This window comes from Rattus norvegicus, chromosome 15 (assembly GCF_036323735.1).
Source record: "Rattus norvegicus strain BN/NHsdMcwi chromosome 15, GRCr8, whole genome shotgun sequence".
NCBI classification, from domain to species: Eukaryota; Metazoa; Chordata; class Mammalia; order Rodentia; family Muridae; genus Rattus; species Rattus norvegicus.
In genome coordinates, this window is record NC_086033.1 from 73,253,015 (window position 1) to 73,325,103 (window position 72,089).

A 72,089-nucleotide genomic window follows, 5' to 3' on the forward strand; every position below is an offset into this window, starting at 1 on the left:
CTGGATCCTCAGGCAGTTCAATGTCCAATTTTCTGAGGAACCTCCAGACTGATTTCCAGAATGGTTTTACCAGTCTGCAATCCCACCAACAATGGAGGAGTGTTCCTCTTTCTCCACATCCTCGCCAGCATCTGCTGTCACCTGAGGTTTTGATCTTAGCCATTCTCACTGGTGTGAGGTGAAATCTCAGGGTTGTATTGATTTGCATTTCCCTTATGACTAAAGATGTTGAACATTTCTTTAGGTGTTTCTCAGCCATTCGGCATTCCGCAGCTGTGAATTCTTTGTTTAGCTCTGAACCCCATTTTTTAATAGGGTTATTTGTTTCCCTGCGGTCTAACTTCTTGAGTTCTTTGTATATTTTGGATATAAGGCCTCTATCTGTTGTAGGATTGGTAAAGATCTTTTCCCAATCTGTTGGTTGCCGTTTTGTCCTAACCACAGTGTCCTTTGCCTTACAGAAGCTTTGCAGTTTTATGAGATCCCATTTGTCGATTCTTGATCTTAGAGCATAAGCCATTGGTGTTTTGTTCAAGAATTTTTTTCCAGTGCCCATGTGTTCCAGATGCTTCCCTAGTTTTTCTTCTATTAGTTTGAGTGTGTCTGGTTTGATGTGGAGGTCCTTGATCCACTTGGACTTAAGCTTTGTACAGGGTGATAAGCATGGATCGATCTGCATTCTTCTACATGTTGCCCTCCAGTTGAACCAGCAACATTTGCTGAAAATGCTATCTTTTTTCCATTGGATGGTTTTGGCTCCTTTGTCAAAAATCAAGTGACCATAGGTGTGTGGGTTCATTTCTGGGTCTTCAATTCTATTCCATTGGTCTATCTGTCTGTCTCTGTACCAATACCATGCAGTTTTTATCACTATTGCTCTGTAATACTGCTTGAGTTCAGGGATAGTGATTCCCCCTGAAGTCCTTTTATTGTTGAGGATAGCTTTAGCTATCCTGGGTTTTTTGTTATTCCAGATGAATTTGCAAATTGTTCTGTCTAACTCTTTGAAGAATTGGATTGGTATTTTGATGGGGATTGCTTTGAATCTGTAGATTGCTTCTGGTAAAATGGCCATTTTTACTATATTAATCCTGCCAATCCATGAGCATGGGAGATCTTTCCATCTTCTGAGGTCTTCTTAAATTTCTTTCCTCAGTGTCTTGAAGTTCTTATTATACAGATCTTTTACTTGCTTGGTTAAAGTCACACCGAGGTACTTTATATTATTTGGGTCTATTATGAAGGGTGTTCTTTCCCTAATTTCTTTCTCGGCTTGTTTCTCTTTTGTATAGAGGAAGGCAACTGATTTATTTGAGTTAATTTTATACCCAGCCACTTTGCTGAAATTGTTTATCAGCTTTAGTAGTTCTCTGGTGGAACTTTTGGGATCACTTAAATATACTATCATGTCATCTGCAAATAGTGATATTTTGACCTCTTCTTTTCCGATCTGTATCCCTTTGATCTCCTTTTGTTGTCTGATTGCTCTGGCTAGAACTTCAAGAACTATATTGAATAAGTACGGAGGGAGTGGGCAGCCTTGTCTAGTCCCTGATTTTAGTGGGATTGCTTCAAGTTTCTCTCCATTTAGTTTAATGTTAGCAACTGGTTTGCTGTATAAGGCTTTTACTATGTTTAGGTATGGGCCTTGAATTCCTATTCTTTCCAGGACTTTTATCATGAAGGGGTGTTGAATTTTGTCAAATGCTTTCTCAGCATCTAATGAAATGATCTTGCGGTTCTGTTCTTTCAGTTTGTTTATATAATGGATCACGTTGATGGTTTTCCGTATATTAAACCATCCCTGCATGCCTGGGATGAAGCCTACTTGATCATGGTGGATTATTGTTTTGATGTGCTCTTGAATTCGGTTTGCCAGAATTTTATTGAGTATTTTTGCGTCGATATTCATAAGGGAAATTGGTCTGAAGTTCTCTTTCTTTGTTGTGTCTTTGTGTGGTTTAGGTATAAGAGTAATTGTGGCTTTGTAGAAGGAATTCGGTAGGGCTCCATCTGTTTCAATTTTGTGGAATAGTTTGGATAATATTGGTATGAGGTCTTCTATGAAGGTTTGATAGAATTCTGCACTAAACCCGTCTGGACCTGGGCTCTTTTTGGTTGGGAGACCTTTAATGACTGCTTCTATTTCCTTAGGAGTTATGGGGTTGTTTAACTCGTTTATCTGTTCCTGATTTAACTTCGATACCTGGTGTCTGTCTGGGAAATTGTCCATTTCCTGAAGATTTTCAAATTTTGTTGAATATAGGTTTTTATAGTAAGATCTGATGATTTTTTGAATTTCCTCCGAATCTGTAGTTATGTCTCCCTTTTCATTTCTGATTTTGTTAATTTGGACGCACTCTCTGTGTCCTCTCGTTAGAATGGCTAAGGGTTTATCTATCTTGTTGATTTTCTCAAAGAACCAACTTTTGGTTCTGTTGATTCTTTCTATGGTCCTTTTTGTTTCTACTTGGTTGATTTCAGCTCTGAGTTTGATTATTTCCTGCCTTCTACTCCTCCTGGGTGTATTTGCTTCTTTTTGTTCTAGAGCTTTTAGGTGTGCTGTCAAGCTGCTGACATATGCTCTTTTCTGTTTCTTTCTGCAGGCACTCAGCGCTATGAGTTTTCCTCTTAGCACAGCTTTCATTGTGTCCCATAAGTTTGAGTATGTTGTATCTTCATTTTCATTAAATTCTAAAAAGTTTTTAATTTCTTTCTTTATTTCTTCCTTGACCAGGTTATCATTGAGTAGAGCATTGTTCAATTTCCACGTATATGTGGGCATTCTTCCCTTATTGTTATTGAAGACCAGTTTTAGGCCGTGGTGGTCCGATAGCACGCATGGGATTATTTCTATCTTTCTGTACCTGTTGAGGCCCGTTTTTTGACCAATTATATGGTCAATTTTGGAGAAAGTACCATGAGGAGCTGAGAAGAAGGTATATCCTTTTGCTTTAGGATAGAAGGTTCTATAAATATCCGTTAAGTCCATTTGGCTCATGACTTCTCTTAGTCTGTCGACATCACTGTTTAATTTCTGTTTCCATGATCTGTCCATTGATGAGAGTGGGGTGTTGAAATCTCCCACTATTATTGTGTGAGGTGCAATGTGTGTTTTGAGCTTTAGTAAGGTTTCTTTTACGTATGTAGGTGCCCTTGTATTTGGGGCATAGATATTTAGGATTGAGAGTTCATCTTGGTTGATTTTTCCTTTGATGAATATGAAGTGTCCTTCCTTATCTTTTTTGATGACTTTTAATTGAAAATTGATTTTATTTGATATTAGAATGGCTACTCCAGCTTGCTTCTTCTGACCATTTGCTTGGAAAGTTGTTTTCCAGCCTTTCACTCTAGGTAGTGTCTGTCTTTGTCTCTGAGGTGTGTTTCCTGTAGGCAGCAGAATGCAGGGTCTTCGTTGCGTATCCAGTTTTTTAATCTATGCCTTTTTATTGGGGAGTTGAGGCCATTGATATTGAGAGATTTTAAGGAATAGTGATTATTGCTTCCCGTTATATTCATATTTGGATGTGAGGTTATGTTTGTGTGCTTTCATTCTCTTTGTTTTGTTGCCAAGACGATTAGTTTCTTGCTTCTTCTAGGTTATAGCTTGCCTCCTTATGTTGGGCTTTACCATTTATTATCCTTTGTAGTGCTGGATTTGTAGAAAGATATTGTGTAAATTTGGTTTTGTCATGGAATATCTTGGTTTCTCCGTCAATGTTAATTGAGAGTTTTGCTGGATACAGTAACCTGGGCTGGCATTTGTGTTCTCTTAGGGTCTGTATAACATCAGTCCAGGATCTTCTGGCCTTCATAGTTTCTGGCGAGAAGTCTGGTGTGATTCTGATAGGTCTCCCTTTATATGTTACTTGACCTTTTTCCCTTACTGCTTTTAATATTCTTTCTTTATTTTGTGCGTTTGGTGTTTTGACAATTATGTGACGAGAGGTGTTTCTTTTCTGGTCCAATCTATTTGGAGTTCTGTAGGCTTCTTGTATGTCTATGGGTATCTCTTTTTTTAGGTTAGGGAAGTTTTCTTCTATGATTTTGTTGAAGATATTTACTGGTCCTTTGAGCTGGGAGTCTTCACTCTCTTCTATACCTATTATCCTTAGGTTTGATCTTCTCATTGAGTCCTGGATTTCTTGTATGTTTTGGACCAGTAGCTTTTTCTGCTTTACATTATCTTTGACAGTTGAGTCAATGATTTCTATGGAATCTTCTGCTCCTGAGATTCTCTCTTCCATCTCTTGTATTCTGTTGGTGAAGCTTGTATCTACAGCTCCTTGTCTCTTCTTTTGGTTTTCTATATCCAGGGTTGTTTCCATGTGTAATTTCTTGATTGCTTCTATTTCCATTTTTAATTCCTTCAACTGTTTGATTGTGTTTTCCTGGAATTCTTTCAGGGATTTTTGCGATTCCTCTCTGTAGGCTTCTACTTGTTTATTAATGTTTTCCTGTGTTTCCCTAAGTGTGTTCATGTCTTTCTTGAAGTCCTCCAGCATCATGATCAAATATGATTTTGAAACTATATCTTGCTTTTCTGGTGTGTTTGGATATTCCATGTTTGTTTTGGTGGGAGAATTGGGCTCCGATGATGGCATGTAGTCTTGGTTTCTGTTGCTTGGGTTCCTGCGCTTGCCTCTCGCCATCAGATTATCTCTAGTGTTACTTTGTTCTGCTATTTCTGACAGTGGCTAGACTGTCCTATAAGCCTGTGTGTCAGGAGTGCTGTAGACCTGTTTTCCTCTCTTTCAGTCAGTTATGGGGACAGAGTGTTCTGCTTTCGGGCGTGTAGTTTTTCCTCTCCACAGGTCTTCAGCTGTTCCTGTGGGCCTGTGTCTTGAGTTCACCAGGCAGCTTTCTTGCGGAAGAAAATTTGGTCTTACCTGTGGTCCCGAGGCTCAGGTTCGCTCGTGGGGTGCTGCCCAGGGGCTCTCTGCAGCGGCAGCAACCAGGAAGACCTGTGCCGCCCCTTCTGGGAGCTTCAGTGCACCAGGGTTCCAGATGGTCTTTGGCTTTTTCCTCTGGCATCCGAGATGTGTGTGCAGGGAGCAGTCACTTCTGGTTTCCCAGGCTTGTCTGCCTCTCTGAAGGTTTAGCTCTCCCTCCCACGGGATTTGGGTGCAGAGAACTGTTTATCCGGTCTGTTTCTTTCAGGTTCCAGCGGTCTTCCCTAGCTTTCTATCTGTTCTCCTTTTTATTTTCACATGGTTAACTTTTTTAAAAATTGGATTTCTTTATTTACATTTTAAATGATTTAAACCCAGTTCTGAGTTTCCCATCCAGAAACCTGCTATCTCCCCAACCCCTGCTACTGTGAGGTTGAGCCCTCACCTTCCCAGCCACTCACTCCTACCTCCCCACCCTGACATTCGAGTAATTGAAAAGATAGTTAGTCAGTTTTCTCACATTTTAAATAACACATTTCAATATTCTCTGTTTCAGAAGTTGCTAAAGACAATTAATTAATCATTGTTATTATTTACAATTATTATTATAATATAAGGCCTAGGCCACTACTCAATTTAGTTAGATGTCACTTTGTCTAATATAAACACTAACAATATGATCATATGTTTATTTAAACCAAAATTTTATTTACCTGTAATATACTATTAATTTTGATTAAAAAAGATACAGATGAATTTGAAATGATCTATGCTAATCCTAAATGAGGATAACAGAGCTTAAAATTTTAATTAATGTTTGATTAAAGTTTAATTAAATAACTTAATTATGATTAAGATTTATTTAAATTTAGGTGATGGTCACAATACAGATCCAGGGTATTTGGGGATTATGTGAATCCCATTTTATTCTTTAACTAATATGGTAGACACTATAGAAAACTTAAAATGGTAAATATATTAGGAACTGCTTAGAAAGTGAATGGAATTACTTTAAATTTCTAATATGAGTAATGTGCAATTAGCATATTTACAAATATATGTCGCTGAAAGCATTCATAAAAATAACTTTATATTTCTCATGCAATAACAATAAAAAGAGGTCATGTATTTGAAAGAGAACAAGGACCTAATACTGGAGGGAGGAAAGGAAGAGAAGAATTGTTGCAGTAATGTTATAAAAGTAAAAGAAATTCAAAATATAATGACACAGTTCATAGTTTATTATTATATGTCTCTTACATATCCCTGCAGGTTTAAACTTTATCAGATATGACTGTTTACAAGTAGCAGTAATAAGATGACGTCTGATAATATTTTTTAGTACCCATAAGTCAGCACCTCAGTCAGCTGTCTCAGGAAGTCCTCCTCTCTTGTATGCAGTGGGAACTGCTAAAGAGAATCACAACTGGACAGCGCACAGGTTGATAGATTTGGGGACCCTGAGTCTTAGAATTCTTTCATCACATCCCTACCTCAAGACTCAAGACGCTATGTGGAGTAGGAGACGTAAAGATTGAAGCTGAAGAAGGTATGGAGTCCAACTGGAGAACAGGGCCTGTTAGCTATAACGTGCCTGGTGCACATGTGAGCCCACAGAGCCTGAAGCAGAGTGCAAAGCACCTGTATAGGCCTAAGCCAGAACTGTTCCTAGTGCACAGAAACCAAAAGGCTTTGTTTGCATTTTTATTTTATAGTATGTATGTATGTATGTATGTATGTATGTATACATATATGTGTGTGTATGTGTCTATGCATATATGATTGAGTACTCGTTAACAGGTAGTTACCAATAAAAACATTCTTTTCTAAAAATTATATTTACATCCCAAATGTTGACTCCCATTCACCCTCACAGAATTACTACCCCAATTCTCCCCACCATCCCTTCATGATAAAAGCCTTGGAGAGAGCAGGACTACAAGGGTCATACCTAAACACAATAAAGGAAATGTACAGCAAGCAAATAGCCAGCATCCAATTAAAAGAAGACACTTAAAGCATTTCTACTAAAATCAGAGACAGGCTAAGAAGAGATTTTATGAAGGAATTCTTGCTAAGAACTGGAGCCTGTATTTGTGTAACTTTAAAGCTGAACCATTCAGATGTAATACCTTACTTCATAATACAACTGGTGAATTTTAATTAGCTTATCTTCACAAAAATCATATGACAAAAAGAGTGAAAGTTCCATAATTCTAGATGTTAGACAAATAAAATTTATTATATTACAACAAAATAGCTTGTTTGCATTACAGGCTTTTAAAAAATTCTGGAAGTCTGAGATTCATGTCTTTAGTTGACTCTGAGTTCTTAATTACTTATTTATAAAAAAGACTGCAAATATTTAGCGTTTACTACAGCAATAAAAATATAATTTATGTGGAAGCTTTAGAGTACAATAAAATTATTTCTCAATTATTCAAAGCAATAACAAAAAGGTTATCCATGCATGGCATTCTTATCTGATAGCATATGAATCTGTTTTTGTTAGCAGAATGGGAGACACATTCCATAGCATGTCCTTCTCTATGAAGGCTTGGTCTTGTAAGCACCTTGAATGAATACCTAGGTGATTTGCATTTAACCTCAAAATAAGTAAAAAAAGAAAGTAATAAGAGCTATTTTAATCTTCAGATTTAATAAATATAACTACTGGCACAAAATATTGTGTACTGCAAAATAATTTTATTATGATATACAAAGGAATTGAATGAATATATTCTTCAAATTTTAATAGTATCAAAAAGTTAAGTGAAATGTTTAAGAATTTTTTTCTTCCTACTTTCTAATTACTAAGGGTAATTAATTATGAAGAATTTATATTTTTGTTTGGGAGCCCAGCCTTTAAGGAGGAGCCATCTCTGCAACACAACACTGGGATTTTAATATTTTAATTGCATCTTAAAATTTTACATATTTTCCCCTTCCCATATAAATAGATTTGGAAAACTGATGTTAACACAAATGATAAAATGATAAAAGAGAAAATTAGCATGTCATATCCTGTTCTCAGAGGGAGGAAAGGTCAGCATTACATTTTGTTAACTTCATTGAAAATATACTTTCAGAGAAATAGCCTTAGATAAGCAGAAAAATGACTTGATAGAAAATAAGTAAGTAAAGATTATTGAGTTTCACAATATAGATAGGTCAGAGTAAAACATTCTGAAGCCAATAAATCCAGAGCCAGAAGCATAATGTACTTCAATTATGAAGTGTTGGGATCTCACATTCAGTCAAACATGGCAGTTCTCCCTAATTGTGCAGTGCTATAGGAAGGCTTGCTTTGCTTGCAAACAATTATTGTTGATGGCAAGGTTGGATATAAAATCTTATCTAGAGTAATTGTACAATTATCTCATGTTCTATATTCTATATTGCAGCCAACTCCTTGAAAAATGAATTAATTAAACTGTTAGTAAGATTTTAAAATAATTTATATAAATCTTTGAAATAAAGGAGCAATTTTGTAATGTTCATAGAGAATAATGGTGTTGTCTTTCAAATGAGATCTCCTGTAAAGACCTTATTCAATTTCCGTTGAGAAAATGTCTTCTTCAAAATTCTGTGATGCACAAACGAACGGGATGTATCTTCTCCACTTTTCTCTAGCAGACATCCTTCAGATGTGAACTGTCACATAGTGACAAGTCTTCAATACCTTTGTGACATGTTCAATTCTTAGGTTTGGCCACAAGTAAGGCTGTGCCTTCCCCAGTGACCTGTCTCAACGTATCTTCGGGATCTCCAGCCTTATCCCACAGTGGCAAGGCTGGGTTGCTCCCTCTGAGCCCTGTAAGCCATCAACATTAGAAGTACATGGATAACTCATTTAACTATGTTTGGCTACAGGCATGGGATACAGCCTTATTTTTCTCTAGAATGCAGTTTCTGTGTGGTGAAACTGAGGAAACAGTTCCCAGAAGATTTTTGCCTCAATCCTGCCTGTCTTTTTAAGATCTCAAGCGATTCTACATCCTAGCTAAGGTATATCCAGTTTACCATTGAAGAAAAAGTTTGACGTCGGACATGTTGAGCTCTTGTTATTTTCAGCTCATTCAAACTTGAGCTGACCAGACAATACAGAGTCTTAACTCAAGAGGCAGAAATTCAAGGCAAGAACTTGGGGGAACGAAGTGCTACAGAGGTCAAGGAGGACCATACTTTGCTGGCTTACTCTCCAAGGTTTTCTCGGTCTGCTTTCCTAAACATCTCCGACCTAGGAGCACCACGGGTGGTAGGGTGGTAGTTCCTACAGTGAGCCTGGCTCACTCAGTATAATAACTAATTTGGAAAGTGCACTACAGACTTGCCTATTGATAAATTTTATAAAGGTGTTTGATCAATTGAGTGTCCTTTTTCACAAATGACTCTAACTTAAGTCTATTTGACATAAACCTTGCCAGTGCAATGGCATTTCATGACTTATTTAGGGTTGAGATTTTATCTGTTAGAAAATTATTTCTGAATAAGTGTAACTTATGCTTTTTAATGGTTTTTAATAGTCAATTCTGATACGTTATTTGGTAAAAGATTTTTTATTATATTTTTTATTATATTTTTAAGATTTTTTTACAAATGGATTTTTATTTTATGTGAATGTGTGCTTTGCCTGCAGCTATGTCTATGTCCTGCATGTATTTAATGCCCCAAGTGACAACAAAGGAAGTCAGAGGCCCTGGTTTGACATGGTTGTTGGCCAGTTACAGAGAAACAGATCCATAGTGAAAAGATCCAAGTGAAATAAATACTGTTAACCACTTAGCCATCTCACCAGAACCATCATAATTTACAACTGCACCATCTTTCAGATTTACAAAATGATATATATGTATACCAATTGTTAAAAGAAAACATATAGACAAAGTACAAATATAAAACATAGATACTAGACACTTATGTAAGCATTCAATAAGTTAAATATTTAGTTAATGAATAAATAGATAAAAAGTCAGTAGAGGTGTTTTCAGAACCCAAATAAGTTATACACATTGAGACAAAGTATCAGTTAATGATATTTAAATGAAGTTAATCAGATAATTGATTATTTGAGATGAAAGAGTTAGAAATCTTTCTTCCTACTCACATAACAGTATCCAGGTGAATAATTTTTTATTGATTAGAGATTATTTTTTTCCTTGAAACAGTTTGCTAAATTGTTATTTTAATGATAATTGTTCTAAGCATGACAGCACAGTGAAAAGGTGATTGGAAGCTTGTCGTTGTCTTACATGTATCCAAACACACTGGAATTCACTAAGAGATTAAAAGGGACAATGGGACTCCATGTAATAAATGAATGATTTGTCAGGCCATTCCAGTATAGAAATATAAAGCACTTTATGGACTTGACATTTATTGTCTCCTTGTAATTATAATTTAAAAACTAAATCAGATGAGAAATTGCTAACAATTTATGGCAATGAAATGAACTCAACTATTTTTCAAGTATACTTCAGCAGACTGTTACTTGAAAACATATTTCCCTTTTGCCCTTAATTTCCATTTTGAGAACTACCTTCATGGCTCGGGGACATATGCAGAAAAGGAGGCAGAAATATTGAAAGAGCCAGTGGGAATAGATGACACCAAGGAAAAAGACCTCCTAAACACAGCAGGACCAATGCACACAGACAGTGGCATGCACATGCGAAGGACATGCATAGGTCCAAGCCAGATGGAGTCCCAGATTCCAAGAAGAGAAGACAGAAGCTCCCATCTCTCACAGGAACGTCTCTGCAATCGTCACCTTTTGGCAAAGAAAAATTAGTTTATTCTAATGGAGTTAGTTACACTGGATATAAACCCACACTTAAGTGCAGTACTCATATACCCCAGTCACAGACAGCCAACAGAAAACAAATTCAGGGTATTTATAGAAACTGTGTGCCACATATTTGTTGGGACTTTTATTTTACCTTATTAGTCTCTTGCTTCTATATTATCACTTCTCATTTTTTAGTGTGTGTGTGTTTGTGTGTGTGTGTGTGTGTGTGTGTGTGTGTATGTGGGTGTGGGTGTGTGTGAGTATGCATGGGTATGTTCTTATACTTTTTCTTTGGTTATTGTAATTTTTTTAATTCTGTTTTGTTTTTTTAAAGAGAGAGATAACTAAGGCACAGAGTGAACAAACAGGAGGGATGTCTGAGAAAATTTGGAAAGGGACCCATTTCCTAGAATATATTACATGGAAAAATACTTTCAAGAACAAAAGACTGTTGTACAATGAGGACTTATTAAATATGTACTATGAATATTAAAATGACTTTTTGATTGCAACAGTGTTAAATTGGTGATGCCTATTCATTGGACTATGATATTTTCGTAGACGTTTTACTAATATCACATATAGAAAATTCATCACCTGTTATAAGTCATGCAAAGGAGAAGACACATTGTCTTGGTTAATTTCCTATTGTGAAAAGACACAATTGCCAAATCAACTTATATAAAAAATCATTTAATTGTGAATTCACAACCATAATGTGTGGTGGCCTGGTAGCAGACAGGGAAACAGGCAGGAAAAGAGGCAGGAGCTGGATCAGTAGCTGAGAGTTTTTACCTTATCAGTAAACTGGGGAGAGATTGAGGTGGGGAAGGGAAGGGAGGAAGGGAGAGGAATGGAGGGAGGAAAGGAGAGAGAGGGAGAGAGGCAGAGGAGGGGGAAGGGAAGGGAGAGAGAGAGAGAGAGAGAGAGAGAGAGAGAGAGAGAGAGAGAGATCCATTTTTGAAACCTCAAATCCCATTCCCATGACTTATCTGTTTCTAGAAGATCATACCTCCCTAATCCTTAAAATCATTCCACAAACTAGGGACATCCAGGGAACACTAGCATTTTCATACACATTCAATTGGGTTATTTTTATCCACTCCAATCAACCACACAGTGTTAGGAAATTCTGACACAGCTTTCAGCATTGATATCCAATTATTGAAGGTTGGTGTTTTCTTGTTACTATGTTTTCTGGCCATTAACAAAATTTTCTTTCCTTTTTCCAATTTTATAATTGAATATTTTTAATTTACATTTCAAATGTTATCTCCTTTCCCGGTTTCCCATCTATAAGCCCCCTATCCCATCCCTCCTCCCCTTCTATAAGGTCCTTCCCCTTCTCCAACCATCCACCCCTTCCCACCTCCCCACCCTGACATTCCCCTACACTGGGGGATTCAGCCTTGTGAGGACCAAGGGCTTCTCCTCCCATTTTTGCCCAGTCCCTGGAAGCTCTGGTTGTTTGGTATTGTTGTTCTTATGGGTTGCAAGCCCCTTCAACTCCTTCAAACCTTCAAAGATTTTCAAACCATTGCACAATATGTTTTATCTGACCTGGTATGTTTTTAAAATAAATGTCTTTGATAAATAAAAGTTTGGCTATAGAAATTTGTAATATTTCAATTTAAACTAATAAATAAAACTTACAATTCAAAACAATATTTTGGTAGAAAAGGACATGTAAATTTTGAGTTTTCTTTTCTTTTTTGGGGGGGTTTCTTTTTTCTTTCTCCATCTTTATTAAATTGGGTATTTCTTATTTATATTTCAAATGTTATTCCCTTTCCCAGTTTTCTCTAAGACTTTAAAAAATTTTTCTATTACTTAAGTTAAATTCTTTAATATCAGAATATTTTCTAATCACGGTGTACTAGATACAAGAATTTGTTGCTAGATACTATACTTTTAGGCAGATAGTGCTTTATAACAAGTTAAAATATACTTGGAAATAATTATTTAAAAGACACAATATACATAAGTATAGCCAAAGAAAGAAATATTTTTCTGTGACATTCTTCTCACAATGCTTTATGAAATTCAGACATGGTCTTGTTTTGTAGCCTGCACTGTACTGGAACTCACTATAAAGAAATTGGCCTCAAGCCCATAGGAAGAACAATGGTGGCTGACAGGAACACCCAGTGCTCCCAGTGACTAGAAAGCCAACCAAGGAGTATGTAGGAAGGGATCCAGATCGACAGATACATATGTAGCAGAGGATGGCCTTGTCTGACATTAGTGGGAGGTGAGATCCTTGGTTCTGTGGTGGTATAATGTCCCAGAATAAGGGATGCTGGAGCGATTGGGCAAGAGTAGGTGGGTGGGTGGGGAATCATTCTCATAGTAGCAAAGGGGAGTGGGGAGAGGGCAGAAGTGGGATGATGGGTTGTGGAGGGATAATCCAGAAGGGAGATATCTTTTGAGATGTAGAGGAATGGTATGATTAATATAAACAATATAATAAACAAACAAATAAAAGTTGGCCTCAAACTCTCATTCTCTAGTCTCAGTCCCCCAGAGTGATGGGATTAGAAACAAGCACTATTACAATTGGCCAATATTAATTTTAAACAGTTGGTTATGACTCAGTCTAAATTTTTAGTGAAATTATATAAAGTAATACTTATGCTATTAATGGTTTTATAATTAAGTCCAAAATATGCTATCGCCCAGGCCTTTTTTTTAACTTGCATTTCTTAGATAGTAGTTTGGGTAAGTTATTAAATAATTCATTATACACATTATTAAAAATGAAGTGCCTAGGTTTCCTCAAAACTAGACTTAGCCAATGTAAAATGAAAATCAACGATCCTTTCTTGTTCTGACATTAAAAATCATACGTTGGAAGATGTAGCAAATAAAGTCATGTTGGCAAGCTATTGCATTTTTTTCTTTTTGACTTTATTTTAATTTTTATTTTGTTTTTTTATACATGCAACTTGGTCCTGTGGAGGCTTGATGATCCAGCATAGGGGAATGCGCTAGGCCACTGAAGCAGGAGTGGGTAGGTGGGGGAGCATCCTCATAGATGTAGGGGGGCGGACGAGAGAATAAGGGGCTTATGGAGAGGAAACTGGGAAGAGGGATAACATTTGAAATCTAAATAAAATAAGCAATAAAAGTCACAAGGTATGTTATTTAGGATATATCTAATTTTGTAGATTTTGTCTTTTATTCCCCCTCCAGTGAAAAGTTGAATTTAGCATTAAATATATAACGAATGTATCATTAATCTGTTTCTGTGGAAATGAAAAGCAGCAATCCAAGCATCAAAATGAGAATCAGGTTACACGTCTTGCACCACGTGACCAGAAAAGCACACAGGAAGTTTCTTTGAGATTTTGATATGCATAAAGCTAGTGAAGAATACTTTAATCACTTGGCATTAGCAAATGTCCTTTGATTTCTCATACTTTTCTCTTATATCATGATGATGACCTTTTCTTTCTTCTGTACAAAAAGATACAATAGCATTTAAAGTATCTAAGGAAATATTTATAATAAGTTAATATTGATAATTTCAGAAAAATAATTAGAATGTATTTGAATATACATATAGAAAACAAATATATATAGAAAACAAAACCACAAATTTCAATAGAATCTAGTAGTTTCACATGATAAATAACATAAAGTTATATAATGCATAAGTTATTACCTATAACATTTGTGCATTTAAGCATGTGGCAAATGTATTTGAACATTTCTATAAAACATAAGTAGGTTGGGTATACTTATACATTCGCATGAAAGATGCATGTATGTCTGAATGAATAACCATGTGTTGTTCTAAATTCATGTACATACATACATGATCCAGGGTTTGCTTGCATGATTGCACCTCTATAGATATATAGAGAATGGATCTATTACACAGTGTGAATTGGATCTTGCTTAGAGGTATGTTAAGCTTTAAGTAAATAATACAGGGGATTAAGACAAATTATTTTGTGTAATTTAAAACCTTCAGGTAGTGTCCGGACACCTGATACCCTGTCTGCATTCTTGAACAAGTTCTCTAATCTTTGGGAAACTCGTTTCTCTTTTGAAACAGGTGCACATAAAAAGCCCATTCTTGTCAGAGCTAAATATTATAGTGGTTAAACAATTTAATGAATGCAGATAAGGAAATTGCAGTTTCTTCTCACGGTAGACACTCAATTAACATTGTACACCACTCCTTATTCTAATGTGGCTTAATGATACCATTTTGGGGAGACATTATTGTGCATTTGTGCAGGAGAAATTTCAATTTAAAAGGGATTCTAAAGACATGGCTCCATTTTCAATGAAAACAATAAAATGATCACTATGCAGGGTATTATTATAGTTTTTTGCTTAAATCAGTTGAATATATGATACTAAGTACAAGAATATTTTAACACAAAAAAACTCCATCCACTTCATGTATCAGATTATCTTATATCACACTTTATGACATCTTTAAATGATTTCATTCATTGCCTGTGCTCATTACTCTTTCAGTGTAGCATATGCAACTACCATTTGGGCATTTTGTGCTCTGTTAATGGCAACCTGGCCATGTGACACTATCATCAGCATCTTCCCGTGCTGGAGTGACAATGGCAACCCATAACTCATTTTGGGGATGCTATTCTGCTTCTTATTTACAACATCTGTTGAATTTGGACTCTAGAAATCAATTTTGAAATGAGTTTTCTATGTTATCTTTCATGGAAAAGTTAAATATTAATTGAAAATTCTATTTAGTGTGGATTTCTTTACTTGAGATTTTAAATTTTTTACAAACCCACTGTGTTTGTCATTACAAACCCACTCTCTGTCTCTTTGTACTTCTGTTTTATTTATTAACAAACAGTAAGTCACAAAAATTTAGTATTTCTAAATAAAATAGTGACTTGTTTATTAAGTGTATTAGTAATATGTCTGATAGTCAATAAATCTTTATGAATCTAAAATGTTGTGATGCTTGCCTCAGTGTTCAATGCACTAATGTCAGTGCAAACGTTAATAATTAATGAAAAATAATTAACAGCATTTTCTGCTTTAACCCTAAGTGTTTTGAACTACTTTAAAAACTGAACATACCATTCAAACTTGTCACAGCCATGAAAGTGGCAATTGTCATGAGCCAGCACAGCTGTGGGACAGTCCATCCAAGCTGAGCTGAATGCTGTTTTCCTCATGTCTTCCACTTTGCGCTTCTGAGCTCTGTGTGTTGCCTTTGAGAAGGACCTTTTGCATTGTGATTCATTTACATGTTTTCCCCTGAAAGTTATTTCTGCATTCAATGAAGTAACCTTATCTGGCCTTACTCAGGAGTCATCCTTGTCATGGAGATGGTGAAAACCAAAAACTATTGGATAGGCACAGAGTTCTCTTGGTACACTTGCCCCTAAGCAAACTCAGGAAGGATTTGTTAACAGATTAGATTACAGGCTTCATTCTATGTATAAAACCTATTGGACATTGTTTCAAGAGAATAAAAATGTATTAACAAAGTTAGTTTTCCTAAGACAACTGTTGAGAAAGCTTCCCGATCTTTAAGGTAGGTTAGCTCACAAGTTAGCATATGCATTGTTTCAATCTTGGGAACTCATGGAGACTGACTCCAAGATTTTTCTATCTGTTAAATGTTTCACTGTCCTGAATAACAGAATGTCATATAGCATACATGCTCACATAATCTAAAATGATTCGAGATTGATACTTATTTTTTCTCTACTTGTAACTTTTGACCAGGGACAAAATTATATGATCTATATTTCTTTTGACATCATAAGTTTGCTTCTTGTGTGTACTATATATATATATATATATACATATATATATATATATATAAAGGAAAATCCAAGTTGCTAGTCATTCAGACCTACATGTTTATGCAGTCATGGTCTCTGAATCATTCATTTATTATGCCTTTTCCCCTCTTCCTTATCTCCTCTGATGGAACCTGCTTGACTTCTGGGACTGGCCCTGGGCAAATGGCACCAAAACTGGGATAAAGTGATTAAATATATTCTACCCATTGCATACTTGTAATTCCAAATCTAAGGAGACTGAAGCAGAACAATTAAGTTCAAGTCCACACTGAGCTATAAGTAGAGGTCATATATCAACTATTACTAATACTGCTAATAATACTAACAATAAAGCCACGTTTTCCATATTGCTTCGTAACTAACTTACTAAGCCTGTTATTTATCACAAGAATGTCTAGATGAGCATTAAAATTAAATGAAATTTAGAATAGCCATTGAATGTTGAAATGCATTGCATTTCCTTTTATTTCATTATCTGAAAGTATGTGTTCAAAATTAAGTTTATAATTATTACCTACGAAAGTCAAGTCTTATAAAAGGAAACTTCTGCATATTATATTAACACTGAGAGTGTTATCAAAAGCTACAGCCCATGTAGCTGTCATATTTATAGACATAATTGTAAATTAAACAGGTAAGGTGTATCCTCCATGTGATCAATAGATAGCACATTCCATATTTGTGTGTGTGTGTGTGTGTGTGTTTGTTTGTTTGTTTGTGTGTGTGAGAAAGAAAGAGAGAGGTTGAATTTGCGTTATAATGTTTCTCATAGTATTTTGAAAATAAAATGAGTTTTAGTCTAAAGAATTATAATCTTCAGCTTTGTAACCTTCTTGAGTTCTATGTGAATTGAGGGCCCAGGGCTGGCAGTGAGGTGGATTTGGGAAGTAAGGACATCCTCTTGGAGACACAGGTGGGAGTTGGGCAGAGGAGGAATGGAATGCGGAACTGTGGGAGGGCAGACTGGCAGGGAGAAATGTCTGGACTGCAAAAAAATAAAATCTTAGGCCAAACTTTATTATAAGTCATTACTATTCCTACTGTTTCCTATTTTTACAAAATAAGTCTAAAGCAGAGATGCGGACATTGATTACTTAGTAGAGTGTTGATTTTGATAATAAAATGTAAGTTAATAAATATGCTTAATGACTTCAAGTATAGCAATATTACACCTCCATATTAATATTGCTTATATGTAAGGAGACATGTAAAATGAAGTAACATAATATATCAATGCTTATGTTCAGACTTTTAGAAACATTGTTAATGCATCATTTTATAGATTGTATTTTTAAAATTGTTTTATGTTGCAACAAAACAGAGTAGAAGATATAAATATTACTCATGTATTTTCTGCCCTGATATACATACCTAGTCTCCATGATAAACATTTCTCAGCAAAGTAACATATTTACTACAACTAATGAATTTTTCAGATGCACTGTTATAGCCAATGGATAGGGATTTACATTGCCTTTCATTCCTTTGGTTGTTCAAATGTGAATTTAGAAAAAATGTACATTAAGAGCCTGGGTAGAATAATTGTCCTAAAAGTACTAACTTATTCTAAATAACTCTCTTATGTCTCTCTGAACAGTGAAATGATTTATTTTTCATGACTTGAAAATTTCAATGTAATTTCATTGCTTTATACAACAATGATGATATTTTATTTGCTTATTAAAGAATAGGCCTTTAATAGCCATCATGATATATCTTTTTGTTATAAATAGAGAAACATAGATGTTAGGGCATAAATAGAGAAATGTAGATGTCAGCTTACCTGGGGTCACAAAGAGAAATGCAAGGGCTACTTTGAATGGATCATAATATCATACCTTCATAAACACTCTGTGTATAATTAGCATATTGCTTCATGAAATATCTTTAAGTTAATGAATCTAGACTCACTAATAAATAGCTGATGCTGATAATTGCAAATGTGAGATTAGCATAGCATTCCACTCATTTTTCCTGACACTGTAAAACATTAACAGAAATGACACAGATTAACTAAGTCTCAATTTGATAGTCTTTTTTTCAATTTTATATTCTTAATATCCGCAGAAAACAATAGAGAGAAAGAACTACATCTTCCCCCAGAGACATTGATATACACCTACTCCTTCAAACTTCACATAGAATGAAACTTATAGAGAATTTTAAGGAAATGCAGCTTGAAAGAAAGAAAGTACCCGAGAAAATGGCAAATACTCTTAATAGTGCAATATTATATCTATAGAGTTTTCTGTACAAATGATAGGGGAATTTTGTATCAGTGAGATTAACCACTCTATATTTTAGGAGCAAATAGGCTATATAGCTCTATATCTTTATCTAATTTTATCTCTCTATCTCTATCATCTATCTATCTATCTATCTATCTATCTATCTATCTATCTATCTATCTATCTATCTATCTTTCCAAGTGTTGTAGGCTTGGTCCTCTGTCTTTCGTACTCATAAAATGTTATGGAATCGTTAAGAGGTAGATCTTGTGGAATGTCTCCTAGCCAATTGTGTATGCTCTCATTTGAAGAGTGGTGCCTGAAAATTCCTTTTCCTCTCTTTCTATTCTGAAAATGAAGTAGAAAGCATTACCACAGCAGATCGCCTAGTCTGATACACTCTCTTCAGCAAACCAGGTATGCTGGTCAGTGAGTCAACATGCCTCAACCTACAATCTCCTCAGAAAACTAATTATTTATTATACTAGTAAGTGGTCATGTGAGCAAGCCATCTATTAATGAATTATTTAAGTAAGTGGGGAGATGTAGACCATTCCTTTGTTGACACGGTCACATCAGTTAGGAGGTCCTGGATTGAATAAGGAATCAATATGGAAAATAATCTATGGCTAGCAGGCCAGTCATATTTCTTTCTGGTCTCTGCTTCAGTTCTCCTCTCAAGGTTCCTTTTTTTGGTTTATGCCTTAATTTCTCTCAATGTACACTCTAGGCAAAGAAATCCTTTCCCTCCCCAAAGTTTGTATAATGCTTTATCTTAGCAATAGATAAACAGGCTAGAATAGAAATTGATTCCAAATAAGGATATCTCTGTGATGGCTATATTATCTGAGGGAGAATTGTGGGTAGGCTTGATATCTTGGGATTGAACAAATCTTGAATGTTCAAAGTTTAGTGAGTTATTCTCTTGGAGTTTGGAAGAATGTAGATGATGCATGCCTACCATGTGAAATTTAAGAAGGAAGTTAGCAAGGCCCTCAAAGAATTCATCGGGCCCACACCTATAATATTTGCTATTTTCTAGTAAGTTGGCCTTAAAAATCAGCTATTATATGCAAAACACCAGCACCTCTAAAGTGAATCCTTCATTTCACTGGAACAGGCATTCTCAGTTAGTGGTGGCTAATGAAAGACAAGCACAGTTGAAACTTTTTTTTTCCAGAAGCGTTTCCTTGGAATTATCAGTAGTAAGTTGAGTTCCAAAGTGCCCATATGTATGGGGTAGGGGTGAGTTGAGAGTGTGGAAATTGTAATCATTAGCTGGCAGCAGAACTTGACAAACCATGTGCAAGTCTCTCACTTGGTACTGGGTTTTAAAGGCATGAAGAGGTCATGGAAAGAAGTTGAGGCTTGGAACCAAATGACATTTTAGAATCTGTGAAGAGAAAACGTGACATGATTAACCAGTACAGCATCAATTGCTTTGGAGATTTCAGTATGTAGGAAATTCCAGGAGCTTAGACAGAGCACAGGAAGAGTAGGAGTTATAAAGCGGAGCCATCATGAGACAGTGGATGTGTGTAACACAGAACTTGAAAAGCCAAGGTGGCTAAACTCTTTTGACCACAGAAGTACTGTGAATGATTTCAAGATGCCATATACTGAGCAATTTATACTGTTGCAGTTTGGTTTGTTTGGATTTTTTGTAATTGTGCCCATTTTACTCTCTTTTAAATTAAAGAGGTATGCACCCTTTTAACGGTTGAATGTTAATAAACTCCTTTCCACCGCTAATTTGTTTTGGTCAATGTTTTATGTCGGCAACAAGGAAGTAAACTAAATTCTACTTGTCTAATTAATTATGAAATAAAATATGACTTTTATTCATTATGTTCATTCATTTCTGAAATTTGTAGGTAAAATGCTTCATAGAATACTTACTAATTAAATGACAAGTGAGTATTGAATTAGAATTATTTTGTTATTGGGGTGGTTTTTGAAGGACAAATGAATTAAAAAATAAACACTTACATTTACATACATATTTAAGCAGAAATTATACTTAATGAAATTTATTTTATACCTATAGATACAGGTGACCAAAAATTAAAATCATGTTCTGTTATTCAAGGTGGAAAAATGAGGCATTTTCATGATAAATAAAATATTAATATGGATGCCCTCTCTGGCCACAGTGGGAGAGGATGACTTTTATCTGGCAGAAACCATGCTCCAGGGCAGGGGGATACCGAAAAAGACTCCACCATCACAGAGAAGAAGGAGATGTTGTAGGAACTCAGTGAGGGGAAAATAGGAGGGGGCAGCACTTGGAATGTAAATAAGTAAATAAAATGTAAATCAATAATACTGATCAGTTGGTAAAACTATACACATCATAGATAAATGAAAGAATTACATAAAAATATAGTACAATATAATTTGTGCAAAACTAAACACATTTGAATAACTCTAATTTTTATATAGTTTTGTTGATATACTTATCAAGTATATTTGGAAAGATATGCATCAAAATAGTTGTCCTATTCTTTGCATAAATTACTAAAGTTTCCTCGTGTTTGAAAAATGTTACTCTCTTAAATATATTTTAAGTTTGATGTTTTTAAATTTCAACATATAATGTAGCAAATGCTGTTTCTCTTAAAATTTAACCAAAATAATTATAGATATAAAGACAATAAAGCAATAAGATAGGAACAAAGACAATTAAACTGATATTTCCTGGTAAATTATTGTATGAGTACCTGGTACTTTCTAATGAGTAAACTTTTTCATCTGTATTATCTAGTGTGGTTCATATCTTAATTCTAAACTTACGCAGCACATATTTTTATTCTATATTCCAAAGAGGTTCCTCTTTTATTACATAATTCATTTACTGGGTTGGAATATTTATATGGGAGCTAAGAAGTCGGACAGGCTGTAGATTAATTTTTTGATTTGAGAAACTACTTTGTACATATGAATAATTTTCTTTCAACTGAAACTTGTCTAAAACTAAACATAATTGGTTAGACTGAGACCAAATAGTTATTATTTACATGACAATAGCCTTTTACATTTCCAAGAAGTAGGAATGGAATCAATTGACCAATAACATACAAAGAGTTATAAAAGAATTTGAAAGCATTATTTTATTAATATAATTTTCTCATTTATAAAATAGTTTAAATGCATGTAGGAAACAACAGAAGAAACATATGACTTCTGCATAATGCAAGGATAGTAGCTCTTAATGAAGGAGTAACTAAAGTATAGTATTTAAAAAATTGGGCATAGTACTACCTGAGGACCCAGCTATACCACTCTTGGGCATATACTCAAATGATGCTCTAACATATAACAAGGATGCATGCTCCACTATGTTCATAGCAGCCTTATTTATAATAGCAAGAAGCTAGAAAGAACCCAGATGTTCTTCAACAGAGGGATGGATACAGAATATGTGGTATATTTATACAAAGGAGTACTGCTCAGGTATTGAAAAAATGACTTCGGCTGCCGCCGCGGAGAGCTCATAAGCAACACCCCACGAGCAAACTTGAGCCTCGGGACCACAAGTAAGACCAACTTTTCTGCTGCAAACGACCTGTCTGGTGAACTCAAGACACAGGCCCACAGGAACAGCTGAAGATCTGTAGAGAGGAAAAACTACACGCCCGAAAGCAGAACACTCTGTCCCCATAACTGGCTGAAAGAAAACAGGAAAACAGGTCTACAGCACTCCTGACACACAGGCTTATAGGACAGTCTAGCCACTGTCAGAAATAGTAGAACAAAGTAACACTAGAGATAATCTGATGGCGAGAGGCAAGCGCAGGAACCCAAGCAACAGTAACCAAGATTACATGGCATCATTGGAGCCCAATTGTCCCACCAAAGCAAACACGGAATATCCAAACACACCAGAAAAGCAAGATCTAGTTTCAAAATCATATTTGATCATGATGCTGGAGGACTTCAAGAAAGATGTGAAGAACTCCCTTAGAGAACAAATAGAAGCCTACAGAGAGGAATCGCAAAAATCCCTAAAAGAATTCCAGGAAAACATAAATAAACAAGTAGAAGACCACAGAGAGGAGTCACAAAAATCCCTGAAAGAATTCCAGGAAAACACAATCAAACAGTTGAAGGGATTAAAAATGGAAATAGAAGCAATCAAGAAAGAATACATGGAAACAACCCTGGATATAGAAAACCAAAAGAGGAGACAAGGAGCTGTAGATACAAGCTTCACCAACAGAATACAAGAGATGGAAGAGAGAATCTCAGGAGAAGGGGCTGGGGATTTAGCTCAGTGGTAGAGCACTTACCTAGGAAGCACAAGGCCCTGGGTTCGGTCCCCATCTCCGGAAAAAAAAAAAAGAGAATCTCAGGAGAAGATGATTACATAGAAATCATCGACTCAACTGTCAAAGATAATGTAAAGCGGAAAAAAAAGCTACTGGTCCAAAACATACAGGAAATCCAGGACTCAATGAGAAGATCAAACCTAAGGATAATAGGTATAGAAGAGAGTGAAAACTCCCAGCTCAAAGGACCAGTAAATATCTTCAACAAAATCATAGAAGAAAACTTCCCTAACCTAAAGAAAGAGATACCCATAAGCATACAAGAAGCCTACAAAACTCCAAATAGATTGGACCAGAAAAGAAACTTCTCCTGTCACATGATAGTCAAAACACCAAATGCACAAAATAAAGAAAGAATATTAAAAGCAGTAAGGGAAAAAGGTCAAGTAACATATAAAGGCAGACCTATCAGAATCACACCAGACTTTTCGCCAGAAACTATGAAAGCCAGAAGATCCTGGACAGATGTCATACAGACCCTAAGAGAACACATATGCCAGCCCAGGTTACTGTATCCTGCAAAACTCTCAATTAACATAGATGGAGAAACCAAGATATTCCATGACAAATCTAAATTTACACAATGTCTTTCTACAAATCCAGCACTACAAAGGATAATAAATGGTAAAGCCCAACATAAGGAGGCAAGCTATACCCTAGAAGAAGCAAGAAACTAATCGTCTTGGCAACAAAACAAAGAGAAGAAAAGCACACAAACATAACCTCATATCAAAATATGAATATAACAGGAAGCAATAATCACTATTCCTTAATATCTCTCAACATCAATGGCCTCAACTCCCCAATAAAAAGACATAGATTAACAAACTGGATATGCAACGAGGACCCTGCATTCTGCTGCCTACAGGAAACACACTTCAGAGACAAAGACAGACACTACCTCAGAGTGAAAGGCTGGAAAACACTTTCCAAGCAAATGATCAGAAGAAGCAAGCTGGAGTAGCCATTCTCATATCAAATAAAATCAATTTTCAACTAAGAGTCATCAAAAAAGATAAGGAAGGACACTTCATATTCATCAAAGGAAAAATCCACCAAGATGAACTCTCAATCCTAAATATCTATGCCCCAAATACAAGGGCACCTCCATAAGTAAAAGAAACCTTACTAAAGCTCAAAACACACATTGCACTTCACACAATAATAGAAGGAGATTTCAACACCCCACTCTCATCAATGGACAGATCATGGAAACAGAAATTAAACAGAGACGTAGAGAGACTAAGAGAAGTCGTGAGCAAAATGGACTTAACAGATATTTATAAAACATTTTATCCTAAAGCAAAAGGATATACGTTCTTCTCAGCTCCTCATGGTACTTTCTCCAAAATTGACCATATAATTGGTCAAAAAACGGGCCTCAACAGGTACAGAAAGATAGAAATAATCCCATGCGTGCTATCAGACCACCACGGCCTAAAGCTGGTCTTCAATAACAATAAGGGAAAAATGACCACATATACATGGAAATTAAACAATGCTCTACTCAATGATAACCTGGTCAAGGAAGAAATAAAGAAAGAAATTAAAGACTTTTTAGAATTTAATGAAAATGAAGGTACAACATACCCAAACTTATGGGACACAATGAAAGCTGTGCTAAGAGGAAAACTCATAGCTTTGAGTGCCTGCAGAAAGAAACAGGAAAGAGCATATGTCACCAGTTTGATAGCACACCTAAAAGCTCTAGAACAAAAAGAAGCAAATACACCCAGGAGGAGTAGACGGCAGGAAATAATCAAACTCAGAGCTGAAAACAGCCAAGTAGAAACAAAAAGGACCACAGAAAGAATCAACAGAACCAAAAGTTGGTTCTTTGAGAAAAACAAGATAGATAAACCCTTAGCCAGACTAACGAGAGGACACAGAGAGTGCGTCCAAATTAACAAAATCAGAAATGAAAAAGGAGACATAACTACAGATTCAGAGGAAATCCAAAATATCATAAGATCTTACTATAAAAGTCTATATTCAACAAAACTTGAAAATCTGCAGGAAATGGACATTTCCTAGACAGATACCAGGTACTGAAGTTAAATCAGGAACAGAAAAACCAGTTAAACAACCCCAAAACTCCTAAGGAAATAGAAGCAGTCATTAAAGGTCTCCCAACCAAAAAGAGCCCACGTCCAGACGGGTTTAGTGCAGAATTCTATCAGACGTCATAGAAGACCTCATACCAATATTATCCAAACTATTCCACAAAATTGAAACAGATGGATCACTACCGAATACTTTCTACGAAGCCACAATTACTCTTATACCTAAACCACACAAAGACACAACAAAGAAAGAGAACTTCAGACCAATTTCCCTTATGAATATCGACGCAAAAATACTCAATAAAATTCTGGCAAACCGAATGCAAGAGCACGTCAAAACAATCATCCACCATTATCAAGTCGGCTTCATCCCAGGCATGCAGGGATTGTTTAATATACGGAAAACCATCAATGTGATCCATTATATAAACAAACTGAAAGAACAAAACCACATGATCATTTCATTAGATGCTGAGAAAGCATTTGACAAAATTCAACACCCCTTCCTGATAAAAGTCCTGGAAAGAATAGGAATTCAAGGCCCATACCTAAACATAGTAAAAGCCATATACAGCAAACCAGTTGCTAACATTAAACCAAATGGAGAGAAACTTGAAGCAATCCCACTAAAACCAGGGACTAGACAAGGCTGCCCACTCTCTCCCTACTTATTCAATATAGTTCTTGAAGTTCTAGCCAGAGCAATCAGAGAACAAAAGGAGGTCAAGGTGATACAGGTCGGAAAAGAAGAAGTCAAAATATCACTATTTGCAGATGATATGATAGTATATTTAAGTGATCCCAAAAGTTCCACCAGAGAACTACCAAAGCTGATAAACATCACCTCAGCAAAGTGGCTGGGTATAATATTAACTCAAATAAATCAGTAGCCTTCCTCTACACAAAAGAGAAACAAGCCGAGAAAGTAATTAGGGAAACAACACCCTTCGTAATAGACCCAAATAATATAAAGTACCTCGGTGTGACTTTAACCAAGCAAGTAAAAGATCTGTAAAATAAGAACTTCAAGACTCTGAAGAAAGAAATTGAAGAAGACCTCAGAAGATGGAAAGATCTCCCATGCTCATGGATTGGCAGGATTAATATAGTAAAACTGGCCATTTTACCAAAAGCGATCTACAGATTCAATGCAATCCCCATCAAAATACCAATCCAATTCTTCAAAGAGTTAGACAGAACAATTTGAAAATTCATCTGGAATAACAAAAAACCTAGGATAGCTAAAACTATCCTCAACAATAAAAGGACTTCAGGGGGAATCACTATCCCTCAACATAAGCAGTATTACAGAGCAATAGTGGTAAAAACTGCATGATATTGGTACAGAGACAGACAGATAGACCAGTGGAACAGAATTGAAGACCCAGATGTGAACACACACACTTATGGGCACTTGATTTTTGACAAAGGATCCAAAACCATCCAATGGAAAAGAGATAGCATTTTCAGCAAATGGTGCTGGTTCAACTGGAGGTCAACATGTAGAAGAATGCAGATCGATCCATGCTTGTCACCCTGTACAAATCTTAAGTCCAAGTGGATCAAGGACCTCCACTTCAAAGCAGATACACTCAAACTAATAGAAGAAAAACTAGGGAAGCATCTGGAACACATGGGCACTGGAAAAAAAATTCCTGAACAAAACACCAATGGCTTATGCTCTAAGATCAAGAATTGACAAATGGGATCTCATAAAACTGCAAATTTCTGTAAGGCAAAGGACACTGTGGTTAGGACAAAACGGCAACCAACAGATTGGGAAAAGATCTTTACCAATCCTACAACAGATAGAGGCCTTATATCCAAAATATACAAAGAACTCAAGAAGTTAGACTGCAGGGAGACAAATAACCCTATTAAAAATGGGGTTGAGAGCTAAACAAAGAATTCACAGCTGAGGAATGCCGAATGGCTGAGAAACACCTAAAGAAATGTTCAACATCTTTAGTCATAAGGGAAATGCAAATCAAAACAACCCTGAGATTTCACCTCACACCAGTGAGAATGGCTAAGATCAAAATCTCAGGTGACAGCAGATGCTGTCGAGGATGCGGAGAAAGAGGAACACTCCTCCATTTTTGGTGGGATTGCAGACTGGTACAACCATTGTGGAAATCAGTCTGGAGGTTCCTCAGAAAATTGGACATTGAACTGCCTGAGGATCCAGCTATACCTCTCTTGGGCATATACCCAAAAGTTGCCCCAACATATAAAAAAGTCACGTGCTCCACTATGTTCATAGCAGCCTTATTTATAATAGCCAGAAGCTGGAAAGAGCCCAGATGCCCTTCAAAAGAGGAATGGATACAGAAAATGTGGTACATCTACACAATGGAATATTACTCATCTATCAAAAACAATGACTTTATGAAATTCGTAGGCAAATGGTTGGAACTGGAAAATATCATCCTGAGTGAGGTCACCCATTCACAGAAAAACACACATGGTATGTACTCCTTGATAAGTGGCTATTAGCCCAAATCCTTGAATTACCCCAGATGCATAGAACACATGAAACTCAAGACGGATGATCAAAATGTGAATGCTTCACTCCTTCTTTAAAAGGGGAACAAGAATACCCTTGGCAGGGAATAGAGAGGCAAAGATTAAAACAGAGACTGAAGGAACACCCATTCAGAGCCTGCTCCAAATGTGGCCCATACATATACAGCCATCCAATTAGACAAGATGGATGAAGCAAAGAAGTGCAGGCCGACAGGAGTCAGATGTAGATCTCTCCTGAGAGACACAGCCAGAATACAGCAAATACAGAGGCGAATGCAAGCAGCAAACCACTGAACTGAGTATAGGACCCCATTGAAGGAATCAGAGAAAGAACTGGAAGAGCTCGAAGGGGCTGGAGACCCCTTATGAACAACAGTGCCAAGCAACCAGAGCTTCCAGGGACTAAGCCACTACCTAAAGACTATACATGGACTGACCCTGGACTCTGACCTCTTAGGCAGCAATGAATATCCTAGTAAGAGCACCAGTGGAAGGGGAAGCCATGGGTCCTGCTAAGACTGAACCCCCCAGTGAACTAGATTTTTGGGGTGAGGGCGGCAATTGGTGGAGGATGGGGAGGGGAATACCCATAAAGAATTTGAGGGGGAGGGATTAGGAGGATGTTTGCCCGGAAACCGGGAAAGGGAATAACACTCGAAATGTAAATAAGAAATACTCAAGTTAATAAAAAAAAATGACTTCTTTAAATTCTTAGGCAAATGGATGAAACTAGAAAATATCATCCTGAATGAGGTAACCCAGTTACAAAAGAACACACATGGCATGTACTCACTGATAACTTGATATTAGCTCAAAACCTAGGAACACCCAAGATACAATTCACAGACCACATGAAACACAAGAAGGAAGACCAAAGTGTGGATACATTAGTCCTTAGAAGGAGGAACAAAATACTCACAAAAGGAAATACTGAAACAAATTTTGGAGCAGAGACCGAAGGAAAGGCCATTAAGATACTACCCTACCTGGGATTCCATCCCATACTCAGTCATCAAACCCTGACACTATTGAGGATTCCAAGAAGTGCATACTGACAGGAGCCTGATATAGACTCCTGAGAGGCTCTGCCAGAGCCTGACAAATACAGAAGTGGATGCTCACAACCAAGCATTGCACTGAGCATAGGGATCCCAATGGAGAAATTAGGGAGAGGACTGAAGGAGCTGAAGGGGCATGCAACCCCATAGGAAGAACAACAATATCAACCAACCATACTACTGAGAGTAGAGGTCCCAGTGACTAAACCACTAAACAAAGAGTATACATGGAGGGACCCATGGCTCCAGCTACATATGGAAAAGAGGGCGGCCTTGTCAGACATCAATGGGAGGAGAGGCCCTTCCTCTTGTGAAGGCTTGATGCCCCAGTGTAGGGGAATGCCAGGGCAGGGAGATGGAAGTGGGTGGGTGGGAAAGGGAGCACCCTCATAGAAGCAGGGTGAGGGGGGGTGGTATAGGGTGTTTCTGGAGGGGAAAGTGGTAATATTTGAAATGTAATTAAAAATGTTAAATATCCAATAAAAATAACTGGCACTAAAAACCTAAAGAAAAAATACGAGGGCGGAGGAGAGAGAGAGAGAGAAAGAGAGAGAGAGAGAGAGAGAGAGAGAGAGAGAGAGAGAGAGAAAAGAAAAGCAACAATTGTAATACTACATTTTTCCCTATTTAAAAGAGAAGAAAACATTTGTTTGCAGTCATTTCTTCATTATAAATTCAAGAAAATGAGCACACACACACAAGACACACAGACACACACACGCACACGCACACGCACATGGACACTCACACGCACACGCACCGTTTCTCTTGCTTTACAGTCCTGTTGCCAGATTCAGAGATTCGGAGAGAATCTGAATACCTCACACACTTGGATATAGCAATTTCTGCTCCACTGTAAATATCCTTTGCTATCATCTTTAGGTAGTTTACATGATTTAGGAGGAAGTTGCAAACATTTCCTTGGGATATGACGCCATGATTTACTTCAGACCTATGCCAGGAAAGTAGCAGCATAGTGGAGATAAAATTAAATGGATGCTGGCAGGATAAATAGGAAGCCAGAAATAAGATGTGGATTCAGTTTTGTATTTTCACATTGAAAGCATGATGAGATCCTCATTCCCGACTCCATTCTTGTTTTGTGCTTCGTATCCTTCAAAGTCATAAGAAAAATAACAATTGAGTGTTACTCCTATTGCTATACCTAGGTAAATAAAATTTCAGTAACTTATAGTTATCTACTAAATATTAACCAGGTTTTGTCAATGCACTTCCAATTAATCAGTTATGCAAAAATCATATTGTAAAATTAATTGAACATAAATTCTGAACAATCTCATTGAAAATGAAATCAGTCATGTCAACCTGCTTCAACAGTTGTATTCTTTGTTTGAAAGATTAAAAAAAATAATATTTAACTTGATTCAGAGATAAGACAATGAAAGATGATAAGAGGAATTTCAAAATAAATTATTTTATTTTAAAGAGTTGGCTGCAGAAATCACCTAGCTTGGCATTATGATTTTCTAAAATGATCAAATATAATTCATGCTACCTGTGGCACTTTGATTAAATTATTTATCAGGTGAGGTCTATTGCTGTTTATGAAACTAAAACAAGTCTGTATATTCAGAAAATAGAGTTCAGTTTTTTCTTCATTTTTTCTAAATATGACCTGAAATGCAAATTTATTGGATAGCATTAATTAGGCAGAGAGAGTAAATGAAGTATGCTAATATGCAATGATTCTAAACTACCACAGGGTGGTGGAAGATTCACTTTCCACAACATTTATCTAATTGGCAGAATTAACTGCTTTGCTACGCTTCTACTGCTTTCAGATCCCTTTTCAAAAATTCTATTATTGTCTGCTCATTAAGTGTGAAGAAATCACAGAGGAAAAATCACAGTTTAACATAAACTTTACTTCAACAAAAGTCACATTGAAATAAATGACAATATTCATATAGTATAGGTATATATATTGACTTATTTGAAACTTTTATTCATAAAAAGGTTATTTATCTTTAATGATAAATGAAAAGAAGACTCACAGAGTACATGAAATTATTGCATTTTGGGATGTCATATAAATTACAGTTATTGATATGTGTTTAAATTGCTTAAGGTTTGAATTAGAAAATATGAAGTTGATTTACAAAGTTATAATCCAACCACTATGTATTTTATTTTGGCAACAAGAAGATTTAAAAATATATGCTTAACATGAATGATTCGTCTCAATACTTACCCTTTGAAAATAGTTCATAATTTCATTATGCATACTTCTTTCAGAAATACCTTAATAGTTCCTTTTGCACTATTATTGTACACCACTTGTAACAATATGTATCTATGGAATTTAGAAAAATCATTACCTTAAAATAGTTGATTAAAATATACTTTATTTTTTTTGGATGAGAGCATATGGACCCTAGGGAATTATTAGCTGATTGCTTTTTCTCCTAATGTTGGTGATATTTTGAGAGTTTTTAAACTGTATGAAGTGGGGCAAGGTTAGAAGAAGTCATGTACTGGAGAGAGGTCACTGACGATAACTTCTCTGTGCACACTTATACTTTGCTCTCTGATTCCTGGCCTCCTATGAAGTCAAATGTGCTATCTTTCTGTCTATCTCTCTTGACATGATATACCTACATAGCACTGTGGAAATTTGAGCAAATATAAATTGTTTCCTTATTTTGTGATATATAAATATATATTTATACTTTGAACTTCTGTCTTATAGCTTATATTTATATAAACACAGATATACCTGTTTAAAAATATGGAGACAATGTTCTAATCTACCTTTGTGCTTAATGTTAAATCTGTGTTATTGGTGAAATATAGATATCATTGTATAGCTGAATATGAATCCAGTAGTGTTGATATAGCTCCTTATACTGTGATGATAGCAATGTCTGGATCAGATAAAATATAAACAGTGGTGATTGAAACATGACGCTATGCCTGACTAAATGTTTTAAGTGAAAAGAAGATTTAGTCACTTGGTGGGTTATACCTATTTATCCTAATCAAGATGATCAATTATTCCTACACATTTGTTAATATTAATTTAAACATATCTTTGAAATTTTCAATTCATTTTATGAAAAATTTATTTTTAAATATCATCTATAAGTATGGATTATTTTCTGTTAATATTTTCATATATTTGTTCATTTCCAGTGATGCAAATATTGCTTAACAATTAAAAAATTAAATTAATTAAAACAGGGATTTTTAGTTTCATTAAAATCATTAGTTATTTTTGAATGTATGTTTTATTTTACACTACTTGATTGTGTGTGTGTGTGTGTGTGTGTGTGTGTATGTGCTTGTATAATTTTTAAATGTGCTACATACGTACAGGTGCTCAAGAAGACAAGAAGGGCCATGCCAGAAACTGTAGCTACTGTTCATTGTGAAAGCCTGCTTAGAATGCTAAGCCACCTCTTCAGCCACTTCAGTTTTGGTATCTTCCTGCTCTAAACAAGTTAGATGACATCACAAAGGTAAAGAAAGTTAGAACCCAATAAATTCTTATTCTAGAAAAAGAAAAAAATAAGATCCTTGTTTGATCTTAAGAAATGAGATCTAACTGGCTGTCTGTATGTAGAAAAATGAAAATAGAGTCATATTTGTCACCAGGCACAAAGCTCAAATCCAAATGAATCAAGGACTTCAACAGAAAACCAGATACACTGAGTCTAATAGAGGAGAAAGTGAGAAACAGGCCTGATCTCATTAATACAAGGGGAAGTTTGCTAAACAGAACTCTAGTGGCTCATGTGCTAAGATCAAGAATTGATTAATGGGACTTCATGAAACTGGGAAGCTTCTATAAGGTCAAGGACATAGTCATACAACAAATTAGCATTCTACAGATTGGGGAAAAAATCTTCCTAACCCTACATGTGATAGAGGGCTAATATCCAACATGTATAAAGAACTTAAGAAGCAAATCACCAAAAAATAACAAACAACTCAATCAAAAATGGGGTATAGAATTAAATTGAGAATTCACAACAGAGGAATCTTGAATGGCTGAAGAGCATGTAAAGAAATGTTCAAAGTTCTTAGTGATCAGAGAAATGCAAATCAAAATGACCCTGAGACACCAATCAGAATGGCTAAGATTAAAACCTCAGGAGACCACAGATGCAGGCGAAGATGGGGAGAAAGAGGAACACTCCTCCAATGTTGGTGGGATTTCAAGCTTGTACAACCACTCTGGAAATCAATTTGGAGGTTTCTCACAAAATTGGAAATAAATCTATCTAAAGACTCAGAAATACCACTCTTGGGAACGTACCCCAAAGATACCACACCATGCCACAGGGACACATGTTCCACTCTGTTCATAGCGGCCTTATTTGTGATAACCAGAACCTGGAAACGACCCAGATGTCCCACAACAGAAGCATGGATAAAGAAAATGTGATTCATTTTCACAAGGGAATACTTCTCAGCTGTTAATAACAAGGATATCCTGAGTTTTGCAGGCAAATGAGTGGAATTAGAAAATATCATCCTGAGTGAGGTAACTAAGACCCAAAAGTGACATGCATGGCATGCTCTCGCTAATAAGTAGATATTAGCCGAAAAATAAAAAGTACAGAACACAGAATTCAAAACGTTCAACAAGCTGAGGAAGCCTCAGTTCCACTTGGAAGGGAGAAGAAAGCAATCACGGAGTGGCTGGGCAGGGGGGGGGGCAGGGAGGGACAGGGAAGGGAAAGGGGTTGGAGGTTGCAGGACAGGGGAACAGGATCTGGTATTGGATGGAGCAAAAGGACTAAAGCCCTGATGGCCAGCTGAATGGATGGAAACAGGAGACCTCAGGAGAAAGGAGGTTGGGAGGACACTCTAGAATATATCAGAGACCTGGGAAGTGAGAGACTCCACAGTGGGATGAGGGAACTTGTAGAGTCCACCTCCAGCAGAAGACGGGGCATCAAGTGAGGGATGGGGCTATTTTTCCACACTCAAAGCTCTGAGTCATATTTCTTGCTGTCTGAAAGAAATGCGGGGAAGGAAATGGAGAAGAGCCTGGGGAAAAGAAGGTCCAGCAACAGGCCGAAAGTGGGATTCAGCTCAAGGGGAGGTCCCAAGACCATTACTGCAGCTAATGGGCATTCACAGAAAAGGGATCTACCATGACTGTGCTACAAAAGACCCAACAAACAGCTGAAAGAGTCAGATGCAGATATGTGAAGTCAAGCAATGAACAGAAGCTGTTGACCCCTCTTGTTAAATTAGGGAAAAGCTGGAGGAAGCTGAAGGGAGGGCAACCCGGTAGGAGGACCAGCAGTCTCAATTAACCTGCACCCCTGAGATCTCTCAGACTCTGGATCACCAAACAGGCAGAATATACCAGAGAGATGAGGCCTCCAACACATATACAGCAGAGGACTCCCTGGTCTGGGTTCAGTCAGAGAAGATGCACCTAATTCTCAAGAGACTGGAGGGCACAGGAAGTTTAGAGGTCTGGTGGGCTGGGTGGGATGGTGACATCCTTGTGGAGACACTGGTCGGGAGGGGTGGTATGGGATGGGATGGGGACCTGTCGTGGTGGTAGACTAGGACGGGAATAATATCTGGAGTATAAAAGTAAATAAAAAAATTTAAAAAGAATGAAACAAAGAAAGTAACAAAGGAAGAATGGAGGAAGAAAGAAAGAAAGAGGTCAGAGTGATGAATCAGAGGTTAAGGACACTGGCTGCTCTTTCTGAGAGCCTGAGTTCAATTGGCAGCAATCACATGGTGGTTCATCACCATCTATCATGAGATCTGGTATATGTATGCAAAACACTGTATAGATAACCACTAAATAACCTTTTAAAAATGAAAGAGAAAATTGAAACAAATTTATTTTGGCAAAATGTATTTTATCAAATACAGGAAAAATGGTGAGTGTTGTTAATCAAACCATCGATTCTACTCTATTGGGTTTTATTCCTAAGACTCCAGGTAAAACATTAAGGTCTGATCTGCTGCATGATTACAGTAGCATTGATTTGTAATCCCAAATAGACCAGCACATTCAAAGAAAGTAAAAACTCAGAAAGCAACCTCTGAACCTTGAGGGAGATGAAGCACTGTAATTAGTCATGGTATATACTACATCGATAAGGCAGATAGTAATTAAATTTGGGGAAAATTATTCATTTATTCTTACAACATCTAAGTCTATGTCTATTATTGTTTTTTGAAAATGAAATACCTATTTCATTTTATTATATTTGTTTATTGTAAATGTTTCATTTTCTTCTTTTCTAATCATATTCCAACACAATACCTTTCTGAAGCAAATACTGAATTACTATGATTGGCTTTACTTGCTGTATACCTAATAGAAATGTCTGTTACTGATCTTTAACAATTCTACATATTTCTTGCAAAATTATATCAGAATCTATTTTGTGTGGTAAATACCTGTAATTCCAGTATTTTTAATACTGGGGCAGGAGAATCACAAGCCTGAAAATATACTTGGCTATAGAGCAAAAATCTATATGACAATCATGCAACACCAAAGTTGAACAGAACAAATATGTAAAGGAGAAGAAAAACACAGGAGTGTATTTTGAAGAAATTTTAGTGGAAGTATTCAATTCATTTTGTATCCCGAAGATGAATGTGTACACATGAACAATTTCATTTTCAATGCTCTTTTCCTTTGAAAATTCACAATATAGTCAATTAACATAAGAAATGTTATGTCGTATTATCAAGCATTAGAAGTCTACTTTGTTTTCCAGCTTTACAATGCCTCTATCGCTGATCTGTGAGGTACCACAGAAAACATGTTACAGCATTCACTTTATTAACAAAAACATTTTGATTATTCTGAAAAATCAAAATAATGCGAGCATTATTTCTGAACAAAACTGAGAACTTTCATTTATATTAAAATCTTGCATAAATAGTAAAAACTCTTCTAGGTGAATATATTACCTTCTTTTATGTGATATGTCACAATATGAACACAGTGTGGTCATGTCCTGAGTGTTCCCAGTACTGGTAGCTATTGTTTCCACTTTGAATCCCCATCAGTGGACCTCTGGCAATAAAAGAAGGGAAAATAGGTACCATGCATAGGCACATACCCTTATAATGAAAAACAGGTATTGGAAAATCAAATACATCAGGATATGATGTCTATCATAACTTGGGGGCACCCAGCTTATGCTACAGCTTTTTGTAGATCTTTCTAAAATTTAAATAACTTTTTTCCCTTTTTCTTTTCTTTTTTACTTTTCTCACATGAGCTTAACATTTTATAGGGGCATTCTGTACCCAAAAGTCTAAGGTGGTAAATGAGATATTACTGCTAAAAATTCTGAGAAATACGGTGTACTTTGTCATACAACAGAATGTATAAAAATTTAAAGAGAATAAATGCAACTGTCAGTGAATGAGTCAAAAGGCTGGACAATCAAAAACAAAATGTTATAACCCTCGTAACCATGCATAAAGCAATACTGAAGAATCCAGAGATTGGAAACTATTCTACAAAGATCACTCTGAAGAGCTTTTTATCAGTGTGCATGAAATTGGAAATGAGAGATTTGAGTCATTTATTTTGCTATAAATATCCACACCAGTGAGGTGGTAATTATTAAGAAAATGTCCTACGGTGAGAAGTGGACCTAGGAGACAGAACAAGATACACTTTTTTATTTTATCTTATTGTTGTTAGTTCTCTGAGAATTTTATACAATGCATTTTGCTCATAGTTATGGTCTCATTCAACTCTTCACAGACCATTCCCCATTTTCTACCTACTCAAGCTTGTGTGTTCTTTAAAAAAATAAAATAAAATAAAAGCAGGGTTTGTGCTGCTCATGTAATCTTAGACTTCTGGAAGTTATTTTTTAAGGACAGTTGAAGAAGCACAAAGCTATTGAGTAAAAATTCACTCAGTTACAAGCATTCTGCTTAGTTGGTAATGGTGTACAGCTTAGGTACAGTTTGTAAGTAGTTAGAAGTTCAGAAGAAAACACTTCAGGAACTATCACTGCTATAACACAGTGCCTTTTAGGCGCTAGTAAACTTTCTCTTACTGTGTCACAGGTATGTTCACAGAGGATGTTTTCTCTAAATGAAGCCAGGGCAGGTGAAACTAGCTAACTTCGGATCTGCATGGCTTTTGCTACCATTTACTTTGTGGGTACCCCTAAATCTCCAAAGGTGGATTATCTGTGGATTCGGAACAGTATGACAGAAAAGTTGACATCTCTTTACTGAGAATCACCCATATTTACCTGGCAGAATGAAAGGCCTTTTCTGACATGATTTTTAACAAGGATACATTACACCCTCTATATAACATCACCCAGAATGAGTTCCCATTGATGCTTTAGTACAGGAATGATACATTCTTTGTGAGATTTGTTGATTATTGCTAGAGAGAAAAACCACGCTCCAGAAGAGAAACAATGTTCCAGAGCCATCAGAGAATGATGTTTTGTTCTGCTGGAATGAGCCCCACATATCGTCATTAATTTACAAAGAAAGATGATGCCATGCTGGAGCTGGATAAACTGCAGTACTGAAACAAGGAAACATCCTTTTCCAGAAGGCTCTGAGTGAACCTTTGAATTACAAAGGAGAAGGAGGTAGAAGAGGAAGAAGAAGGAGAAGAGGAAAACAGAAACCTGACAATTGACTTAAGCAGGACAATGTAGAGATATTCTGCACAACTACTCCATCCTCAACATGTTCATGTGCACCTACATCGGGAATTGGACTATGAACATTATGCAAGAGTTCATGGAAGAGAGAATCTCCAAGTGTCTCAAGATTCAGAATAAACCACACCAAACTCCCACTCCTCGACAATGCACAAAAAGAATCATGCATTTCTAAGGGATAAGGGGGGCAAGAGCAAACCAGACCGGAGAAACCAGTCAGATCTAAACCAGACTGTAGGAATAAAACATGCTTTGTTCTGATTAGCATGTATGGTTACACTGCAGATTCATGAGCAGGAGGAGAGCAGATGTCATTATAAGCAGCTATCGTGCTATGGCCAGAAGGAGCTGACTGTATTGGAGAACAAGCGGAAGGCTCAGATGGATGATCACATCCTCCAACTCCAGAAGGATACAAAGATGCATGTTAGCAACCAATCTATTAAATTGGAGAAGCTGGCTAACTAGCAAATGGCTAGCATACCAGAGAGACACAATAATTATAGCATATGACCACTTCCAGGAGCAGATCTTGGCTCAGCAGAAGATAGATATGTCATCTTTCTTAGCAAATCAGACAAAAATTGTATAATAATTTTAAAGAAAATATGAGAGGAAATGAATGAAGACCACACCAAGAAAGGGATCCAAGAGCAGGTACCCATGCATCTGGACAAGCTGCAGGCTAAGCAGGCTGAAGTGGAAGTCCTCCTTTTCACACAATGGAGATTGTATTAAGAAAAGAACTGCATTTTCTATAGCAATGGAGCTATAGGAAAATAAAACCTACTGGTATGTTTGTCATAATATTGAAACCCTCACTGGCGTAGGCTAGAGTAGGCTCTATGAGAATCAGGATTGGGTCAGTTTCATGCATGTCTAAGCTTTTATCTGTCATCACACTCTCTGATAGAGCCATAAACATGAATAATATAAGTTTAAGGTGAAATTATCTAGTCTTAATTATGTCATTTTAAACAATTTCACACACACATACACACACACACACACACACACACACACACACACACACACACCATGCAAACCAAAGCAAACTAAAATTTTTTATTTAGATTGATTTTTGCTGCCCGTAGGAATCAGTGGTCATGCCTGAATACAGAACCTAGGTGTTTACTAGAAAAAGCTTGGCCATCCATAATCCCATAATGCATATACACTCAATCAAAATGAATATCTCTCTTACCAATGAAAATATGGATATCTAAGTTCTAGCTGCTATTATTTCTAATTAGAAGTGCATTGCAGAACATAATTAACATAACTGAACTGGTCTTTATAAGAAAATATGCAGTTTTCAAGATTTTGGTTAGCCTTTTAGTGCTTAAAGCAAGTCTAATGAAATACTCATCATATGGCAATCAATAAATGCCCACAGATCACAGCTCCTTTCCCATCTGGCTATTTGTAATTTACCAACAGGTGAGGAGGAGTGTATAATTTAAATACGTATAATTTAACATATAATCTCCTTATTCTTTTGTGTTCTTGTCTCATACACTATATACTGACAGAAGTTTTGCCAAGCTCCACTCCACTCTATCCAGCGCCCCACCTCAAAATGAAAAAACAACCAAACAACAAAAACAAACAAACAAACAAAAAAAAAAACACTTACCCTCTCACACACATCCACTCCTTCTCCTTTTGCACACTTTAGGAAATAACAGGTCTTGCAGGTATATCGACCAATCATGGAATGACAAGTTAAATTATTAATAGGCACAAATATTCACAATCTAAAATTAATATTTTCAGCTGTACATTTTTGCATACCTAGGTGAACCACTTAAAAATATAGAACCATTTACAAAACATCATTGAGAATACAAAATAGGTCCCCAGTAATATTTGTAATGAACTATTTGTATATTTTTAATATGTGAAAGCATGTTTTAATGTTTGATTTAACATGTAATTCATTTCAGAGAAGAAAGTGAATCCCACAAATAGACAATCTTCTTCTGTTAGAAGCAAAGATAGTATATTACATGATATGAAAGATGACTTAGGAAATGATACTAACTATATAATGCATCTCTATAGTAATGACAAATTTATCTTTTAATAATGGTTTCTGATGATAGTTCATTTTAAAATTATTTCTTTTTTTTAATTTTTGCTCTATAATTTTATCTAGGAAAGAGTAAACCAACTGGTTAACCAGAATCGAGTGATCATCCTTCAAAACAAACATACAAGTGACATTGTATAAACTGAACAGATTTTATTAACATACTTAGAAATATGTATCTCTCCTTTTTACATGTTAATCACACTGATACTTAGGAAAAATTATGAAACCACTATTATGGTACTACCACTACATTTTTTAAATTTCCTTCCAAATGACTTTCATGTTATAGGTTTGTAAACAATCAGATTAAAATTATTTATGATCTTTGATCTTACACAGTAACTATCTTCCCTATATTATAGATCTTTTAGAAAAATATTTAATACTGAGACAGAGAAATGCTTATTTACATTATTTGCTTAGCTCCTGAGGTCATTTTTGTACTAGATAAAATAGACTATCCTTGACTTCCATATATGTAGTTTATATATGCTTGGTCCTCACAGACCAGTGAGGCCATCCTAACTCTAGGAACTAGATTTACTTATGACTTTGAGCTCCCTCATGAATGCAGGAAGCTAAACCTAGTTGTTGTGCAGTATCAGCAAATATTGGTAAGCTGTTGAACAATATCTACAGCTCAGTTATTTTATTTTTAACATTATTTCCTATCGCATTCTTTACTAATAAATCTGTGAGAAATGAAGACAATCAGGAAATTATTATATAAGCTCAAAGAATTTAGGATAATCTGAAAATAGCTTGTGTGTGTCCATTATAATTATAAGTATAAAAACCAGATGTTTCTTCCTAATATACAACATTGCGGGGATAGTCAATGGCTTCAATCATATACATTTGAGAAAACTTTCATTTTCCTTATATGTTTGTGTTTTAACCTCATGAAATCTCTGCTTACCCTTGAAATTGGTACAATTATGTATACATATTTTGATTTAGTCACAAGAGTAATGCATGCTGAATAAACTGTTCCAACTGAAATCAATTCTCTTACCTTTCACCAGTATTTTTTGAAGGTAAAGTTGTATGCGGCTAATATCTTTGATTTCAAGTAATTCCAAATTTCATACAAACTCAATTATCTTTCATCTTCCAATAATTCCCATGGGTTTGGAAATGAATCAAGATTTTCATATTCCCCATGGGCTATCACATAGCTAAGGATGGGTTTAACTGGAAACATTAGCTGTCTGTATATTTTCCTTAAGACTGTGAGATTTAAGATAAATTCACATTTAGTCATTTGGCTTGAAAATGCCTAAGAAATAAATAAGTATTCAGCAGACATAACAGCAGTGATCTGGATATGCTTGAGAATGCCCTAGTATTCTCTGATGATGTTTAATTTTAAGTATTTCTTAAAGCCAAATAGTTTTCTTGTTCCTGAATATACAGTTAAGAATATATTTTCATATATGTTTCCTCACCATACACATACTAAATGAACTTAAAATAGTGGAAACTCATGTATTTTCATCTACTTTAATAGTTTTTATAGACTAGTTTTTGTTTGACTCTGTCCTTTTAAAATTTTATCTCTAAAATAACATGAAATCAAATTATATTTCCTTATAACCAATCTATATTAAAATCAATAAATATATTCTAATTAATACTTCGCAAAAATTGTGGATATATGATTTCTATGATTTCATTTCTCTAGCTCTATTTGCTTAATGATAGCTAATGTAACACTTGAATTGAGACAGAGTACAGCATAGCACAGGTTTGCCTTGAACTTTAGAAGCCAAGACAGCACTCCAACTTTTTGTCACTCTGCTTGCAACTACATGTTACTCTAGCTCCAAGGAATCTGACACTTTCTTTTGACCTCAGCAGGCATCTGCACCCTTGTATAAATATGATTCCCCAGATGCAAACATGCAAATAATTAAAAAGAAATGAATATTTAAAAATAATATAAAACATGCCTAATTTTTTAAATAGTACAGTAGCAGAATATAACTTATATAGGCAGTCCAATACAACTTTACATGAATCAAATTTATGAGTTAATTTGTAAATGAATGGTATGTTCATCAAGTGTTGAAATGTTTTATTCAATTCCTTCACATGATTGTGTTTTCCCTTTATTTCTTTAAGTGATTTCTGTATATCCTCTTTCAGAGCTTCTACTTATTTACCTGTGTTCATCTGTATTTCTTTAAGGGAGTTATTTATGTATGCCTTAAGGTCCTCTATCATCTTCATAAGATGGTATTTTAGGTTAGAATCTCGCTTTTTTGGATGTTAGGTATCCAGGGCTTGCTGTGGTTGGAGAACTGGGTTCTCATGGTGCCAATTGGTATTGGCTTCTGTTGCATATCTTCTTTTGCTTGCTTCTCGCCATCAGGTAGTCCCTTGGTCTTGGGAATGCCCCAATGAAGGGGGATGCCAGAGCAGGGAGGCAGGAGGGAGTGGGTGGGTGGGTAGGAGAGCACCCTTATGAAGACAGGGTGTAGGGGGACAGGATAAGGGTTTTCTGTAGAAGTAACTGGAATGGGGGATAACATTTAAAATGGAAATAAAGAAAATATCCAATAAAAAATGAAAAAACTATCGGTTTATCTTAGTACCTCCTTAATGAAATATATATAACTTTGGTGTATTTATCAAGTCCTTTATTCTGTATCTAAACTTTCTATGGAATTGTAGTAATTTTTTTAAAAATTATATTGTGTCATAATTAAAATATTAATTATACTAAAAAGTGTAGGAGAAACATTTGAATCTTGACAAAATATGCAACAGTGGCTCTCTTTCCTTTATGTCTGAAAATCTGAAAGTCTGTGGAAATAAGTGAAATAGCTGTTCACACAATTTTTGAGTAATGAAAAAGAAACTATTTTCTGTATGGCCTTGACACATGGTCCTCAGCTCAAATCTATGCCATTCTGGAACTTATGGATGTGGTCTTATAAAATATAACTGACAGTTGTCATCAAAGATGAATTAAGTTTAAGCTTTGGTGGATTGTACACAGCGGCCACTGTTCTTATTTGAAAAGAACAATTTGAAAGGATGATTTGATCTAGAACACAGAGTTATGAAACCAAAAGCCAAAAAAAGAAACACAAAAGAGACCTGGGAATCCAGGAAAAGAGAAAGCCTCTATCCATTCTCAGAGTTTGCGAGGACATGTGTTGGCCAACACCTTGCTTTCAAACTATAACATCGCAAAATTTAATATTTAAGATACTGCAGAATCATATCACCAAATCAATAAAGTATGGTTCACATGGGCTCACAGAGACTGAAACAGCAATCTCTGGCCTGCATGTATCTGCACCAGACGCTGAGGGTTTGTGAGACTCATTTGCCTGTTTTCAGGACTCTTTTTCTTATTCGATTGTCCAGCCTTGGTATGAGGGTTTTTGCCTTTTATTATTGTATGTTGCTTTGCCCAGTTTGGCTGTTGCCTTTTGGAGGCCTGCTCTTTTCTGAATAGGAATTGGAGGAAGGGTTGGTTTAGGAGAGGGGAATTGTGAGAATGGATATAGAAGGAGTGGTTGGGATGTATTTTTTTGAAGAGAATAACCGATTTTCAATAAAAATTAAAAGAAATAAAAGGACTCATGGGTTATTGCCCTTACCTTAACATTTTTTGCCGTTTACTGTCTGAAAAGAAATTTCAGTGTTAAGGTTTTGAAGGAAGGACCCAGAGGAACTGGAAGATCCTCATAGTATCAGAAAAGGAAAAAAAAATCGTAGGGATTAAGGTTGCAAGAACATTGGTAATTTATTAATATACAGAGAACTCTATGCATGTAGATATCAATGTCCCCTGGTCTTACCATAGGTCTGTATGTTGAAGTGTCTCTCCTACATTTTCTTTTATTTTACTTGTCCTAATATCTTAAGTCCTTGGTGCATTTCGAGTTGATTATTGGGCATAATGATTCATAGTCAGAACTAGTTTTATAAGTTTATTGTGGTTATTCAGCTTTTCCTGTACTACTTGCTCAAAAAAGCTGTCTTTTACCCAACATGCCTTTTGGCTATTATTTTCAAAATTAACAGGGCTCTGTATTACATAGAATTAGTTCTGAAACCCCTGTTCTATTTCATTGACATATTCATCAATTCTATTTTATGATATCAATGATAGCTTTGTATTTTCGTTCTATACGGTAACTGGAAATATCTTTAAATGTATTATCAATCTTAAAACTTCAGCTCTAAAGGCAAGGCAATCATGATATATATAAGTACCACCTTTTTGTATAAGATATTTATTTTATTTTATATGTTTGTGTACATTGCCTGAATGTATATCTGTGTGCCATGTACATGCTAATCATTCCATAAATTTGAGTAATCTGAAAAACCAAAAATATTAAAACTAACCATCACAGTGCAAACCGATGACAGATTCAACAAAGGGAAACAAATGCATTGACTTTTAGGTGATATACTTTCAGTAGAAGCCTAAGGCTTTGGAGCCAGGAAAAATATTATTATTATTAGGAATTAGCATGATTTGATTTAAATTAAATTTGGAATCTGGAACTTTTTGTGGAGTTTTTTTAATATACCTCGCTAGATTTCTAACTAGAAATAATATTTGAGAATAATAACTCTTCACTTTGGTAGAAGTAGAGAATGAGCAATCACAAAGAAATACACTGTGGTTTGTCTCTAGTGAAAGCCTTCTCCCCAGAAGAAAAGGCCTTAGCAGAATTTTCCACCACTTGGAGTAAAGGACACTTTTTTCAATTTCTGCCCTGTGGAGAACTGCTCTTATCTAAGTAGGAGAAAAATGCTGGGAAACACTTGTGAACATTACATCTCAGCGACTCTGAAGGCTGAGATTTAATCATAAGATTACAGAATACTTCCTCCCACATGTATCTCACCAACAGAGAAACAAGTCTCAAGTATAATAATAGTGGTTTACAGGAGAAAAAACTGCTATTCTCGGAGGTGTACTTAAGGAAACCCAGAATCGATAGGAGAGATTAAAACAAGGACACTGGAGAAAATGTGAAGGCCCTGGCACCCGACAAAGTAAACATCCCCAAACTCCAGTCAAATTAATATGGAGCCTGCTACCAAAACATTCTTTATTTCAAACTGTATTTCTCACTTTCATCAGCTAATTACAAGAGCATGTAAAATCACACACACACACACACACACACACACACACACACACACACAATGAGAGAAAGTGAGACACACACACAATAAAGACAGAGATAGAGACAGAGACAAGAGACAAAGAGTAAATAAGAATGAAGTAGATGAGAAGCTAACTTTAATATGACAGGCACAAAACAGAATACAAAATGTTTGGCAAGTTAAAACACTAATAATAAGTGATTTAATGTATGGAAGGAGATAATGGAAACAGAAATGAAAACTTTAGAGTAGAATCAAATGAATTGTTATTATCTCCTGTGAAGAATGTTTTATACATTTAATGTAGGCAGGGCCAGCAAATAAAAGAACTACTACTCTCTGCCAAGGGCCTCAGTGTTTGGAAACAAGACGACAGGTTGAAAATGTCCAATAAAAGCAAAAACGTGTAAAACATTTAAACTGTCCCAGTTCAGATGCATATAAATAAATGCAAAGGCTTCAAGTGGGAAAAATACTGAATGGAACTGTGAGACACTACAGTAGAAAACATTAGAAGGTGGCATATGTAGACGGAGGATCCTCCAAAATAAAAATTAAAAAGTACACAAACATAACCAAAAGCCATACTCGATTTTCATTTTGATATCTGAAGGAGAGGTCAGAGAAAAAAACCATTAAATAAATAATAGCACAAAGAAACAAAATGCGCCGAAAACTGTAGACCAAAGGATTGAAACTTAAGTAGCAGAGGCTAAAGGAAAATGTAAATAATTTTTACCATCAAGATAATTAAAATCATTTTTAAATTTATTTGCTTTTATTTCTAAGCATATGAATGTCTTGGCTGCATATATGTGAACCAACTGTTTGCTTCCCAGGACTCACAATCATCCATGACTCCAGTTCTGGGGCATCTGACACTCTCTTCTGAATTTGGTAGGTACCACACATACACACATACACACATATGCAATAAACACAAAATGGCTGGAAGGAGAGTGAGAAAAAGAATTCCAAGTACAGTTTTTACATGGTTTGGTTTGTTTTTATGAACTTTTACTTGTTGAGTAGATAGAAAAGTGTAACATGAAAATTAAAATTTTACTCAATAGAATATCACATTAATTCTAAGTATACAAGTGTGAAACTCCTAAGATGCTTTGGAGGAATAATTCATTACGGCATTATGTTCACTTACAACAGTCAATAAACATAAAACTAGAAAGGGTAGAAGCCAAAGGTCATGGCATATGAGCTATGTGCATATGTGCACATGTGTGTATGTTTGTGTATATATAATATATGCATAAGTGCATATGTGTGTGTGGATGTGTGTGCATGTCTGTGTGTATAAATAGCAGGGAGAAGATTATTGCAGTGATTATAAATTCTTTACAGTTTATAAAGTTTAGGTCATGACAATGAAGACAAAATTAGAGAATCTTCATCTAATGCTTAGTTTACCTTTATTATCTCAACATATTCTATGTTATCAACTTATTTCATTCTGTTAAGTGTAATTATTTTCATTCTTCCATATATCATGCATTGTTTTATTTTGGGGCATTGATTTTCCTTATTTTTCTTATTCACATCTTACATTAGTTGATGTGTATTACATTTTTCAAAATGTTGGGTATTTGAGATAATTCTTTGTGAATCCTAAAATTCCGAACTCATTGGGAAAAAATTGAAAGTCAAAGTATTATTGTTAGAGTGATATTTTAGTGCCATAATTTTTAACAATTTATGTGATAATTGTATACATAATCCAGTTACATTTTGGCAATATGGTTCAATATTCCAACCTTAGGCAAGATTAATATGCAAGTACTATTTTTCACATTTACTTTAACAACTAGACTTTTGTTTCATTTTGTATTTACTATTTTATATCCGAATGCATGTACATGCACCACATATCTGCTTGTTCTCTGTGGTATTCAGACTAGGGATCTATTGAATACCAAAATTGGAATTTGAGATGGTTTTATATCACCATTTGTGTGCTTGGAAACAAACCAAGGTCCTCCAAAAGGGCAAGACATACTCTTGATCACTGCACAATATTTGCAGATTCCTCTTCTTGATATTTCCTTTATCTGTGCTGACATTCCCTTGTTTGACCACAAGTGCGATGTGCCAGTTTTCTTTTCAATGAGATAGAGTTGGTTTAGCAACATTTCTGGTATAATTAACAAATAGAATTTTAAAAACTATGGGCATATATACACATATTTGGAGCTTTCATTTCATCAAAGATTTAGCGAAGCACACCATGAAGAATATAGCATTTCCCCCTTACTTTGTAGTTTACAAACTGTTTCCCTTATCAAGGAATTAGATCAAAGTTACAGAGTATAACTTTGGTAGCTCACAAATTTAAGAATATATTATTTGGAGATATTTTTTTTATTTTTATTTTTATTAACTTGAGTATTTCTTATATACATTTCAAGTGTTATTCCCTTTCCCGGTTTCCGGGCAAAATCCCCCTCCCCCCTCCCCTTCCTTATGGGTGTTCCCCTCCCAACCCTCCCCCCATTGCCGCCCTCCCCCCATAGTCTAGTTCACTGGGGGTTCAGTCTTAGCAGGACCCAGGGCTTCCCCTTCCACTGGTGCTCTTACTAGGATATTCATTGCTACCTATGGGGTCAGAGTCCAGGGTCAGTCCATATATAGTCTTTAGGTAGTGGCTTAGTCCCTGGAAGCTCTGGTTGCTTGACATTGTTGTACTTTTGGGGTCTCGAGCCCCTTCAAGCTCTTCCAGTTCTTTCTCTGATTCCTTCAACGGGGGACCTATTCTCAGCTCATTGGTTTGCTGCTGGCATTCGCCTCTGTATTTGCTGTATTCTGGCTGTGTCTCTCAGGAGCAATCTACATCCGGCTCCTGTCGGTCTGCACTTCTTTGCTTCATCCATCTTGTCCAATTGGGTGGCTGTATATGTATGGGCCACCTGTGGGGCAGGCTCTGAATGGGTGTTCCTTCAGTCTCTGTTTTAATCTTTGCCTCTCCCTTCCCAGCCAAGGGTATTCTTTTTCCTCATTTAAAGAAGGAGTGAAGCATTCACATTTTGATCATCCGTCTTGAGTTTCGTTTGTTCTAGGGATTTAGGGTAATTCAAGCATTTGGGCTAATAGCCACTTATCAATGAGTGCATACCATGTATGTCTTTCTGTGATTGGGTTAGCTCATTCAGGATGATATTTTCCAGTTCCAACCATTTGCCTACGAATTTCATAGACTCGTTGTTTTTGATAGCTGAGTAATATTCCATTGTGTAGATGTACCACATTTTCTGTATCCATTCCTCTGTTGAAGGGCATCTCGGTTCTTTCCATTTTCTGGCTATTATAAATAAGGCTGCGATGAACATAGTGGAGCACGTGTCTCTTTTATATGTTGAGGCATCTTTTGGGTATATGCCCAAGAGAGGTATAGCTGGATCCTCAGGCAGTTCAATGTCCAATTTTCTGAGGAACCTCCAGGCTGATTTCCAGAATGGTTTTACCAGTCTGCAATCCCACCAACAATGGAGGAGTGTTCCTCTTTCTCCACATCCTCGCCAGCATCTGCTGTCACCTGAGTTTTTGATCTTAGCCATTCTCACTGGTGTGAGGTGAAATCTCAGGGTTGTTTTGATTTGCATTTCCCTTATGACTAAAGATGTTGAACATTTCTTTAGGTGTTTCTCAGCCATTCGGCATTCCTCAGCTGTGAATTCTTTGTTTAGCTCTGAACCCCATTTTTTAATAGGGTTATTTGTTTCCCTGTGGTCTAACTTCTTGAGTTCTTTGTATATTTTGGATATAAGGCCTCTATCTGTTGTAGGATTGGTAAAGATCTTTTCCCAATCTGTTGGTTGCCGTTTTGTCCTAACCACCGTGTCCTTTGCCTTACAGAAGCTTTGCAGTTTTATGAGATCCCATTTGTCGATTCTTGATCTTAGAGCATAAGCCATTGGTGTTTTGTTCAGGAAATTTTTTCCAGTGCCCATGTGTTCCAGATGCTTCCCTAGTTTTTCTTCTATTAGTTTGAGTGTGTCTGGTTTGATGTGGAGGTCCTTGATCCACTTGGACTTAAGCTTTGTACAGGGTGATAAGCATGGATCGATCTGCATTCTTCTACATGTTGCCCTCCAGTTGAACCAGCACCATTTGCTGAAAATGCTATCTTTTTTCCATTGGATGGTTTTGGCTCCTTTGTCAAAAATCAAGTGACCATAGGTGTGTGGGTTCATTTCTGGGTCTTCAATTCTATTCCATTGGTCTATCTGTCTGTCTCTGTACCAATACCATGCAGTTTTTATCACTATTGCTCTGTAATACTGCTTGAGTTCAGGGATAGTGATTCCCCCTGAAGTCCTTTTATTGTTGAGGATAGCTTTAGCTATCCTGGGTTTTTTGTTATTCCAGATGAATTTGCAAATTGTTCTGTCTAACTCTTTGAAGAATTGGATTGGTATTTTGATGGGGATTGCATTGAATCTGTAGATTGCTTTTGGTAAAATGGCCATTTTTACTATATTAATCCTGCCAATCCATGAGCATGGGAGATCTTTCCATCTTCTGAGGTCTTCTTCAATTTCTTTCCTCAGTGTCTTGAAGTTCTTATTGTACAGATCTTTTACTTGCTTGGTTAAAGTCACACCGAGGTACTTTATATTATTTGGGTCTATTATGAAGGGTGTCGTTTCCCTAATTTCTTTCTCGGCTTGTTTCTCTTTTGTATAGAGGAAGGCAACTGATTTATTTGAGTTAATTTTATACCCAGCCACTTTGCTGAAGTTGTTTATTAGCTTTAGTAGTTCTCTGGTGGAACTTTTGGGATCACTTAAATATACTATCATGTCATCTGCAAATAGTGATATTTTGACTTCTTCTTTTCCGATCTGTATCCCCTTGATCTTCTTTTGTTGTCTGATTGCTCTGGCTAGAACTTCAAGAACTATATTGAATAAGTAGGGAGAGAGTGGGCAGCCTTTTCTAGTCCCTGATTTTAGTGGGATTGCTTCGAGTTTCTCTCCATTTAGTTTAATGTTAGCAACTGGTTTGCTGTATATGGCTTTTACTATGTTTAGGTATGGGCCTTGAATTCCTATTCTTTCCAGGACTTTTATCATGAAGGGGTGTTGAATTTTGTCAAATGCTTTCTCAGCATCTAATGAAATGATCATGTGGTTCTGTTCTTTCAGTTTGTTTATATGATGGATCACGTTGATGGTTTTCCGTATATTAAACCATCCCTGCATGCCTGGGATGAAGCCTACTTGATCATGGTGGATGATTGTTTTGATGTGCTCTTGAATTCGGTTTGCCAGAATTTTATTGAGTATTTTTGCGTCGATATTCATAAGGGAAATTGGTCTGAAGTTCTCTTTCTTTGTTGTGTCTTTGTGTGGTATAGGTATAAGAGTAATTGTGGCTTCGTAGAAGGAATTCGGTAGTGCTCCATCTGTTTCAATTTTGTGGAATAGTTTGTATAATATTGGTATGAGGTCTTCTATGAAGGTTTGATAGAATTCTGCACTAAACCCGTCTGGACCTGGGCTCTTTTTGGTTGGAAGACCTTTAATGACTGCTTCTATTTCCTTAGGAGTTATGGGGTTGTTTAACTGGTTTATCTGTTCCTGATTTAACTTCGATACCTGGTATCTGTCTAGGAAATTGTCCATTTCCTGAAGATTTTCAAATTTTGTTGAATATAGGTTTTTATAGTAAGATCTGATGATTTTTTGAATTTCCTCTGAATCTGTAGTTATGTCTCCCTTTTCATTTCTAATTTTGTTAATTTGGACGCACTCTCTGTGTCCTCTCGTTAGTCTGGCTAAGGGTTTATCTATCTTGTTGATTTTCTCAAAGAACCAACTTTTGGTTCTGTTGATTCTTTCTATGGTCCTTTTTGTTTCTACTTGGTTGATTCCAGCTCTGAGTTTGATTATTTCCTGCCTTCTACTCCTCCTGGGTGTATTTGCTTCTTTTTGTTCTAGAGCTTTTAGGTGTGCTGTCAAGCTGCTGACATATGCTCTTTCCTGTTTCTTTCTGCAGGCACTCAGCGCTATGAGTTTTCCTCTTAGCACAGCTTTCATTGTGTCCCATAAGTTTGGGTATGTTGTATCTTCATTTTCATTATATTCTAAAAAGTTTTTAATTTCTTTCTTTATTTCTTCCTTGACCAGGTTATCATTGAGTAGAGCATTGTTCAATTTCCACGTATATGTGGGCATTCTTCCCTTATTGTTATTGAAGACCAGTTTTAGGCCGTGGTGGTCCGATAGCATGCATGGGATTATCTCTATCTTTCTGTACCTGTTGAGGCCCGTTTTTTGACCAATTATATGGTCAATTTTGGAGAAAGTACCATGAGGAGCTGAGAAGAAGGTATATCCTTTTGCTTTAGGATAGAATGTTCTATAAATATCCGTTAAGTCCATTTGGCTCATGACTTCTCTTAGTCTGTCGACATCACTGTTTAATTTCTGTTTCCATGATCTGTCCATTGATGAGAGTGGGGTGTTGAAGTCTCCCACTATTATTGTGTGAGGTGCAATGTGTGTTTTGAGCTTTAGTAAGGTTTCTTTTACGTATGTAGGTGCCCTTGTATTTGGGGCATAGATATTTAGGATTGAGAGTTCATCTTGGTGGATTTTTCCTTTGATGAATATGAAGTGTCCTTCCTTATCTTTTTTGATGACTTTTAGTTGGAAATTGATTTTATTTGATATTAGAATGGCTACTCCAGCTTGCTTCTTCTGACCATTTGCTTGGAAAGTTGTTTTCCAGCCTTTCACTCTGAGGTAGTGTCTGTCTTTTTCTCTGAGGTGTGTTTCCTGTAGGCAGCAGAATGCAGGGTCCTCATTGCGCATCCAGTTTGTTAATCTATGTCTTTTTATTGGGGAGTTGAGGCCATTGATATTGAGAGATATTAAGGAATAGTGATTATTGCTTCCCTTTATATTCATATTTGGATGTGAGGTTATGTTTGTGTGCTTTCATTCTCTTTGTTTTGTTGCCAAGACGATTAGTTTCTTGCTTCTTCTAGGGTATAGCTTGCCTCCTTATGTTGGGCTTTACCATTTATTATCCTTTGTAGTGCTGGATTTGTAGAAAGATATTGTGTAAATTTGGTTTTGTCATGGAATATCTTGGTTTCTCCATCTATGTTAATTGAGAGTTTTGCTGGATACAGTAACCTGGGCTGGCATTTGTGTTCTCTTAGGGTCTGTATGACATCAGTCCAGGATCTTCTGGCCTTCATAGTTTCTGGCGAGAAGTCTGGTGTGATTCTAATAGGTCTGCCTTTATATGTTACTTGACCTTTTTCCCTTACTGCTTTTAATATTCTTTCTTTATTTTGTGCGTTTGGTGTTTTGACAATTATGTGACGGGAGGTGTTTCTTTTCTGGTCCAATCTATTTGGAGTTCTGTAGGCTTCTTGTATGTCTATGGGTATCTCTTTTTTTAGGTTAGGGAAGTTTTCTTCTATGATTTTGTTGAAGATATTTACTGGTCCTTTGAGCTGGGAGTCTTCACTCTCTTCTATACCTATTATCCTTAGGTTTGATCTTCTCATTGAGTCCTGGATTTCCTGTATGTTTTGGACCAGTAGCTTTTTCCGCTTTACATTATCTTTGACAGTTGAGTCAATGATTTCTATGGAATCTTCTGCTCCTGAGATTCTCTCTTCCATCTCTTGAATTCTGTTGGTGAGGCTTGTATCTACAGCTCCTTGTCTCTTCTTTTGTTTTTCTATATCCAGGGTTTTTTCCATGTGTTCTTTCTTGATTGCTTCTATTTCCATTTTTAATTCCTTCAACTGTTTGATTGTGTTTTCCTGGAATTCTTTCAGGGATTTTCCGATTCCTCTCTGTAGGCTTTTACTTGTTTATTAATGTTTTCCTGTGCTTCCCTAAGTGTGTTCATGTCTTTCTTGAAGTCCTCCAGCATCATGATCAAATATGATTTTGTAACTAGATCTTGCTTTTCTGGTGTGTTTGGATATTCCATGTTTGTTTTGGTGGGAGAATTGGGCTCCGATGATGGCATGTAGTCTTGGTTTCTGTTGCTTGGGTTCCTGCGCTTGCCTCTCGCCATCAGATTATCTCTAGTGTTACTTTGTTCTGCTATTTCTGACAGTGGCTAGACTGTCCTATAAGCCTGTGTGACAGGAGTGCTGTAGACCTGTTTTCCTCTCTTTCAGTCAGTTATGGGGACAGAGTGTTCTGCTTTCTGGCGTGTAGTTTTTCCTCTCTACAGGTCTTCAGCTGTTCCTGTGGGCCTGTGTCTTGAGTTCACCAGGCAGCTTTCTTGCAGCAGAAAATTTGGTCTTACCTGTGGTCCCGAGGCTCAGGTTCGCTCGTGGGGTGCTGCCCAAGGGCTCTCTGCAGCGGCAGCAACCAGGAAGACCTGTGCTGCCCCTTCCGGGAACTTCAGTGCACCAGGGTTCCAGATGGTCTTTGGCTTTTTCCTCTGGCGTCCGAGATGTGTGTGCAGGGAGCAGTCACTTCTGGTTTCCCAGGCTTGTCTGCCTCTCTGAAGGTTTAGCTCTCCCTCCCACGGGATTTGGGTGCAGAGAACTGTTTATCTGGTCTGTTTCTTTCAGGTTCCGGCGGTGTCTCAGGCACAGGGGTCCTGCCGCTCCTGGGCCCTTCCCCACGGGAGCCCAGAGGCCTTATACAGTTTCCTCTTGGGCCAGGGATGTGGGCAGGGGTGAGCAGTGTTGGTGGTCTCTTCCACTCTGCAGCCTCAGGAGTGCCCACCTGACCAGGCGGTTGGGTCTCTCTCTCACCGGGTCTGGGAGCAGAGAGCTGCTGCGGGCCGGGATCCGCGGGTGTGAGATATTTTTATGTGTAATAAATCTACTTAGTTTTTACTCATCTGAAGTTATGGAGAAAGTTTTATTCTTTTATTTTTTTCTAGCAGCTATAATTTAGATCTTCACTAAATGGGACTTAAGATCTGGAGTTATAGCTCAGTTGTTTAAAACACAGACTTAAAATTATGCAGTGTACTGCTTACAATCTCCAATCCTGGCAAAAAAGAAAAAGTCCATTCACTGCCTGTATAATTACAGGAGTGGGAACAGGCACATTATCTATAAATATCAATCTCTCTATTAAAATCACAGTATGAGATAGATTAGAAAAAGTCATGGAATACAGATTTGGGATGTTGGCTCAATGGGAAATATGTTTGTTTGACAAGCAAAGGAATCTAGTTCAAAAACCAAGATCCCACATATAGGCAATTGCTATAAATTAAGAAACAATGATTTTCTCATGGTATCTAAACATTTTAGACTTCATGCGAGAGGTTAATTCCAATAACGTATAACTATTTGCCACTTACAACTAATCAAGAATATGAAGCAGTCAACGATGAATTTATTACATGATACAACTATAGTAACTTAACTAATTTCCATTTATAGACATAGTAAATGTTGAAACCCATACTACATTTTTAATAACTTCACTATGACAGATTACTAATAACTATTGGTTTTTCTGAGCTATGATTTCTAGGAGTAGCCTGGCTGTCCTAGGAAACTCACTCCGTAGACCAGGATGGCTTCAAAATCAGAGATCCATCTCTCTCTGCTTCCCAAATTCTGGGCTTAAAGGTATGTACCCATTATTTTGCAGAAAAAATTGTGTTTGTGAAGCACCTTAAAGTTCCAAAAAAAAACTTGAAAAATTTATTGTACATCAGTAATGCTGCTTATGATTTGATGTAGAGAATTGATAAACAATTACTATATCTTTAGTTTTCATTGTGGTTATCATGTAGAAGAAACTAAAATAAATGACAACCTTAATATAAAATTTAACATATATGCAAATAATGTGCATTTTTTATTCAGTTAGAAATGTTTTAGTTGCCCCTTCCCCCTCCCTCGGCTCAGTCCCTGAAGGTGAGTCCCCCTTAGGGCCTTCTCAGAGCCTTGGGTGAGTGTGCAGTGGCCACACAGCCCTGTACCCAGAGTCTCCCCAGACAATGCACCTGGCGCTGTTGGCGAGTGATTATAGTGAGTTTCTGGGTTTGGTTTTTCAAAAAGAAAAAGAAAAAAGAAAAAAAAAGTTTTAAAGTTTGGTTTTGTAATTGTAGCAGTCAGAGCAGAGAGAAGTTGATTATCACAAGTTCAAGCCACCCAGGATCTAGAATTTTCACAGTAGCAAGATTATTTCTCTGTCTCTGTCTCTCTGTCTCTCTGTCTCTCTGTCTCTCTGTCTCTCTGTCTCTCTGTCTCTGTCTCTCTCTGTCTCTCTGTCTCTGTCTCTCTGTCTCTCTCTCTCTCTCTCTCTCTCTCTCTCTCCGTCTTTCTCATATATCCATCCATCCGTCTGTCTGTCTGTCTGTCTCTTCTAAATGATGGCCTGCTCATTTTTTAACTTGTAATTGTGTTTCCTTTCAGGGCTGACCATTTAGTATTGAAAAACCAATGGCTTTATTCTTCCCAAATGAAGCTTACTTCTACTTCTCTTAACATTGTTTATTTACTTTCAGTATGTTTTGCAGAATTGACTCACCCAGGCTTTCCTCTATCTGTGTTTATCCATCCACAGTTGTTGTCTTTGTTCAGATCACACTCACAGACCTTTGTTGGTGGAACTTACAAGTATAGCTTTAGATGGACACATGCTCTTTTAGTAAACTTCTTAATCCTATGGCTTTTATAATCTTTCTGTCCCTTCTTCAGCCAAATTCACTAAAACTTAAGTTTTGTAGCTTTGGTAATATGTCATTGGGATTAATATTTGATAGCTGTTGGTTCTGTATAATGATCTCAGACTATTGCAAATCTATGTTCTGTTTATGGGAGATGAAGTCTATGCTGATCTGTGAATGTATGATTGAGTACTTAGAATGTCATTAGGGATGGTGCTGATTAGATAAATTGTCAGTTATATGCTTTCTACCTAGTACCATGACTTTGCTAGCCCTAGGTGGTTTGTTGACTAGGTTTTCTCTACAAGGCATGATTTACTTCTTGTATAACGGGTCTTAATTCCAATCAGAGAGCTGTTGGTTAATTACTTCTAAGGTATGCATTTGGTACTATGCACATGTCAGGATGCATGCTATCGTGCTGCAGTATGATTGTAGCTGGGGAGGACTCTTGATTTTTTCCTTCTTTATGAAGTTTGCATCTCACCTTCTGGTACCATAAAATCTAGTTCTCAGGGTAGAAGCACTCAGGTCAGTTTTAGCTCAGAGGCCTCTGGAGCCTGTGCCAGACACGACTAGTGTCTTCGGCAATGTGTACTTATTTTCTCCTCTGAGGTCATCCAAATGTAAGATATTCATTTGTGAGCTGCTAATACCTCAGTTTGACTCTTTTAATAATTATTTTATGTATTAAGATTAGAATACAAGGGCAATCAGGAAAGAAAATAAAAGTTTAAAGAAAAGCATAATTATATAATTTTCTTAGTTTCCACACCCCAAGTCATCATATGTATCACCCTTCCCTTGTTCACTTTCAAAATTTTATCTTCTTTATCTCTAATTGTCACACACACAGACACACACACACACACACACACACACACACACACACACACACATTAATTGAAATATCCCTTTATCAGTTGTGCTCTTTTAACCTACGTGAAATTAAAGATTGGAGCCTACATTATTAAGCTTACTAATCTTAAATATGAATATTCAATGTTGTAGTCACTTAATGAGCTAGAAACTAGGGCAAATAATACACTAGAAAATATTCCTGTATGTTTCAACTGAAATGCAGAAAATGTGTCGTGAATTGAAATTCCTCTCTTTAGAGATAAGCGGGGTAGAGATGGTTCAGCAGATTAGAGTAGTTTGTGTTCTGCAGAAAATAGTTCACTTAACAGTACCCAAGTCAGGTAACTTCAGTTCCAGGATGGCTTTATACTTATGGCCTCTGAGGATAATATACGTATATGCAGATACATACAAACAGACATACATACATAGACAAGATTGAAAATCAAGTAAACCTCCAAATTACAAAACCTCTAAGGTTAAAAATTTAATATGTTCACCCAATAAGATTGTTATTGATTAATTTAGTTTAGAATAGGTCATAGTGGATACTCCATACAATATGACTATCTTCCTTATAATAACATTATGAAAGTCTACGCTAAGAACTCCACATGGAAAACAGCACAAAGTACTCATAATTATATAGATTTGTTACATATACCTAAAGACAAGAGAAAGGAAAATAAAAGCCTGCAAAAATTCAAATGGAAGCCAGTCTTACCTTTCAACTTGCTTTAAGTCAATAAATGTCTATTATCTTAAGCTATCTGACTTGGGATATCATTACCTGCTGGAATCCACAGAGAATTGGCTCAAGGATAGCTTTAGATAAGTAATCTGTGTTTTAACAAGTCTCCCTTGTAAAAAGACACAGAATCACAATATTTTCACAGAGACTTCATCATACACTTGTGTAATTTAAATAATTTCTAGACGTCCTATAATTCTATTAGTCATGGGGAATGTGTTAGGTGTGAGCCCTAAAATAGAAGTGTTATGTAGATTGTCAAATAGTCATACAAAAAAGAATAATTTTAGGGAAAAGTTCTCTGTGTATTCAGTGTAAATCAAACACACACAGATACACATATTCACACATACACACACACACACACACACACACACACAGAGAGGCACATACACACAGAGTCTGTCTCTCATTCTAAAAGTAAAAAAAAATTCAGAGAAATGTGTGACCATGTAAATAGCAGTTTCCAACCTAATTTACCCAGCTTGAAGATAAGCAGTGAGGGAAAATTACCCTTCCGCTAGAATGTCTAAAATTAAAAAAAAATAATACTGACAATCACACATGTTAGGGAAAATGTGAAAAAAAATAGGTTCCTCATCTACGGAACCTAGACTGCAGCTGATTTTCATAGGGGAATAGTTATTTGCATATTTATGAACAAGTGATCTCATTCTTGAGCTTATATCATAAAATGTGAAAATTTATGTGTGCCCCAATTCAGTCTAGTAGAATTCTAATAATAAATATAAAATAATAATTTTTCTTCTATAGGTTATAATAATTTTTCTTCTATAGGTTATAAATTTCATAAACTATTATATCCATAAATACATACCTAGTTAAAAATAATGAAACAAACTAATGAAGTATAAGAACTTGGATGGATTTATACTGAGGGAAAGTCTAATGCTACAAAAAGCTGACAAGTGCTGTTTGAAGACTGCTAGGGAATGTTAGCCATTGTATTCACTGGTGTAGCCACTCAAGAGTTATCCATATTCTTGGTATCATGTCAATGTATAAGCCTCCATAAGGAAACAAAATGGGGTGGAAAACAATAACGAAACAAATCCTTGATGTGGTTTGCATGAAAATGACCCCTTTAGGCTCATATGTTTGAATACCCGATCCCCCATTGGTAAAAGTATTGGAGAAAGGTTAGCACGTTTGCTTGTTTTTGAGGATTTGTGTAATGGACTTCCTGCCATTCCTAACATGTTCTCACTCTCTTCTTCTGGATTGTGAATGAAGATGTGAGCTCTCTACTGTTTCTCCTACCATGCCATTATAACTTTGCTCCATTGTCATGGACTCTGGCTATGTGCATAAGAGTAGCCTTCATAGACTCATAATCAGGGCCTTTTAAGTGTTTCCTGGGAGAAGATGTATCCTTAGAGGGTGATCATTGAGGTTTCAAAAGCCCAAACAACAGCAACCCCCCTCTCTTTCCTTCTCCTCTCTCTCTTTCTCTCCTGATTCCCCCTTCCCACCCCCTCCACTCCCCTTCCCTTTCCCCTTCCCCCTCTCCCTCTCCCTCTCTTCTTCTCCTCTCTATTTCTCTGAGTTTTTACAACACAATGTAGCTCTCAGTTATTTCTTTAGCACCATGGGCATTGATGTGCATATTCTCTACCATGATGGTAATGGACTAAACATATGAACTGTAAATCATACCCATTTAAATGCTTACTTTTGTAAAGTGTTGTATTGATTTTGGTATGTCTTCACAGTAATGGAACAGTAACTAAGAAAGAGTGTAACTAGTTGAAATGATAAGCCAATTAAGTGGGTTTTTTATTTTATTTGTTTCATTTTGTATTTTTAATAAATTGCCCTGCTCATGATGTTTTATCACAGAAATAGAAAGGTAACTAAGACATGAAGCTACCAAAAGAATAACTGTGTCTGGTGGGGTAATTGATCAGGATTACTATGGCATAATTGGATTGTCTCTATAATGGAGAAAGGAAGATTATGTCTGGAATACAAGAAGTCATTTAAAGCATCTCTTAATGTAATTCAATAATATCCTGTGGTAATCTTAATGGGAGACTACCACCTTCTGATCCAGGAAGGCTAAGAAAAGTTCCTGATACTTCAGCAATGAAGGAATAGGACGTTCCATGAAAGGCACAATCACTTGCTGAGGAACATGCTGAAGGCTGAGGAAACAATGTTTAGGGGAGAATGGTTGTTATAAATATCAGTTAAGGCTATAAGAAATGTTGCAGAATGGAGGATTGTAATTGTTTTGTTTTGTTTGTTTTTTAACTTTTGTCCTGCTTTCCTCCAAATGTCTTTTATGCATATTTAACACATACATTAAACTAATATTTGTATTTTCTTTCCTATATTTTTTAACATTTAAAGTAACATAGGAGGAGTTCATATACGTGGCTGTTTATAACATTTTTAGTTATAGGGCACTAAAAGACTAAGCATTTCTCAAGAAACATTGCTAATATTGTACATATATGGCATGTTTGCAGCATTATATAGGATAAGTGAAATTACACCATGATTAATGCTTTCATCTGGGAACATAGCATACCATAAAGAAATGTGATTATGTGTCTGGCTGACACATGTTGGACTTATTTTGATTGTCTTTATGTGGACTATACCAAGAACCCAACCAGGTGGACACAGCTGTGAAGGATTTTCTTGACTGGGTCATTGGAATTTAGAACATCAATCCCAAATGTGGGCTATACATTCTGGTGGAAGCCTGCATAAAAGGATATTTAAAAAAAATCACAAATTTGCTTTGTAGTCTTCATTGTTATTGGCAAGTTCATCTCTCCTAATGCTGAAGCATCCTTTTGCTGACATAAAACTCACTTCTTTCAGAATTCTAGCATAGACCGAAGATAACGCACAGACATCCAGCTTTATGGATTAAAAAACTAACATACCTTCGGTTTCTGTCAGTAGACTATCTATGTACTGGCCTGGCCACACTATATGGGGCACTCAAATCAGTTCTGTTCTACAAGAGAATTCCTAAGCAACACACTCATGACAGCCAGGTAGAAGGACATCTTGGGTGGGCAAAGGATGATAATAGTTAATAGAGGAGAGTGAAAAGTGTGATTAAAAATACTGCTGTATACATGTATGAAATTGGAGAACATCAAATTTATTTTAAAACAATATTTCACAGGGACAGTCAAATATATGCTAAAGAGGAATGTACTTCTCATGAGTTGGGGTAAGATAGATACTATTAATGAGCATCATCATGTGATAAGAAGATTGTTGCTTCTTGAAGACTCACGTACTTGTGGTCAGCAGGAAGGCCAGGAAGACCTAGGGGTGAAATTTGGTGGCAAAGTAACTGCCATAGAAGGCTCAGAAACAGGGACTTTGGGAAAATGGCACAGTCAAGGCCAATGGGCGACTATGGGGATCATGGAGGTAAAGATGAACAGACAAAGTAGATCACAATCGAAACTCTGGGCCTGCTCCTCAAGAACAAAAGATCAAGTCCCTCAGGAGACATCTACCTGTTTTCACTGCCCATTAAGGATTCCGAGATTATTGAAATTCCTCAAGGATGAGGTTCTAAAACATCAATCCAGTGTGGAATCAGACTTGGACTGACTAGCAGAGATTTAGTGCTTTAGTGGCTATAAAGGGTTTCAATAGCCATGTTATTCTTGGTGCTACTATGTGATCCAAGGAGGTATCTGCTGTCATTTGAGGGGCCATCATCTTGATGAAGCTTTCCATTGTGCATATTCAGAAAAGCTCCTGGAGGAACAAGATTGGTAAGCCGCACACTGTGGCATGAAACATAATAACCTAATGTGGCTTTGTGATAACTTTGTGTGCCCAGAGGGGACGGGCAGTCTTTACTACTGTTCTTAAGAAGAAGCTGCTGCTGGCCAGTATTCAAGACTGCTACATGATAGCCAGGGTTCATAGTCTCATGCTGGGCAACTATGCCAAGGCCACCTTCTATGTCTTTTCCATGACCAGCAACTACTTGACTTTTGACCTCTGGACAGAGAATGTGTGCACCAAGTAACCTTATGAGAAATTAATGTAATGTTGTTTAGAAAAAAACCCACAGCAGGCAGAATACCCAGGCTCTAGCTATGGCTAACACACCATTTTAATAGATGAAAAATGAAGTGACTCCAGTCTCCATAATCATGGGGTAGTTCTGTTCTTGTATATTTGTAACATTATTGCACAAATATACACAAGCAAAAATATAAACAATCTCCTATATATAGTGATGAATATTAATGTCATGTAAGTCACAGAAATCCATTTAAAAATCCACTTGTAGATCAAATGAATGCCCTGGTCTTATTTCACTATGGGTTTTTCAAATATCATCACTGGGTTCCTCAAGATGAACAATATACTACTCATTTACATACTATTTTTATAGATTTCACTGACTTCATAATTATTATTTGAAAAAAGCAGGTGTGAGAACAGTTTGTTCTGTGAGTCATAACTTGCTCAGTTATGTACCAGTTTTAATATATCCCCCAATTTTAGATTATAGAACTGGTAAAAATTAAACCAAGCACTGATTTAACATTTTTAAAGGCAGTGGCAGAAAAATGTTTTATATATTTATCATTGAGATCTTCCTCACCACATTTATGTGCCAGGTGACCTACATAGCGGTTTTCCTCAGGGGTGATTTTGAAACTATGGGTAACAAGTACTTGGTAGCACTCCTTAGCCACAGAGCAGAGTTGTGGTAAAGCAACCATTACCTATCTGATCCACATAGAAGAGCAAGCGTTCTGCCTCCCAAACTTGTGCATATTATGCACACATTTGTATTTAAAAAAGAACTCAAAATTTGCTGTGTCAAGAATAATTTTCATCTTCGAAGAGGCCTTACATCCCAAAATGATTAGATATTCCGTTATATTTGTGCTAATAGTATACTTAGGGGCAACATGGTCAGACATTTTGTTACTGTAACTCTTAAAATTCCCATAAGCTGTATGTGTTTATTCTAAGTTTTTAATTATTTATTAGAGTGAATGGAAATCTTGCACTCTGTTGATACCTATAGTTTTAAAAATATGTTTTCAATACAAATGAAAGTTTTTATTTCCACATAGGTATATTTCACCCATTACAAGTTTCTAGCATCACTGTCTCTAAAGGGGCTTATGATATCTGATAGTTTAGGTGGCCTGTAAACCATAATTCAATGAGTGAACAATGCTTTCACTTAAATCCTTTTGCTTTTCCAATATTCCTTTTCCACTAAGTTCTTCTTGCCAATTCCCGGGACTAAGTGATCATTTCCTGTAATGAAAATGGTGGCATGAATATCACCAAATTAGTTCATTATGTTCCTAAACTACAAGTTATCTTCATTAATTAAGCAATATAAAATATTAATCCAATTATTTATTCTTAATATCTCACTACTTCTTCATTGCAGGTTCTGTAGATTTGGACTTATAAGGTGAATAACTCAAGGTTAATGACTTATTTAGCTCATGTTGATCTGATAGGAGCACAGTTTTTCATCACTTGCTATCTAAATTGTCTTTGCCATAACCAGGCTACTGAGGTCACTACTGCCATGTGCCTTATACTGTTTTACATTTTGTAATTTAGTTGTTCCTACAATTTTTTTTTACTCACAAGTATTCTTTTTATATATTTGTATTGTATATTTATTTACATTTCACATATTCTCCCCTTTCCCTGATTCCCATCCATAAAACCCCTATCCCATCCTCATCCCCCTTTTTGTATGAGGGTGTTCCTTATCCCCAATCCCCTACCCCTTCCTACCCCTATTCCTATTACCTTGGTGTTAGTGCATCTATGACTTGAAGTCTAGCACTCAGTTATCAATTTTGATGATATTCATGTCATTATTTTAATTATAAAATAAATAAGTCATCCTAGAAGATGCTTAACTCTCTGATTCTATTTGTTTTTATACATTAGAGTCACCAACTTTTCTCTTCAGCTCATTACCTTTGACCATGTTTTGCAAATAAGGTTTCCTGGATGTCCCTTCACAATGTCATGTATCTTAGAATGTATTGTTCTTTCTCATTAGTTCTTGTAGATTTTGTCTGGATAACATTGAGCTTCTCAATAAATACTTTCTCTGATAACAATATGTAAGTCCTGAAAAACATATATTTGTCTATCTTTCCTTTAAAATATACAACATATAAAGTTTCAAACAAATAATCTTTACAAAAACTCTAGTCATTGTTATAAAAATAGGACCGTTCAAATGAATTTCCTTTATAAGTAATGGGGGATAGACCAGATGTTACCAAACAAATGCGCAATATAATTGCATTCTCAACTGGGACCACATTGACCTCGCTTTAGTCATTATCTGTAATATATCCATTGTCTAGACAAAACAAGCTACACATAAATGTAATGGTTTAATTTATTAGATAATTAACTTAGAATGTTATGATACATTTCTCTTCAGAATTTAATCTGCTTGTCTCAAACATGATGCTAAACAATATTTATACAGAGTCAGTTAGACGTTTTATACCTGTGTGTGCGTGTGTGTTGAAAATAGTGGTAAAATTTGATACTATCCTTTCCAGCAATGCTAAATGTCTCAATTTAGAAATAAAGGTATACAGTGTCTTAGGCAAATACAAAGAAACAAAGGAAACAATTCAAAAAGTACATATATTACATTCATCCATAAAGGTAATCCATCTCTCAAGTCATAGCAGTGGACAAAACATTTGCTCTAGATCCAGCTGTGAAATTAAGAAATCTATTAACCCATAAGAATATGGGCTAGACTTGAAAATAAATAATGTACTATGAGGCAGGACACTCACTAACACTGCCTAATATATTGAGACTCACAGACTCTCCAATGCACAAGGAGATGGAAATGTAGATGTCAAGGCAGTCACTTGAACAGTAAGTAGGCACATCATCGAACTCCTTCTCTTATCTTTTTATCCTTACATTTCTCCTTGTATTGTAGAAGATGATAGTGGATTACATTAAACTATAATTGAAATTGAAAGCATATTTATATATATTTCTTAATGGCTATATATAAACATATATATATATGTTTGTGTGTGTGTGTGTGTGTGTGTGTGTGTGTTCTTACTGGAGACATGGAGACATAGATCTCAGATCAATTCTGAGAACCTGTTTGACAACCCCAAAATATAACTCCAGGTTCATGGTTTCTGATGTCCTCTACTAAGTCTATTTACAACTATCATAAAAGATGAAAAATATAGATGCTGTCAAAATTCCCAGAACACATTATTTAAATAAAAACTCTAAAAAGCATTGTAGAAAAGCATATTCTTGTGCAATATTAGGTAATATAAGGTGAACGCTGAAGCATGGTTGTAAAGAGATGTCTGAAATGTTTCAATCATTCTATTAAATGAACCTATAGAATCATAGCATAATGGATTTGAAAAACCAACTCTGTTGACTCAATCTATATTTGTCGAGTAACATCTTTAGTAAATACCTGTTTTGGTGCAGGAAGCTTAAAAATTGAATATTGTCATGAACCTGAAAGTGAGTTCACAATTTTATAAAGGAGGGAAAAACCTGAAATTCTACTGGAAATATATAATATATGTATGTATATATGTATATGCATGCAAAGAATTTACACTCCATGTCAATTTATTGAATTGCTGTGTTAATGAAAATATTACAAGCAGACCACAAATTTTGAAACAAAACCAGGAATACAAGCAGTATATTTAGAAGAAAATATATAGAAATAAATTTTTCTCATTTATTTTTGTAAAGAAGTCTATTGGTTTCTGGACATGTTTTTTGGGAGAGAGGGAACTAATTGAGAGGGAAATATGTTGGTGTTTCGCCTTAATAATTTTAAAAACAGCAAAAAATTTCACATACCTCAAAAATGTATCCCTAGATAACCTATTATTTTGTCTGAAATCCTCCCCAGGTTTGAAGACTTCATGCCAAACTGTGCTTCAACAAGAGTTATGCTAAAATGTAACTGTGTTACCTAAAAGATTTTGCAAACTATTCAAGCATTGAGAATACCATATAGGTTTAAGCCAAAGTATTAAAAGAAATAAAGCATGACTTTTGATTCCCTGTTAGTCTGTGCTTGTTTTTTTTTTATTTAATGAACAACATAGAGGCTACATGAACAATATTTTCACTTTATTTGTTTGAGAGAAGTGGGGAGAATAGAGAGAACATGGATGAATCAATGGGGAGAAAACGAAGTTGGGTGGCCAGGCAGGTGGGAGAAATCTTGGCTCCGTTTGGTTAAAGAGAAATATTTTATCAAAATAAATTCTGTGAAAACTTTTTAGTTAAATAAAAGTAAATGAACTTATTGGGTATGTGCAAGATAAGCAATGAAATATAATTAGACCAAACCATTATACCCCTTCAATTGGAACTTGAGTAAGAAAGGATAGTCCACTGGGCTCAGAGTGGTACTTCATTACAGCTTACAGAATGCTCTAATTTGGAATTCTGGACTCAATGATATGAAAGGAAAATGCCTCATGTTTTGAGAATGGCATATTTATTATTTGACTTTCTTTCAATATCTATGAGCTAAGGTGATCAGCTTGAAATGGAACAAATGAGTTATAAAATGAGCTATAACTTTTACTGGAGGACTAAAAGCTATGTGCCTATCGATGATCTCCTTTTCTTAGCATTTCTATATATGCCTGTGCTTGCCATTACTAAATTAACCTCCTACAGGAAACCAGAGGAGCCCTTAAGTTTGTATTACATCTCAGTATGGAGGGACATTAAATTGCCAGATGTTCACTTTTAATAAAACAATATAATGTTTGTAAAGTCCAGCAGGCTCTTAAGAAAGTCATTGTCATCACACCTTTTTCCCGTTCTATTTTTCTATTTCTCCTTGGGCATACAGGAAACTCTTCTATTTTATGATAAATTCTTTCAATATTCCAAAACGACTTTAAAGATTTTCATAGACTTTCCATCTGATAAATAGCACATTCTGCACTCTGGTTGTATATTTTTGCTTTCTTTTACCAAGTGAACCCTAAAGGAGGAGTTTGGGAGTTCTAATGGTTAGCTGTTGTGCTCTTATAATAGTAATGTTTTCAGCATCACCATAGCTAAGGAGTAGTCAGCACTTATAAACTCCTACTTTAGTGAAATTTTGCTTGGTGCATTAGCACTCAGCCCAAGAGCAATTTTCATTTTAAGCTTTAAAAAGCATCTCTTAGGATATTTGTGATGATGTGCTTAAAACTTAAAACAAAAGCTTACTGTTCTCTGATGATTCCAAATCCTTCCCAAGATTGCTCTTTGAAGGTTTCTTTCCTGAATAAAATCAATTAGCCCGTAATAGCTAAAAAGAGGGGAAAGATTTTTAGGAGATGTAATGATGGATATAATGCCATTTTGCACATCAAAATTACATTACAAAGCATCATAAGTAGAAATTTTGATAAATAAGAATACATATATTTTAATATTTAACAGATTCCACTCAAAGGGGTAAACAAGCCTTAGCTAATAAATATGCTTTAAAACTAAACTCTTTCAAACAGAGTTTTAGTTTTAGCCTTAGACTAATGTAAGGAATTTCGAATGAATACAAAATTTTAAGGTTGTTTAAAATATAAAGCAATTAAAGACTCTGCCTATCATATCACCTCCTTTTTTTCTTGAAATGTTTCCTCTTTAATATCTTTTTCTGGATTCTCCTGTTCTGTTAACTTTAAAATGACAGGGTAATAATACCTGTCTCTCCCATTTGTGCTTTAGTAATAAAGTGGTTTAACTATATGGACTTAAATACTGTAGTTACATTGATAAATCTTAATCTCACATCTTTATATTTGAATTCTTCAGGATTTTACTGCTGAACTTGGTTTATTTTACAAAAAATGTTACAATGCATTATGCTGTAATATAGGACACAATGTATTCATTGGAGTCTTGATTTTTTTCATCACATGGCTCGCAAACTTGTTTTTCTTTAGGATTTTTGAATCACAGTAAATTCCATTATCTGTGAGCTTAAAATATATATATAAACCAAAAAAACAAACCTTACCTTTGACAAATTGTTTGTTCTCTTTCAGCACACCCAGTCCATTAGCACTAGCTTTCTTTGTGGTTTTCTTCTCTTTATGCTTCTCTCACAGAATACGTCTTGACTGCAACCTTAGCTCACTTCCTTTCACTTCTTTTCTTGGCCCCCCCCCAAACACCTTGTTGGCTGAGATTAAGGTTAGGCTTCCAAACAAAAATATTCCCCTTTTGCATCTATTTATATTTGTGGAACATAGAAAATTATGACATCAAAATCACTCTATATTATATTATATTGGTATGTGCATATTGTATACTTGTAAAATTTTAAAGTATCTACAGTACAGACAACAGTGAACTCTATAGACTATATAAAACTACCATACTAAACTTATTAATTGTAAGGTATGTGCCTCTGCCATGCATGTTAAGAAGCTGAGAGATCACAAATCCCTATAAATTCCTGCTTAATTTTTTGTAAATATAATGTTGTACTAAAGAAAAAAGTTACTTAATTTTAATATAAATTTACAACGGTCTCAAAATAAGTGTTCTTTGAATAAATTCATTCACTTGAGAAATTTGTGGTTGTTGTTACGGTTTTCTGACCAGGTATCACTTTCTAGTCAACTAAAGACCCAGCTTGAGTTCTACCTGCCTGGATACAACTATCTTCTCACACATAGCTGGAGTTTTGGGCTTATACCATCAGATAAAGATTCTACTTGAAACTGTAGGAAGTCAGCTGCAGGAACCTGCTGGTTTCTGCCTGCTCTCTGAACTGAACTGAACCAGTCCCATAGCTCACTGCACCTAAATCCCATGGGGCAGAGAGCTGGACCTCAGAAGTGCCGTCAATCTTGAGAACTTATAAGAGACAATCATTTTCTGCCCACATTCCTGACCCAAGAGAATACCACCTAGTACCATCTGTGCCCTCTGCACTCAGGCACCTAGGAGCAGTCAGGGCCAAGACTTTTTGGGTTTCTGCCTACACCAAGAGATGAAAGCCAGCCACCAGGATCATCTACATACATGAGAGCAGAGGTAAGACCACCTCTTCTGTGTAAAGTAACAAGTCAGTAGGAATCAGGTCACACAAACCCAGGAGCGACTCTCTGTTCCCAGATCTGGCTGAACGAAAAGAGATCTACAGGAGTCCTGACACACAGGCATACAGGAGGGTCACGCCATTGTCAGAGACAGCAAGACAAGTTAAATCCAGAGACAACCTAATGGCAAGAGGCAAGCATAGGACCATAAGCAACAGAAAACATGACTACTTGGCAACATAAGAGCCCAGATCACCTACCAAAGCAAATACTTGATATCCAAACACACTGGAAAAGAAAGATTTGGATTTAAAATCATTAAAGAAACACAGGACAATACAAGTAAACACGTAGAAGCTCTTAAAGAGGAAACACAGGACAATACAAGTAAACAAGTAGAAGCTCTTAAAGAGGAAACACAAAATTCCCTTAAAGAATTACAGGAAAATACAACCAAACAAGTGAAGGAATTGAACAAAACCATCAAGGATTTAAAAATGGAAAGAGTAACAATAAAGAAATCACAAAGTGAGAAAACCCTGGGGATAGATAACTTAGGGCACAGATCAGGAATCATAGATGAGAACATCAGCAACAGAATACAAGAGACAGAAGAGAAAATCTCATGGGCAGAAGATACCATAGAAAATATCACCACAAATATCAAAGGAAATGTAAAACACAAAAGGTTCCTAGACCAAAATATCCAGGAAATACAGGACACAATGAGAAGATCAAAGCTAAGGACAATTAGGTTTAGAAGAGAGTGAAGACCCCCAACTTAAAGGGCCTGGAAATACCTTCAACAAAATTATAGAAGAAAACTTGCCTAATCTAAGAAAGAGATGCCCATAAACATACAAGAAGCATACAGAACTCCAAATATATTGGACCAAAAGAGAAATTCCTCCTGTCACCTAATAGTCAAAATACCAAATGCACAAAACACAAAAAATATGAAAAGGAGTAAGGAAAATCTCTCAAGTAATATATAAAGGCAGACCTATCAGAATGACACCAGATTTCTCAGAAGAGACTATGAAAGTCAGAATATCCTGGGCAGATGCCATGCAGACCTTAAGAGAAAACAAATGCAAGTCCAGGCTACTATATGTAGCAAAACTCTCAATAAAAATAGATGGAGAAGCCAAGATATTCCATGACAAAACCAAACTTATACAATATCTTTCTACAAATTCAACCCTACAAAGGATAATAGATTGAAAAACTCCAAAGCAGTGAGGGAAAATACACCCTAGAAAAAGCAAGAAAGTAATCTCCTAGCATGAAACCACAAGAATAGAGACACACAAGCATGATTTCAGCTCTAACAACAAAAATAACAGGAAACAACCATCACTATTCCTTAATATCTTTTAATGTCAATAAAATCAATTCCCCAAAACAAGGCATAGAATAGTAGACTGAATATGTAAAGAGGACCCAGCATTTTGCTGCATACAAAAAACATACCTCACAGACAAATAGAGACACTACCTCAGAGTAAAAGGGTACAAAACAAATGTCTAAGCAAATGGTCCCAAGAAACAAGTTGGAACAGCCATTCTAATATTGAATAAAATCGACTTTCAACGAAAATTTATCAAAACATAAAAACGACACTTCTTATTCATCAAAAGAAAAATCCACCAAGATGAACTCTCAATCTTAAAAATTTATGCTTCAAGTTCGAGGGCACCAACATTCTTAAAGGAAATCTTATTAAAGCTCAAATCATACATTGTACTTCACACAATAATATTATGATATTTCAACACCCGATTCTCATCAATGGACAGATCATGGAATCATTGATTAAACAGAGACATAGAGAAATTAGCAGAAGTTATGAACCAAATGGATTTAACAGGTATTTATAGAACATTCCATCCTGAAACAAAAGGATATACATTCTTCTCAGCACCTCATCATACCTTGTGTAAAATTGACCATATAATTGCTCTCAAAACAGGCGTCAATGGATACAAGAAGATAGAAATAATCCCATGCATCATATCAGATCACCAGGAACAAAGACCGGACTTCAATAACAACAAAAAAGACAGAAAGCCCACATACAGAATGATAACTTGGTCAAGGAAGAAATAGAGAAAGAAATTAGAGACTTTTTTAGAATTTAGAGAAAATGAATGCACAACACACTCAAACTGAAGGAATGTAATGATCCAGTGCTAATAGAAAAACTCATAGCTCTGAGCGCCTGCAAAAATAAACAGAGGAGATCATGCATCAGCAGCTTGACAGCATACCTAAAAGCTCTAGAAAAAAAAGAAGCAAATAGAGCAAAGAGGAGTAGAAGAAGGAGTCAGACTCAGGGCTGAAATCAACCAAGTAGAAACAAAAAGGACTGTACAAAGAATCAACAAAACCAGTAGTTGGTTATGTGAGAAAATCAACCAGATAGATAAACGCTAAGTCAAGCTAACCAGAGGGCATAGAGAGAATATCCAATTTAACAAAATCAGAAATGAAAAGGGAGACATAACAACATAATCTGAGGAAATTCAGAAAATCATCAGATTCTACTACAAAAGAATATAGTCAACAAAAACTGGAAAATCTAGAGGAAGTGGACAATTTTCTAGACAAATATCAGGTACCAAAGCTAAATAAGGTTCAGGGAAACCATCTAAACAACCCCATAAGTCCTGAAGGAATAGAAGCAGTTATTTTAAGTCTCCCAACAAAAAAGAGCCCAGGACCAGATGGGTTTAGTGCAGAATTCTATCACACTTTCATAAAAGACCTCATACCAATACTGTCCAAACTATTCCACAAAATTGAAACAGACAGAGCACTACCAAATTCCTTCTATGAAGCCACAATTATGCTTATACCTAAACCCCACAAAGACACAAAAAGAAAGAGAACTGCAGACTAATTTCAGTTATGAATATTGATGCAACAATACTCAATAAAATTCTCTCAAATGGATTCCAAGAACGCATTGAAAAAAATCATCCATCATTTTCAACTAGGCTTCATCCAAGGAATGCAGGGATGGTTCAATATACAGAAATCTATCAAAGTAATCCACTATATAAACAAACTTAAAGGAAAAAAACACACGATTATTTCATTAGAATTTGAGAAAGCATTTGACAAAATTCAATAACCTTTCATGACAAAATTCCTAGAAAGATCAGAAATTCAAGGCCCATACACAAACATAGTAAAAGCAATATAAAACAAACCAGTAGCTAGCATTAAACTAAATGGAGAGAAACTTGAAGCAATCCCATTAAAATCAGGGCCTAGACAATGGTGTTCTCTCTCTCCCAACTAATTCAATATAGACTCAAAGATTTAGCCAGAGCAATCAGACTAAAAAAGGAGGTCAAAGGGACACAAACTGAAAAGGAAGAAGTCAAAATATCACTATTTGCAGATAATATGATAGAATATTTAAGTGAGCTCAATAGTTCCACCAGAGAAATATTAAGCCTGATAAACAAATTCAGTCAAGTGACTGGATATAATTTGAAGTCAATCAAATCAGTAGCTTTTCTCTACTCAAAGGATAAAGAGGCTGGGAAAGAAATTATGGAAACAACACCCTCTACAATAGTCTCAAATGATATAAAAAATCTCGGTGTGACTCTAAGAAAGTGAAAGATCTGTATGACAAGAACTTCAAGTCTCTGAAGAAAGAAATTGAAGAAGATCACAAAAGATGGAAAGGTATTCCATGCTCATGGATTGGCATGATTAATGTAGTAAAAATGGCCATTTTGCCAAAAACAATCTACAGATTCAATGCAATCCCCATCAAAAATCCAACTCAATTTTTCATAGAGTTAGACAAAGAAATTTGAAAATTCATTTGGAATAACAAAAATCCATGGATGGCAAAATCTATCCTTAAAAATTAAACTTCTGGGGGAATTACCATCTCTCACCTCAAGCAGTCTTATAGAACAATAGTGATAAAAAACAAACAAAAAAACCAAAAAACCAAAAAACCAAAAAACAAAACAAAACAAAAAATAAAACCTCTATAGTATTGGTACAGAGACAGGCAGGTAGATCAGTGGAATGGAATTGAAGACCCAGAATTGAGCCCATATACCCAGGGTCACTTGATCTTTGACAAAGCAGCTAAAACCATCCAATGACTAAAAGGTAGCATTTTCAACAAATGGTGCTA

At 36.0% G+C, this 72,089-nt stretch overlaps 1 long non-coding RNA gene across 1 annotated transcript; it reads right to left on the reverse strand.

Moving 5' to 3' along the window:
- Positions 1 to 19,806: 19,806 nt before the first annotated feature.
- On the reverse strand, positions 19,807 to 32,177 carry LOC102546653 (uncharacterized). The gene is made up of 3 exons (XR_360130.5): positions 32,028 to 32,177; positions 29,454 to 29,807; positions 19,807 to 20,111 (listed from the first exon to the last, which is right to left on the reverse strand). It is a non-coding gene; the product is annotated as an uncharacterized LOC102546653 (long non-coding RNA).
- Positions 32,178 to 72,089: the final 39,912 nt, after the last annotated feature.